We start from the raw sequence: 72,089 nt of genomic DNA, 5'->3' as shown, positions 1-72,089 counted from the left end.
TTTGAACAGTAAAGACTAAAAGAAAAAAATGTCACCAAATGGAATCATTTATTTTTAAACCTAATTTGCAATTATTACACTTAAAATTTCAGAGATTAAAACATTTATTTGATGGAATATTTTACCTTCCAGTATTGTCAATTTTGAGTAGCATCTAATTCATAAATGTCTTGTAGTTTTGAAACATTTTTTTGTAGGTCACTTTGCAATATGGCAATTAGCCAGAATTCTCAATTTGCCTACTCTCTCATGATCGTCATTTTGTGTGCTCTTTAGCAGGAGCAATTGACCTGGCAGGAGTTGGATTACTCAAGTAACTCAACTCAAGTTGGCTTTTAGACCAATAAATCTAAAAATTCACTGATGCGTTTAAAGAACTTGCCTTAGGAATATGACTGTAGAAAGTGTTAATACAGGTGGTGTTGAACACCCGTGAGCGGAGCGGCACAATACATATTTATTTTTCTGCGCTCACTTTCTTTGCAAACATGCAGACCTGTGATAGTTGGGGGGACTTGAAAAATTTTGATCATATCACAGGGCGTGGCAGGAATTATTAGTGTAGAAGTTATGAATATGATCAATAAATGTCTTGTATTAAACTATTTTTCATTATACAAGCCTTACCTGTGTCTAGTGTGTGCCTATTACTTTACGCTAGCTATCTCTGTATAGTATTTCAAAGAAAACAGTCTATATCTGTTAATTGCCCTCCCTAATCCCCTTCATTAATTTGTTCTGCCGATCACTGACGCGGGGGCTTATCGCCCTGACCAAATACCTCGTTAGCAGCTCATAAGGTAGTAGACTACTACCTTATGAGCAAATACCTCGTTAGCAGCTCATAAGGTAGTAGACTACTACCTTATGAGCTGCTAACGAGGTATTTGGTCAGGGCGATAAACCCCCACGTCAGTGATCGGCAGAACAAATTAATGAAGGGGATTAGGGAGGGCAATTAACAGATATAGACTGTTTTCTTTGAAATACTATACAGAGATAGCTAGCGTAAAGTAATAGGCACACACTAGACACAGGTAAGGCTTGTATAATGAAAAATAGTTTAATACAAGACATTTATTGATCATATTCATAACTTCTACACTAATAATTCCTGCCACGCCCTGTGATCATATTGAGGGGGCATTTGAAAGTTTTTAGAGTACTTAGGGGATCTGAAAAAAAGATAAGATTTCAATCGAGATTCCTCCACCCCACCCCCCATCCCATTAGTTATTTGTGAACGCAGTCTAACTTTGTGAACAAAGTTATATTCTAGGATCGTGTCACTCAGTCATGGACGGTTTAGAGTTTAGTGGGCATCATACTTGCAGTAAAAACAGTACCGTCCGAAAGACAAGTTTGTACCCTGAACTTCTCATAGGAATGATTTTTATTTTTTTGTTTTTATTTTATATTATTTTTAATCTCGAACCAGCAGGTTGCCCCAATAACAGGTTCGTTTGAAAATAAAAATATAATACAAAAACGAAAAATATATAACAGTTACAACGTAAACAAACAGACAGGAGAATTCACATAAAAACCCAAAAAACAGCAACACAGCGAAAGATACACAGAAATACATCCAGATAAAAGTAATTATTCAGAAAAAAGGATCTTACATAATCCATGACGAAAATTACTGAAGTTATTAAAAATATCTAAATTTTGCTTGTTACAGATAGAATTAAAATATGTCTGAGATCGTGATAAAAATGAGTGTTTCAAGATATTCGTACGTGCTGACACTGGTCTAAAAAGAACAGCACGACGCAAGGTAAAAGCAGGAACGTTAAAATGAATCTGTGCAAGAACATCTGGTACACTATAAACTGAGTGAAGAATTTTATAAAGAAAAAGAGTGTCTAAAATTTCGCCTGTTCTCCAATGTGGGAAGGCGAAATTCATAACATAGGTTACTATACAGAGCCCTTGAGCACAAAGAAACATAGACTGTCTATGTTTCTCTGTGCCTTGAGTAAGCCATCGATGAACGGAAACAAAGATACTTGATAAATTTTATTTGGACTCTTTCTAATTTCTGAGAAGCAGAAATAATACATATCAAACAAATGATTTCAAGTTGGAGTTAATAGTAAGGAAGGCCGAATCAGTCAATCACAGCAAAGTTTTTATTCACTTACTGATTTACTAGTTACGTTGCAATGTAGGAAACGGAAATTTACTTGTTCATAGGGGTTCGCAATTCCTATCATTTTTCGTTGAGATAGAGATACTTCTGACGTCATCCATTTAGTGCTGACCGTAATGGGACAGAAGGAAGACTTGACATTGCGTGAGTCATATCAGGCAGGTAGGTCAATCGATGCTGTGATAGTGTTATCTACGGAAACTAGGTAATCAGAATATGTAAAAGATACATTCCATTTTATCTAAACTTGTACATAAATTTACACACATTTCATTGCCATGTGATCGTGAGGCATAGAGACACTGTTAAAGTTAGAACGGCGCTCATTAATTTGCTAGGCATGAAAAGTCAAAGTTAAATGATAAGTTAACAAGACCTATTACGAAGAGGAAGGTAAAAAAATCGATCACATAAAATGGATATTATTACAGTTTTGCGTTACCAATATGACATATTTAAAATATCTAGCGGAGAAAAAATAATGCTTTGTTAATGGTTAATCTGATCTTAAAGAGCAAAGGTCTACGTGGCAATATTACATTGGAACAGATTCTGACATACAATCATTTTTCTTTCTGAGAATTCACATAAAAATTCTTGCTTCGGCTATTTTCCAATGTCTTCAAAATTTCAAAGTAATAAAAAATCAGTGCAAGTAAGTTAATGAAGAACCAGAAATCTGTAAACAAACAGACAAACGAAGAAGCTATCTAAGAAGAACGAATTTACGCATGGCTATCCGTCTGTTGCTCTGTCTGTTTGTACAACAGAGTTGCCTTTTTTGGCAACATCATAAATAACAGTCATTCTATTCGATCGATCACTGACTGGCACACTATCTTGCCTTATCTGATGACGTCACTGTGCCGGAACGTGTCAATGTACGTTGTTGGTCTAAAGGTGCTTGAATGTGTCTATTGGCGCGACGCCAGTAGGGTAAAGGTTTGCCCACCACAACCTTACTGATATCTAGTCAATAATACTGGTGTCACCTTTGCTCCAAAGGCCGCAGTTTTCTTTTATCTATATGAGGACAAGCTAGAAGCTATCTTTGATAGATCTCACCTAATGAACTTGTGTAAGCACGTAATTTAACCTTTGTACCCTGCCTGTATACATAAATTGGCCTCGTAGTGCAAAGTAGGTGGCGAATAAGGTTCAAGGATGGGTCATTTGATCATCGTCCATTGTGATTCTTTTAACGTGTCTTTAGGCATACGTGTGGTCATCAAACTTTTCATAAACTTAACATTTCACCCCAGTTCCCTGTAAGCAGGTTCACACTGGGCATTGATAGTATTGGGTTAGGCTAAATTATAGCGGTGAGAGGTAGTGGCTTATTTATTCCCTATGCAGTTTCATGAAAAAATTAAGCGAATGGATACGGTAATTGGATTAGAGTTTACAGCATCACATTATCGAAAGTAAGGTATCATAGTGCTATGTACATCAACGTGCTCCAGATGCAAGGTGTAATTATTGTTAATTGTATGCTATTTCAATTAATATATAATGTTGTTACCGTCAATGAAATGTTATTTACGCAATACTTCGTAACTTATTTGCTAAATCTATGGGATCAAAGAATTCTTCTCCCGTTGAGTGGCCTGTGATGCATTTGTTGCGCATTTTTTGTTTAGCCATAGCTTAAATCCAGCAGGTGAATGTAATGTTAGTATAATAGTAACAGCATGAAATCAGCTATAGACAATATTATCTCCCGTATTAAACATAATTGCACCATCAATTTATGGTGATGGACATATAGAAAGGTTAATGGGTGTCCGTTGACTCTTGATTACAGTCTATCCAAAGGTCCTGAACCCAACGTCTGTATTTAGTGTAATACGAAGGAGCCGATAGGGTAAATTAACGGTGTTCCATCATGTAAAATGTGACCCTCCACATGACCATATACAATGCAAGAGCCGAGGTACATGAATATTCCGCATTGATTAAGGGCCATTAGCATAGAATTTTAATACCAAAACAATGCTCATTAATGTAATCTGCCTATTTGAATATCTTTATACCTCGCATTTTGTACTAATAGCATGACCCTATCTAAAATGTGACCCCGTATGCGCTTTCTAAGGCACCATACTGTCCAACTCTGAGACTTCAAATTTGAATGCTTGACTGTATATCCTATAACATTTTTTGCACTATAGACTTCCGTGTTTACCTAAGTTCACATCCAAACGTTTATGCCACTATCATTGTTAATCATTCATCGGGATTTGACCTAATTTTCCGTATTACAATATATTAGGTCTTGCTCTTACAAACAAATTTCACTTTTTGTAGTTAGCCCTTGTCGAGCAGTCTAAGGATATGGATATGTGCTATTTGCACCCTTATTTGTAGTGAACAGACTATTTCATTATGAAATTCAAAGATCATATTTGTTGGTACACATAAGCACTTCTAATTACTCTAATTTAGTGAAGTACATTCATACCAACAACCGAGCATATATTTATGCAAAGATATAACTAATTTTATATTGATTTGGAAAAATCGTTGTTTGCTTTCCAAGAGATACCTGTGTAAAATTTCAATATCATATTTTTGCACACATATAAAGTTCTAACTACCCTAACATAGTCAAGTGCATTCAAATCAATAATGAAGCAGATTTAAATGCACAAAATTAAGGTGGTAAATTCTTATTTTGAATGACATTATATAAAAATGTCTTGTAAAACGAATTCAATTTCAATCATAGTATTCCAGTCAAGTATATTTACATTTGAAGTTAGATATGTAATACGTCGAGCATCATGCGTGTACTGTTAGCCTTATTAGCTTTTGTTTGGGATCTGGGTGAATGCATACATGGCATATCATATACAATGTATATATGGATAATCAGGAGAGTGTAATCTGTGCCATTTATTAAGTACACTTTTAGCTATTAAACTTACTAGATATAAAAATTTACATATTGTGGTATAGCTATTATAATTTGTTTTATTGTAAACATTTCAAATTCTGTTAACAAATTGGAAATTTCAATAATGGATCCCAGGCTAAATTTGCAAATTAAGGCACTCTCTAACTGCAGATTTGTATAATATTTACCCTTTCGTATTTCCTCCTCCACCTACCCCTTATACAACTGAAGGCTCCGTAAATACGCATGATAGCACAGGCAAGATCGTATGTGTGCGGTGCTTATGACGGCAAAACTGATTAAATCTCAACAACATAACATTCATTAGCACAAATCGTGATCTTGTCCTTGCATTATTGCTTAATCATAATCAATGTTAAGTGAGATATATATTGCTAATTTGCGATAGCCTTCTGCGTGCAAACATTGGTTGGGAAACTGAGTGTATTACGAACGAAATATGATGATCCATTTTGGTTTTTAGCACTTTTGTCGGAGTATAAGATATATTGCATGCACAGCGACATGAACCGAACTTCTTTCCTTGTTCGGCGACAAGTAAAACCACGATGGCTCTTTTGCTTTAATTTGTTTATGGCAGTACAATCAAGCTAATAACCTTAAATATCTAGGTTCTTACACGCGAGCCATTTTATCAGTTTTATTGCGTAGTACGTGCAAACTTTAGATGGATTACTGCGTTCTGAATGCCATATTGTGATAAAACGGTTCGGTTTTTTGCACTTCTGTCAGAGTATACGTTATAATGCAACCACAGAGATATGAACCGAGCCAGTCCCAGGGACAAAGGCTTCAATCGTACGCCCCTCAGCAATTGCAGCCGACTGTACAGAATGGTGCAAGACCAGGCTTTGCTAATCGAACCATCACTGGGCTGAGTTTTTGTCAACTTCTTCTAGGTGGTATTGCCGTGGCTTTAGGAATAACTGCAATAGTAATTGAGTGCACGTATTCGATAATCGCATGTGGAATATGGTGTGGGGCATTCGTAAGTGATGCATTTTTATCTTAATGTCATGTAAAGTAAAATACAGCTACACGACGATTCTTGACGTCGCACAATTTTGTATACCTTGGGTTACCTATAGATAATTTGGACTCAATTTTAAACTTACTGAGAATATTAAATTTCCGTCTCGTCATTATGTATTCAGCAAACAAAAATACACTCCCGTGGAGCAAAGAGAGAGATGTACTTCCACTGGCAAATGTCTGTCAATATCTGTCCATGGTGATTGTATTTCTGTTCCTGATGAAAGACCTATTTTTAAAAGGTTCCAAGACAAGAAATTGACCCTTTTAATCTAACAATTCTCTGGTGGTTAATAAGCTCAGAACCCCCCTAAATTATACATTTTCTGAAAGCCTAGATATAGGGGAACAATTTGGTAACCACAGTGTCACCATTGTTTACATAACTGTCACGTGAAAGGTAATTTGAATAACCTTTCAAAAATCTGTTTTCCCATGTTTTATCTAAATACTTCAAAATATCTGACTCAAACTTGCTGGAATACAAGCTGTCACAATGCTCTTCTAAAGTGTTCTCAGATTTTTTATATCTTGCTTAGTTTTATTTTAGCACAATTTAAAGAAATTAATTAGGGTTAAATTCGCTGCTCTGGAAGTTTTTTCTGGCATAAAAATTGTTTGAGAAGGTTTTAAAAAGTTCTGAGACACACCTTTAAAGATCACTGGAACAGCTTGCACTCACACAAATTTAAGCCATATATCTCAAAGCATTGAAACACAACATAGGGAAAACTGATTTTTGAAAGGTTATGCAAATTACCTATGACGTGATAGTTATGTAAACAATGCTGACACTTTGGTAACAAAAATGTTCCCCTATATCTAGGCTTTCGAAAAATATATAATTTACAGGAGTTCTGATCTTATTAACCAATAGAAAATCGTTAGCTTTGAAAGGTCGATTTCTCGTCTTTGAACCTTAAAAGTTTCGTAGGAAAACAATGTAAAGATAATTATGTTTAATACTTATTTTCGATATGCACATGCGTATAATATGACGTAGGGGATGAAAATGCTGTACTTTCCTTTCGTGTATTGAATAGAGCGTATATTGAATACTCTTATTCACGTAACTTTAAGTTGTTTTGCAACTTGAATATATGACCATGGAGCCAATATGGAGATCTGCAATGCGCTGGAACAATTTTCAGGAAATTAAATACAAATAAAATAAATAAATTATCGAGCTCAATTTTTGTACTCCTCTAATTTTAAGGGAAGCGTATGGAGAAGGAAAAGGTTTGTTAATCTTCTTATTAATAGTGGCTCACCAATCCTTTAACATTTCCAGTTCTTGGTGAGCGGTATATTTGGACTTTTAGCTGCTTTGATAAAGGCTAACGGATTGGTGAGTTATCCTAAAAATAGAAATGCTTCCCTGAGAACATCAATAAAACAACCAAACAAACTGGTTTACTTACCATTAAGGCTAGTCGATTAAATTTTATGAAATCCATTATTACAGTACTGAATTTTCGAATTTACAGCACATTTCTTGTTTCCTGGTCAGCCCCTTAAAAATCTGGTGTTTTGTGGATATTTTACGATGTTAAATGAAAACGTTGCGCCTCTTATCGGCCAGGTGACGGATTATGGATATATGGTAATGAATGCATTTTTACATAAATTTGGTTTCAATTAATCAATCATTGCCGTCGGTCGGGTCAGTTAATTAACTGTAGCTTTCATAAGGTGTGACTTAAACGAAATTCACACTGGATCAAAATCTAAAATCTCGTCAAGTTGCAGTGGCGATGTAAAATAACACTTTGTCAGCGACCTATGTCATGTATAATTATTTTTTAACCAAAGAGGAATAATCTTCAACAACTGACATCCGTTTATTCATCATTGCAGATTATAGCGTTAATGCTTCTTTCGGCAGTGTCAGCATCTCTGTTTGCGCCTGTACTTTTGAACATGAGCGTATCTATGATATCATTTCGTCGATGTAAGTATTACACAAACCGACGTGTACACACCTACATGTATGTGGGATCTAGTGACAACCCTGCTGCATATTGAAAAGCCTTGAAAAGTGGCCTCTATGTGAGACAACAGCGGTAATCATCCCGAGGCATTATAATTTTCTCCAGTACTCGACTTTACCAGTGACTTGGAGCTAAGAACTGACGTCCGATAAGTTATCATAATTGATGCCTTTGCTCTGTATACAATTCATTAAAATCATAATGAAAAATGAGAAAGAGAAAAGGCTTTACTTCATCACAAGTAAAGTAATGGAAATGGTAAAAATAAAACCAGACCAGAAATCAAATAAAGACAAGTAAAATTATGTCTTATCAGAAGTATCTTAATTCAAATAACTCTAGCAAGTGGGCAGCTGTTAAAGCTTTGCGATTCCAAATGCGCCCGATGTGATATTGCTACCGTGACAGTAATGTGGAATCAACATAGCGTTCGATACACTACATCACCGAACATAGGAGCAACTTTACAATGTATCTGTAATGCAACTTTCTGTACATCTTTGTTGTAACACGTAGGGATTTCTTGAAAGTTTTCAACGACTACAAATTCTGGTAAATTAATGGCAATTAATTTGACAGCCATAAGATGCGCGTGTCTGTCGATGGGAAACAATGCAAGTTACAATTTGTTGTACATACAGTTTGTGAAGTTACACTGTCATATTTTAACGACGCACTGTCAAGTGTATTCATATCAAAACATTTGTAAACATGAGTACAATAGCGTAATGTGGGAGTTTATTTGTCATGACGTTTCTTATACTTAAAATTCACCTATACCTGTAATTGCACTAACTTAAAATATGTTGCTTTCTTTCCAAAGATTTAAGAATTAAAAAAACAAAAAAAATTCTTTGTCCGTTTTTCATGGATATCTTATCGAACGTTAACTCTTGTGTTGATGATATAAGGTTATTCCCCAAATATCGGATTTATGTCCGAGTACATCGTGCAGCGGAGGTCGAGGACAATACCGAAGCGTACGATGTACGAGGACATAAATCCTGGTATTTAGGGAATAACCTTATTATTATACACCGTTTTAGTCCAACTTCACCAGAAAAAAAGTTGAAATTAAGGCGTCGTTTGGATGCTCATCGCTCACTGTATTGAGCGATCGCGAGCAGACTGGGAACTAGTTGAGCGTGTCCGCTAAGTGCGCAGAACGAAATTTCAACCCGTGCTGCGCAGTGCACATATTAGAAATTGTACGTCAGTAGCACAATTTCACTTGAATTCACAGGGTTTGGACTGACCATCATTTGATTTACGAAGTAGTGAATGCTAAGAAGTATATATTTTTGAAAAAAATGTAAAATTTTCTCTTCTTTTTCTCCGTGTTGACGTAAAGGTGTTTTGAGGTCAAAGGTCAAATAGCGTCCAATTACAAGTAAAGTTATTGTACTCCGCGTCAAAGTTATTTGACTCCGCGTCTTCTGATACCGAAACTTACTGTACGACGAAACTCCATAAGTTACAGACGCAGGTGTATAATAATATCCAATATTAAGTAGTTTTTTTCCATGATCATATTCGGTAATTACCTGACATGGCAAATGAACTATTTATAATGATTTCTCTACTCTCTCACATTTACATATAGAGGCTGAGCGCAACACTTGCGGTGGACTGTCTCTTGATGATTGTAGCCGTCGCAGAAAACGTCATTGCTGTAATCTCATCATCTTTCTGTTGTAGAGCTGTCTTCCATAACCAACTTCTAAGCGTAAGTTATTTTGCAATATTAATGGAAACAAAAATATCTTGTGACATCACTATACATCCATTTTGTACAGACTGAGATTAAGCTGTTTGCTCCCGCGCCCCATTTTATTCAGAATGACCTACTGGTCTCTTGGTTCCTGTTTCAATAAATCAAAACATTAAATCTGTCGCTAAAGGGCATCCCTAAATTCCTGGAACTTGCAAAGACATTTTTGACATTGGCTATTTACATGGTATTACTCCTTTACCCGCCCTCTGAAAGTTGTATTAACTTGTTCAGTATACACATATTGACTGGCCATGAGGGCAACAGCATACGTCTGTACCCCGAGGGACTGTGAGTCACCCCCAAAGACGTATGCTGTTGCCCTAATGGCCAGTCAATATGTGTTTTGTAACACACCTCATCCGTAGTCATACATAAGAACGTACCATACACAAAAGTTGTCGCATGTAAGCTTATAATGTAATATGTTGGAGTGGTTCAGCAAGAAAAAGTTTTTCCCGACAGGGTCGCAATACTTCTGCAAAACGTTCAATGCACCTTTGATTATCGTCTTCGTTCGTTTCGAGTCCTTGTTTGAAACCAGAGCATTCAGTTCTTCTTCAGAAGTGGGATAAACCGAGAAATTTCTCGACTATCGTTTCGCTCGGCCGCAGACGACATCTTTGTTTACATTCCAGTTCGCGCATGCGCAAATGTTTTTTTGACGTCAGCGGGCATCATTTTTCGGAACTGATGCCTGGCAGGCAACAGTTCCGACAAATGATGCCTGATGACGTCGTTTACGTGGATCAGCACAAAAGAACGCATCCCACGTGACTATCAATTGGCGAATCAGAACACAGGCTGCGGATGAGATGTGTTACAATATATTTTGACATACGGCTAACAAAAGCAACGTTCAACTTTAATGCGACAGTCCTCAATCCCTTTTGCTGGCATTAATACTCACTACTTGCACAACGCCGAGAGTGAGTCCATTACTCTGGACCTAACCGGGTCTCAAACCCACCATCCTCTGATAGTGAGGCCGTTACCCTAACCAGTGAGCCACGGTGCCTCCCTAAACATAGCACACACACAAAAATAATCACAGCGATCGAGATTGTTGGATGATGGACTGATAAAAAAAAAACCAGCAAATTCATAGAAAGACTGGCATTGTGCAAGTAGTGAGTATTAATGCCAGCAAAAGGGATTGAAGACGGTCGCATTAAAGTTGAACGTTTGCTTTTGTTTCTTACATGAGCCAATGGAAGCCCCATTTGTCTTTGTCTTTATCATACGTGCATAAGTTTGAATTTTTTCAGAGCGGATAATACCAAACGTCGTCCGGGTCCAATGTATATTTTATTCAACTTTTTAGTTACTTTTACGTTGTACCTTTTCTGTTCAAAATTTTCCTTAAATCTAAGCTTTCATTTTGAAATCAAACGTTATTTAGCCTACATGCTTCTTGCGAGTATTGATTTATGATCTTTTATATACATATATTCAACTGATTTTCTCTGATTTCGAAAAGATTTTTGGTCATGCTCAAACTATTGCACAGCCTCTCCATCACTGAGATTATTTGTGTGTGAGCGATGTGTAATTGTGAGTATACGAGCGTGAGTGCTTTATGAACTCTACAACATGTGGACGGGTCGCATTCAGAAATTGTAACAACTTAGCCCGGTTATTGAACTACTCGAAAGTGGGGATTTGGCCGAGCCGTTCTGTCTGTTGTTTCTCCGCTAGGTGAAGGGGTGCCGTATGGTGTGAGTTTTCACCCGTTTGAAAACACTGTAATCTTTTGATTGCTAAGCCTAAACCAAGTCTAACTGATCCTCGACTGCCTCTAGTTATGCTAATTTGAAATATTTAATATTATTCCTTCACAGTTGATGAATGGTACGTTCCCTTATGGTGTTCCTAATGAGACACGGAACATTCAACAGGAAGATCCCATGGAAAGAATGGGGCTAATTAATAATCCATGGTTGTGTCGTCTAACTTACATCATGAACAGCAAAGAACAGGTGAGGCTATATAGTAAAGATTAGAAAATAACTCACGTTATTTGGACATAGAACTTGATGATTATACGAATGGAACATCTTCATCTTATCTTGAAAGAGCTAAGAGCAAACACAAAGACGTACAAAAATGACGACAAATTCTCTACGAAAATGATCATGATTGTTGACAATATTGATTTTCTTTTTTTTTGTTGTGATTTTTTTGCTCAAAGAGTTTTGACAACCTTAATGCACTTTGCTAACAGGTCATAACGGATCAACACGAAGTACGATCTGTACCAACGCAAAATGCGCCATTCCCTATTACCAGGAGGTCCCAGGACACCAACAAAGAAAAGGCTGTACCTGTTTGCATCGGCCCCAGCAGATGTTTCACCATCAACAACAGCCATTATGTCCTTCGTTTGGACAACCACAACATGTACACCAACCACTGTCGCAGCCACAAATCAACCGACAACAGCATACTGAACCAAACAAATTACAGAGACCCGGACCACTGCAGCAGCAATCGCAGGTGCTGCTCACTCCACAGTCCCAGGTCCAGCAACATCAACAATATCAAGGAAATGACACCGCCAACGTTAAGGGCGCAGGCGTAAATTCCGAAGGCAACGAAACTGCCTCTGCCGCTCCAGCTGAGTACTGTGTCAACGATGATATGACATCTCCTTTAGTGGAAAACGAAGCTTAGACACAACATTTCTCGCGCTCTGACTCTTGATCAATAAATGTTTCTACTGTGTTCATGTGGCTATAAATATGGCTGATCTAGACACTGCAGATTCTTGGATCAGTGCATTTGACATGTGAAGATCCAGATGACGATCAATTTTGTCATTGAAGTCAACATAGAACATGAAAAGAGAACAGACACTCAAGAACATGTACTCAGACTCTCATAATGTTACAATTTTAAGTGATTTAAAACTTGAAAGCAATAGTCACTTTAAATTTAGTTCTCATGGTATTCCTTTGCAGAAGTTCCAAGCTTGCTCATAGCGTTATTGCTAAACAGTGGCTTCTATATCCATAAATGTGAGGTAATTTACACTACTCTAATCTTTAACTTCGCACGGCGATTTTTGAGTTTTTTAAACACTGAAAAATAGTTATGATAGTGTTGACTTAAGGTAGAAGGCGCCTCGGGGACAGACATTATTACTCTCAAACTATTTTAGTTCGGGTTAGATTAACCACTTGTGGGGGATTATTTTAGGCTTTGATAGTAAGTCATGTTTTACCATAGAGTTAACTCTTGAGTGGCGGCCATTTTGAATTTCAAATATCGGTAAATATCGGGTAATTTGTTTCTGTAAAACCAAAAGTTGGACGAAGACCCCGATTGTAATTCCTTGCATTGAAAGTGAATGGTTGAAAGTTTGCTTGACGAAAATTTAAGTGAAAGTTTAAGTCTGTATACCTAAACTGTTAAGATTCATATTCGTATGGGTAATATTATCCGATGATAACACACTAAGGGTTAACGTTTAAAGCCGCACTTTTCAATCCCAGGTTCTCGCATTAGTGGAGTTCTCCTCCCAGTCAAACACTTGGCCAGTACGATGTTTGATTTTTATAACATTAATTTCACAAACTGATCTCAACCTTTGTCACCTTTTGCTACTCCTGCAAACAGATTTTATACAAGCGTTTGATTGATGGTCGGTTCAAATCGCCAATGGTCATCGATTCCCGCCACAAACGCTCGAATTCCCTAAAATCTTGTCTTCCAGTCGCGTTAGACTTTGAATATAACCAAAGAGCTTGATCCGCAGCAACGCTTGGCAGTCTGTCTGCTTTTTTGCGACCGGGGAAAACTAAAAAGTGGCATTTTCTTGAGCGTGGGTCCGCGTGTTACCTGTTTTGTGTCAACTTACACGATGAACACCGCCGTGGCTTTGCGTCCTTTTAAAGGGAGGCTCCGCCTTTAAGCAAAGCACTAAATAGATATTGCTACGACTGATCCTGAGCAGATCATTCCAAAACAGCATTCACATCCTCATATTAAATTCACCCCTTTTTCATGTCGTTGTGTTAATTATGTGCTATGATTATACCTTATGTGAGAAATCTAACAAGTACATATTGTTCTGGTGTTTATGGTCTTGGCCATTGATACATGTAGGTACCTTGGCACCAAATACGTCAGGGAGAGACTTTGCATTTCATTTGTATGTAAATAAAGATTGTACGCATTGCATTGTATATACAAGGTGTCTTTACGAACACCAGCTCAGACGAAGGGACAACATCTTGAGAGAACTATCTGGCAATATGTAACATCCATTTATAAGAAATAAACGGTGTTATCTTTGAAGACTTGGAGTCTCTACGCTGTTTCTGTATCCCGATATCCTCTCGCATGGCGATTCCCCGAGGAAGATAATTGTCGATGGCAACAGTTGATGAAGAAGTGGAACCACTATTCACCGGTTACTTTCTCAAATTATCTTCATGGTTGTTTGACACGATTATCTCGCACTAATATAGTCGATGCTATTTCATGTTGTTAACATTCAACAATGAAGGGATCTCAGTGTATTTTTGCGATGCATGTAGCTTCAATATCAGACTTGTATTAAATAAACTTTATAATAACTTTTTAACAAGATGTCAGTACTACACAAATTCGTTATTTCTGCTTGGCTGTCTGGCATCGTTTGCTTATCAGGCGTCGCGCTTTTGGTCAGGTGATGCGATTGAGTTTGAAATTACCCATTTTCTCAAATACATGAACCACGCTTTACTTACCTATGAAGTACCTGTTAGACCTTGCATGGGAGATATGGAATATTGAAATCTCTCAACGGAAGTCTACTCTCAGACGACAACCTATAGTCCGTGGGCTAGAAGGGGTCTACGTGCACCCCCCCCCCCAGGATAACAAACCTGTATTTTTCAGAAGCCTTGGGATCTCTAGAATACGAAATGGAATTTTAACAGAAAAATATAGGGACATAATAGCTGTTATGGTCATGTTTTGAAGGGTATCGCAAAATCCCGATTTTCCAACCCAAATGCATTTTCGTCAAATCTGTCTTCTTGTAAGTCATGTGCTGAGCCTATTTTTTAACACAACCTCATTTGTTTGGTATCATTGGAAAGAAAATTTATGCTTCTTTAAGATGACATATCGTACTATGCAATATCTTCTACAGTATTTGTGAAATATGACCAAAACGTACCCCATACCCCAAAATTCAACATTGCAAATTACAGTAAATCTCAAATTCTACCAATTTTTAGCTAGGCATAATAAAAATACAATGATTTGTATTAAATCTGTTTTATTTGATACAGGAACATGTAAGAAATATGAAATAGACTTTTAACAGAAAAAATATTGGGACTCTACAGCTGTAATGGTCATATTTTGAAGAGTACCGCAAAATCACAGTGTTGCAGATTTGCATGCATTTTGTTTTTTATTTTCAAAACGCACTCACGTGATCATGTAATCCTTATAAAGCTCTTTCTACATCGCATCAAAAGGCACATACATTGATCAACTGTGCCGTGCCACAGAGCGTACTCCTCATCAACCGATTCTGCACAGCAAATTGGCGAAATTCCACTGCTAACCTGCAACAGACTTGTTAAAACTTTAACCCTTGACATTTATCATCGTTTGCAGGTAAGTGAAATTCGAACTATTTACATCATGAAAGATATTTTCTGACACAGATCTGGCAAACTGCTCTTGCGAATGTTGGAAGACACCAATATTTTTCATTGTAACGTACGATATTTCTGACTTGAAGGCAAAACTGCAAGTAAGGTATGTCATGAAAATAAACCTCCAATCCTGCTGCGCCCACTTGCATTTACTGCAGAATATTTTTGAGGTTGACACGTGCACCTTGTTCCTTAGTGCGAAACGTTCAGCGAAACTCCTGAACTCGTCCAACTCTTTTGCCGTAAATATGGACTTAGTTTTGCTGGTGAATAAATACAGTAAATATTAAAATGCCCAAACCAGCCTTGATAAAACGATGTCCTCTCAAATCTCTCGCCACATTTTTCCAGTTACTGACAGCTAAAACAGGATGGTTGGACGGTCTCATATACATTACGTTTACTTTTTTGTACGTCCCACAAAGTTTTGTAGATAACATTGTCGATTAAAAGAACTGACTCATTTGAGTGAAATACTAATCATTTAACCCTCCACTCCACTGTTTATCCTTGTGTGTCTATAAAAACAGATTGGCATCAGTACGTATACGTTGTATTATGGTTTGTTTAGCCAGAGTGCTGTACTAATTACATGTAACTTCGGTCTCTACAATCAACTCGATACACCCGTGGCCACTTTAGTGTTGATCAAGGTTTAATACTTGATACAGACAGAAATTCTGCTTGTATAAAGACAAAACAGGCCCTGCCAAGGGTTGTAAATGAGAGCTAACTATTGGCATCCCCTGTTAAAAATTGGGACACAAGATACCACTTTCATTTACGAAAGATTCTACTCGATAATTAGTTTATTGAGGCAACACACTTTTATGAGCTCACTACTATGGAAGCCACAGGTCGAGTAGGCATTATTTGTGATGATTTTTCCTATTATTATCATAACAAATGATTATGAATATTAATAAATTATTAATATGAATGTTACAGAATATTAAAACTTTTTTTACAAACAATGTCGTCTACTTTGTGTAAATACCGTCTGGAAACCCCATTGTTGTGATAATTATGATTATTAATAAATTACGATTATGATAAATAAAATCATATTTTACACATTGTAATCTGCTTATGTGAACAGCCCTCTGGAAACCCTTATATAGTTTCACAATCTATGCCAAAATGTACAAGTGACACCATTGCCCAGGTTCAGTCTACGGCGAGAGTTACTACACAGTGTTGTGTCAAAATTTGCAAAAACTTAATCGGAAAAAAGCAAGTATTTGCAAGACCGAGTTACTGCCAATACTGCAAAGCCTACCACTATACTGCATTTATGGCTATATTGTTGCTGGCTAAGCCATGATTTCCGAAAAACGTTTTTGGAAATGCTAAAGCATTTGGGTGAAAGAAACTATCTTTCACCCTCACCAAAGTTTTGTCCAGCTTCCGAAATTATCAGTTATCTGCAGTTACAGTCTGACTGGTGATTTTCAACTCAGGTCATGATGATTGTGGGGGAAATGATCTACATAACACACCCCCTTTTCAAAAAAGAATTTTTTTCAAAGAAAAATCTTTCTTTTGCAAATGTAATCTTGAAAAAGATTTAAGTACTCAAATTTTTTTTTACTCTAAAGTAAAATTTCTTGAAAGTGAACAACATAAACTCTAAATACGAGAGAGACAGTCTGCAATTAAATTGTCTCTGCCTTTGATATGTCTAATATCAAGATTAAACTCCTGTAACATTAAAGTCCATCTTAGCAATCTCTGATTGTTGCCTTCAAATTTCTGCAGAAAAACAAGAGGGTTGTGATCAAGATAAACCACTATTGGCTGATTTGAAGAAGTAACATAAACTTCAAAATGCTGTAAAGCTAATATCAAAGATAAACACTCTTTTTCAATTGTAGAGTAGTTTCTCTTGGATTTGATAAATTTGCTAAATTTGTTAAAAATAGCAAACAGGATGATCTGTCCCATGCCTATCCTCTTGCAATTTGATATTGGAAAACTCGAAATGGCACAGAATTGGCATAAAGCATGCACTGCAAAGTCCGGTTATTTTTATTGAGTTCGATAAAGTCATTGTTCGGCAAATACTTGGCTTCCTCCTGGAGATATTCCGTTTTCGCAGGATTCAGTCTGTCTGGATGTGTTACACTGGATTACTGTCGCAGACATCTTCGTTGTGATAGATGACGTTTGTCCTCATTGGAACATCTTGAAACAAATGTTCATGGCTGGAGGTGTGCCAACTTTGTAGACTCCAGCTTCTCCAGGATTTCTGAGTTCTGAAGCTTGACCGAGCCCAGCTTTGAGTTTAGAGTATTTTTACTCAAGTCAATTTCAGTATCACTATCTTCATAATGGCAAGAACTGACTGTACTGACAGGCTGAGTTATAGTAGGATTATCCCTATCCAAATATGGCTTAAGCATATTTATGTGACATAGCTGTTTTTGTTTTCGCCTGTCAGGTGTTATTATGATGTAATTTAAATCACTCAATTTCTTATCAATTAGATATGGCCCAAAGTAACGAGCATGGAGTGGTTTGCCAGGAATTGGAAGTAGAACAAGAACCTTTTGACCTGGTTCCAACTTCCGTTTCGAGGTGCTTTTATCATATTTGATTTTCATTGTGTGCTGCGATGACTCAAGATTTTCTCTGGCTAATTCACATGCTTTAGAGAGTTTTGTACGAAAATCTGACACATATTGCAAAATATTCAGACAATCATCATCGTCTGATAGGAATTTCTCTTTAACGAGTTTAAGTGGGCCACGGACTGTATGTCCAAATACAAGCTCAAATGGGCTAAAACCAAGAGACTCCTGAATTGACTCTCTAACAGCAAAGAGCAGAAAATGAATTATTTCACCCCATCGCTTCTCTGTGTCAAAACAGTAGGTCCTAATCATGTTTTTCAAAGTTTGATGAAATCGCTCAAGAGCACCCTGACTTTCTGGATGATAGGCGGATGACCTATACTGTCTAATGCCTAGCTGATCCATTACTTGCTGAAAAATACCAGACATAAAGTTGGAGCCTTGATCGGACTGGACACATTTAGGGAGGCCGAATAAAGTGAAAAATTTGGCTAAAGCTTTCACTATAGTCTTTGTCTTTATATTTCTCAGTGGTATGGTTTCTGGGAACGAGTAGATGTACACATTATTGTCAACATGTACTCATTTCCTGATCTTGTTTTGGATAGGGCCCAACACAGTCTATTAGTATCCTACTAAATGGTTCTTGAAATGCAGTAATTGGCTGTAAAGGGGCCTTTGGAATGGTTTGATTTGGTTTTCCTACCATTTGACATGTGTGACAAGTTTTACAGAAATGTGCTACATCCTGCCTGAGATTAGGCCAATAAAAGTGACTGAGAATTTTATGATAACTTTTCCTGACTCCTAAGTGACCAGCCCAGGGCGTTTCATGGGCAGGCACAATATTTCAGCACGATAGGGCTTTGGAACCACAATTTGATGTTCTATAGCCCAATCGTCATCAACCAAGACATCTGGAGGTCTCCATTTACGCATGAGAATACCAGATTTTGTATAATAGGAAACAGAGCTATCTGAAGTTTTACCTTCATCATCTACCCTATCAAACAAACACAAAATATCTGGGTCTTTGTGTTGTTCTGCAATGAGATTTGATCTAGAAAATGTCTGACATTGGTCAGCAGAAGTTTTACTGGAAGTTTCAAATCCACGAGGGATAACGGAATGATCTGTGTCAGACACCTGACTGAGAAAGGTGTCATTTAAGTAAACATCTGTGACATTATTTTTGAGAGTATTTTGATTCTCAGAAGTTTTCTTTGACATGGCTCGAGTAATAGCACATGAAGGGAAAAGACCGGGATTTCTTCCTCTATTGGCTCTGGATTCTGATCTAAACTAGGATTATCAGTCACAAATGGATTAGTAATGACCTTGTCCCCAGCAAGGTCGTTTCCAAGAAGAAGGTGAATCCCTTCAAAAGGCAAAAAAGGCCTAATACCTAAAGTCACAGGTCCAGAAACAAAGTCCGAAGACAAATAGACATTATGGAGAGGAACAGGAATGTAGTCATTGCAATCTACCCCCTTAATAAGAACTTTAGAACCTGAAAATGACTTTTCAGAAAACGGCAGGGTATCTGCCAACAAAAGAGACTGGGAAGCCCCGGTATCTCTTAAAATTTTGACAGGGGTAGCGGAAGAGAAATCACTAGAAAGTGATATAAAACCATCATGAATAAATGGTTCGAAAATACCCATAATGCTATCTTGAGAAGAATTGACCTTGACCTCATCAATTGGGGATAAGAGAGGTTTAATCTCAGAAAATGTGTTGCACACATTATTAGACTCTAATTGAGTTGATGAAGAAATAAAGCCGGTGGGCTTAGATCCACTTTGACCACTTTGACCTTCACGTTTTCTTTTCAATTTGAAACAATCTGACACTAAATGGCCATCTTTCTTACAATAATTACAAGAAAGTGTACCGAACTGTTTGTCAGAAGGAGATTGAGACTTGGGATCTGATGATGTGGGAGTGTTACTTGAACTCTGTGAACTGTTGTCATTTGATTTCCTACTGTCCTTTGAAAAATTCTTGGATGAAAAGGAGGAGTTAAATTTACCTGCATTGTTTCTGTATGAAAAGGACTGGATGGTTTGCTGAGAAAGGAAGATTTGTGGGTCAATGAATAATCATCGGCCAAACGTGCAGCAACCTCCAATGTATCTGCCTTTTGTTCATTGATAAACGTCTTGATGTCACTTCTGATGCACCTTTTAAATTCCTCAATCAAAACAAGTTGTCGTAATTTGTCATAATTCTGACTGACCTTTTCCGAAGAGCACCAACGGTCGAACAGTTGTTCTTTTGTCCGAGCGAATTCAACATAAGTTTGATCCTTCACCTTCTCGCAATCCCTAAATTTCTGACGGTAAGCTTCAGGCACCAACTCATAGCCCTTGAGAATTAATTCCTTCACAGAATCATAATTTGAAGCCTGCTCTACTGACAACTGAATATAAATTTCTCTGGCTTTACCCACCAAAGCACTCTGCAAAAGCATAGACCAGGACTCCTTAGGCCAATTCAGACTCTGAGCAATTTTCTCAAAATGAAGGAAATATTTATCAACATCCTTTTCTTGGAAAGGGGGAACTAACCTGAAATGCTTAGTGATGTCAAAATTGTCTGAAGGGAAGAATTTTCCTGACTTTCCAAGCTCTAAACGTTTTATTTCTACCTGTAATCGCTGTTCTTCTAATCGCAATTCTTTTTCTCTCTGTCTTTCTTCCATTTCTAATCTTTCCTGCCTTTCTTTTTCTTTCTGTCTTTCTTCCATTTGCAATTCTTTTTCTTTCATTTGTAATTCTTTTTCTTTCATTTGTAATTCTTTTTCTTTTTCTAATGCCAATTTTTTAGCTCGAAATCTGCCTGTATTTCTAATTCCAATTTTTTAAGTTCAAAGGAAGACTCAGGCTCATAATCATGCAAGACGGATTCCTCAAATTTGCCTACACTGACTAAATATTTGACAATATTGAACTGAATTTCCTTCTTGCGCATAGATCTCTTGACTTTTACTTTAAGGAAATCGGCCAGTGCAATGAGGTTGTCTTTTTGAGGGAATCAAATGCGTCCTGATCAAGGTCATCCATAAATTCGTCTGGTTTGAATTCCGCCATGATTGAATTTCGCTGAGTTCACAGTATACAGTAGTTTTGAAAAGGCTGTCAAAATGTTGTCAAACGGCTCAAAATATTCGTATCCCGGACAAGCCCCCAATTTTGTTATGTGCAGAGAAAACGAACAAAAGGGTGAACTCAGCAGTTAACGTTTAAACAAAATTTATTACAAAAATAAAACTAATTGCTAAGTCAGGGATAGAGTACAAGCTTTAAAAGTGTACAGACTACTTATCTCAGCTGGGACGGCAAAGCTCCAGTCTCAGAGTTGTTACAGTCTGTCGGATGAATGAACAGTCCTTTGGCTTGCAGGCTTGAAGTTGCACAAAGTCCACAGTATAAATCCAGCGTTGGCAGTGAAGGTCTTGAAAAGTCTTGAGAATGACTACTGCTGGGTTTCCAAACACATGTAGTAACACACAAGAGACACGATCCAAAAAGTCTGACTGGAAGCTGTGCATAAGGGCATATAAGAACAATCTAGAACTTTTATTGACATGCTAATTACTGTTCTAAAATTATCTCTCTTACACAACTAATTAACTTTCCAGAACATTCCAAACATGACTAATTGAATTCAAGGTTGTGAGGTCATTAAGGGCAGTGACCTTGAGAATGTTCTAGACTAATTGAACTCAGGTCATGATGAGTGTGGGGGAAATGACCTACATAACACTTGTGATAATTATTTGCACAGATTGGAGTTTGAAATTCAATTTTATTGAAATGTCTACGTTATACTTGGAATTATTCCTCGTATCTGTTTCATGAAATGTTACACAATGTACACTAGCATCACACTGAGATGCTATATTCAAATGAGGTGCAGATATTTCATCCTGAAATACTTTTTCCAGATGAGAGTGCTCTTGCCTATGATGCACTCCTACTATGTTCATCGGGGATCCCCATATGGGCCTTGCATCAAAAACAGAAAGACACCACTTTTAAGTGCGTTACCACCTTTGACCCCGAGACCAGATCAGAAAATGCAAATGTATTTAACATGTGGGAGGTGGAGCTACCCACATTATCCATTGTCACGTGCCTTCACAAATGTCATATTCGGCAAGGTGACAGCTTGGTTGTTTAACATGTTATCATTACTCATAGTTCTACGTTGAGCAGACTAGGATATTTAGCGAGACATTTTATAACATCTAGCAGCTCACAACACGAATTTAGTTAACAATTCTAACTAACAATGGCATATAGACAAACATGCCAAAGGCAATTTTGGCTGTTTGTTACTTTCATCACGGCGGTCAATATAAAAGCCGAATTTTCACTAAGCTGTGCATTGAGCAGTCTTAATTTATCCTTAAAATTGGCCAAATCCTTAATTTAGACAATTTTCAAGAATTGTGACAAATATTGCCATTACTTCTCAACTCTTCTAACGATCTTTTCAGTCAGGAACCATGTTAAGGGGAAGGACATTGCACGAACAGATTTTTTTTCGTTGTGAGGCATGAAATACTCCTCAAAAAGAACAAGCCACAGTTTATTTCAGTGTCAAATGCTAGCAAATTTGTTCTTGTCATTTTGATGTGAAGCATTTGCAATCGAAGACATAGATGAAATTGCTTGATCATAATACAAAGAACAGAGTATATTCTTATTTGGAATTGAGGAACGAAGATATTTGAGTGCCTTTCTGCCATATTCGACCTGCAATTCAATTTTCGTATTGTGAGGGGGGGGGGTCACTGTCGCTACCTTAGACATCCGACAATTCCTCGTCGTTTAATTTCAAATATCCACTAAAATGAATAAGGTCTGACCTCAAGACGTTACAAAACAGTTTGCCTTGACCTCATGTTTAAAAAATTCAACAAGTTATCAATAATTATTGTAATGTGAAGAAAAAACCTTACTGAACTGTAGACTATGAAAGCCTCTTTCTATTTTGTCTGGAAAAGTGTACAATCTTAATTTACGTGGAGGTAAAATTTTGCAAAGAGGCTATGACATAAAATTTATGAAGCCGAGCGTTCATTAGCATGCTATTATGCAGACCAATCAACAGTTTGATTAGTGTCTTCTCCGACAAATCGTCTTGTCTCCTGAGATAATCGCTACACGACAAATACCTGGCATCGTTATGATAATTTCTGTAAACTCAAGTCTCGACCGTGCTGCAGTCACGGTCTCACTATGACTGATGGACTGTGCTGCAGCATAGACCGTCTAAAAGCGGTCAATTTCTACAGAGACGAACAACACTATTTTATTCTGTTTGAGACAGTTGCTCAGAGAAGACCATGATCAATGTGGTAATAGGTCTGCATTATGACATGCTAATGTTGCTTCACTACAAAATTCTTGTGTATCAAACTTCGGCTTAGATATCTCTGATCCCCTTGTTACATCCTGGCATTTCATAAAACATAACCCTTTCAATATTTTAGACAGTCTAGGCGACACGCCATTCTTATTCATCTGCTCGTGAACTTTTACCCACCCAGCTTCGGTATCTATAGCTTTGCTAATTATTAGAATTCTGCAAAAGCACAGTACACACATTATAGGTTTTCTGTTAAAACACTTCGTTACATGTTAAAGGTTATTCAATGGATATTATGTTTGAGAATTGGACACGCTTTGTTTGATATTTGATTTTGAATAACATTACTTAAACCAAAAATGTCTCAACAATAAATAGAGTAATTATTATCGTGTACTTCTAACTATCTTAAAAATTAAAAACAAGTTTGGTTATTTTATGGTTAATTATTTCCATTTCTTGCTAATCATGGTTGGTTCTCAACCCGGGCTACTTCACAATTTCGGCTTGTCATTGACTTTCAAGTATTGCGCTTTGAAAATTTATTGTTGATGGATTTCACTAAGAGATGCGTCAACTGCATTTGTAAAGAATATATCATGTAATCCTTAACGCTTGTTAAGTGTGTGGCTGGATCACAGTCTCTTCACACTGCGGTACTGTGCGTGCATCAAACTGTGATTAAGGGACTGACGTCAGAGATAGGCCATCACACCCTATAACGTATAAGATTTAAAGTGCTAATACAGCAACAAACCTTCTAAAATCCATTCACTACTTTTAATGAATTGAAAATCATGTGTTTCTTGTGATCAATGTGATCTGCCTCAAGAAAAAAAGATCACTTGATTCGCATCCAATTGGTAACACGACACGTCTTGCTCACAGTTCAGGTATGGCAAATGAATATATTACCTTTATCAGTGTTTAAGGCTCTCGTTGATTGACGGGGGCTTACATAAAAATAGTCGGCTACCAATCCGTAATGCAAAAGAGATTATCTGATGCTCAATCACCTTAGCTACCAAAAAGTGGGCTAACGTGAGGAGTTTGCCATTGCTATAAAAGCAAATACTCTTTTTGTCTGAATGTCTGCGTTCACGACGCCCAAAAGTTTATTTGCCACCATGACGCGACGGTGAATGTACCAGTTGTAAAGTACGTATGCCTTTTCAGAAAATGAGAAGTGTGCAGTAACTAAGAAAACACAGTTGTTAAAATAAAAAATAACTTAGTACTTCTTCAGGTAGTGTAGTTTTTAAATGAACACTAGTCCACGTCCAACCTGAACGCCAAACAAAACATTTTTGCACCTATGTCATCTATTCACTATCTTTCTGGACAGATATCGCAAAATATGAGACTAAAATTACGATTAACAACTTCAGAGTTTCCAAAATCTTCAAATAGGATGCAGTTGTCATACTTAAAAGTTAGACTGAATTTTACTAATGTCAGTTAACGGCAGTTAGCGTCTACGATGTAAGCAATATCGAAATTGCCATATAGAAGATGCATGTACTGTACATAATAACAGGGTATAAGAAGATCTTCAGGGCTAACCGAGTGGAATACAGAAATCACTGAACTCTCCTAATGGTTGACGACGGAATCCTTATAGCTGTACCTGGCACGATCTGATATCAGAACATTGTGACTTATTGAGGTTTTTACGTGTAGACTGCAGCTTCTGCTTGGCTTGACCTGACCCATCTCTTTGTCGCTTGCAGACAGAACTTGAATAAAAAACAACTTAAGTCCAAACAAAACAATTATGAACGGCAACAAAACAAAGTCAATGGATAGCAACGCATTTAGTTTAGTGATATTGCTACGCTTTGAACAGCAGGTATCGCGTCTAATATCTCATTCGCCAGTAGTGGTGGACTGTTTCTGAATGGGGTAGGGGCATAATCTAAGTTAAAGTCGTGGTTGTTAGTTTTACGAAGCATTTTTTCCACTCTTGACACTATCCTGTTTCTGTTCTCCTTAGAAATTGTAAATGTTATATATGTTGCTAGATTTTTTAGATAAATTTGTCCAAACTGGAGTTAAAGAAAAAGGGCTCGTTTGATTCGCATCTAGTTAGTAACACGACATACTGTGCTCACAGTTTAGCTATGGCCGATGACTGTGTTACCATATTTTATCAGTGTTTGACGCTCAAGCTGATTTCGGGGTTTACATAGAAAACGTCGATCCGTCGCATTAATGTATGTGGTATTTTCTTGCTCTAAGTCACCTTAGCTACCAAAAAAGCTAGTCAATCTTGAGGAGTTTGCCTTTTCTACTTTGCCATTTCTGCTTACTGCAAATAATTTGTTTGTCTGCCTGTCTGTGCTCATGATGACGTACCAAATTGCCCCTAATATTACGCCCATTCGCAAATAGTGATTGACTGTTTCCAAAGGGCTAGGGAATAGTCTAAGCTAACATCGTAGTTGTTAGTTTTACGAGGCATTTTTCGATTAGACGTTTTTTTTAATCTCGTAAAACAGCAGGAGAAACTTCCCCATTGTTTGCATTATTTCAAGAAAAAATTTAACTAGCATCTTTCCCCGTACAAATTACATAGTGGTGTTATGTTTTGTATGTTGTTGCCTCAATTTAGGGCTACCGTTCAAAGTTCGGTATTACTACACAGATTCACAGTACGATCCCGTCACACTGATGTTTAAAATGTCGGAACACAGGTAAGTACACCAAAACATGGAACGAGTTGGAACTGACGAAATCAAAACATCAGGAATCTTTAGGAAGCTTAACCAACTCCAACTCAATATACGAGATTATTGTTGGGAAAGAATTAGCAAAGATGAGGATTTTTTCAAAGGTATACCTCCTCTTTAAGGAAATGTTGTTAAAGATATTTTTAAAATCATAGTATATGCATTCTGAATTCTTGAAGTTGAATAAAAACGCAAGTTTATAGCTCTTGGGAGGGTAGTAAAATTACCTACCCATACATGCTGTTGAATGCAGTCACATTTTGAAGTAATACTATCTGCTGCTATTATATTCTGCAAACTGCATATACAATACAAGTTTAGCATTCTAATCAGAATTAATATGGGGAGGACTATTGTTGATTCAAACATATTGCTATCCTTTAGTCAAGGGACAAATTTGAAGTCATAATGATGCCTTTGGGTCATAATGATTCTTGTTATTTAGTAATTCAAGTTTTATATAATATACAAGATTAGGGAATAATACAAAATCAACAAAGGGAAGGGCTATTGATTTTCAAAAATATACCTATTCTTTAGTGAATTAATACTTAAAGTTTGATATAAAATACGAGATTATGGCTGGGAATATAATTAGTAGAGGGGAAAGCTAGTACTTTTGAAATATACCTTGGCAATTTGACGAAGTTGAAGTCATGTTAATTGCATGCTGACGTTTTATATAGTTATAGCAGATATAACAATACAAGTTTATGTATGGTACAGATTTGACATGGGGCGTTTGTTTTTTTCAAGAATAATTCTCTCCTACGATGGAACACTTTTATTGTCGTACTTTTTGCTGTTATAATCATAAGATCGGGTAGAGCTCGGGACAGAACTAACAAAGTTTTGGTTAGTGTTTTTCAAAAACACACACTTTGCCTATAACGGGGACTCGTTTAGGTGATAGAGATTATTTGAAGTCATACTTGTTACTACTTTTTAATAATTCAAGGAAGACATAATATTATAGGATTAAGGCTTGTGACAGAATTAATTGGAGGGGGCAAGTGGTTTTGAAATGTAAGCCTGTGAAGCCTAAAAGATTACTCAATCAAATAATAGTACTGGAAAGCGCAGTTGAAGCAGACGATCATCATAATTGTTAGGGAACTCATAAGAGAAGAGGTCATGGTGAACTTCTGATATCAAAGTAGTGGAAGTGTATCAGATATAGTATGGGGACACTATAAAGAAATGTGGATTTTGGATTTCATTTAAACGTTGATTCACTATACATGGTTATCTATGAGAGAACTCATTCCAATTAATTTCAATATAAAACTAGCAATATTTGTTCATTTATAGACGTTTGATAATTGATAAGCTTATGGATGTACTTAATCAGAATAGGGTGGTTAAAAAGTGTATGTATGCACAAACAGTATGATTTTGGAATTTCACCCGAAATTGGATCCACTTTACATGGGACTCTATGAGAAAACTATAACTATTTTTCTAAAATAAAATTAGCAATGTCTCTACATTTATAGATGTTGGATAAATGATATAAATGTCCTTAGTTAGAATAGGGTTGTTACAAGAGCATATGTGTACAAGAAATTTGATTTTGAAATTTCACCAAAAATGTTGACTCACTATACATGACCGCCTATGAGAAACTATGGATATAATTAATAATACTAAATAGATGAATCTGTGCTTTTATAAGTGCACATTTAGCATTTTTATTGATGAAAATTTAATTCAAGACCGATCTAGAGTTCATTTGTCAAGAATAAAAATAGTCATTTATGTGTATAGGCTTTGCTGACAAGCAGAATATTAACATGCTAAAGGGAGTTGGACGGGGCACAGCATTTGATGCGCAGAACAAGAAAACTAAAAGTATGACCAAACGTTACAGCAAATGTCCCTAAGTTTTACATTACTTGAAATATAACAATGTCAGCGATTTATCAAGCAAATGCACAATATTCAAACTGTTGAGTTTAGAGGAGGGGGTCACATTTAAGAAAGAGGCATGACAGGGAGGGTCATATTTTAGAATGGGTCATCAGTGGGAGGGTCAGATTTTACATGAAGAACCACCATTTTTAGAAATGATGCAAATGTATCAAACAGCAGCTATCAAGAAATATTTAAGCATAGTCATTGGACGAAGATTAATGTCTTGAACAGTCCTGTAACAATATTTATTGTTTCATTGTCCCAAGTGATATATATTAACTCAACATTCATTGCCGTCATATTGCTACCATGCAGGGTATGAACAATCAAAATTGACTACAGCCACTTTTACTTTGCCTGAAAAACTAATCCGAAAAACATTGCCTGAAAAATCCGAACCCAAAAACTTCTTTTCTGTTCTAAAGAAACGAATTTATTTAAAATATGCTTAATATTACTATTTGCCACAGTACAAGTGCAGTTTGTCTTTGAACGATAATACGAACAAATTCAAGTTTATCAAATTGCCAACACTATTATCGATTTTTACAGAATGTGATTTTCAGAATGTAGACTGCGAACAGAGTTGCACGCTAAAAGCACCGATGATGAATTTGGGCGGTTACCTCACGAGTACCGCCACTTTGACGTATACTGGCGGTTAATTTTGCACCTAGAGCTAGTTATGAGTAAGGTCGAGTCAGGTCAGAGCAATGTGTTTCTGGTAACGCAAGGCCACGAGGTTAGAGTTGTCGTCGAACATCCAACATGCTAATGGTGTTTTGTTTTTGCATTTAATGTGCTTTAATGTATAGAGTCTGTAACAATCCATGATGATAAATGTACTTTGGAATTCCTGACAACTACAGTTGTGCCAATGTCTTCATGAAAAGAAGCAAAAATGGCTGTAGCATAGCACATAACGCCAATGGTTACAGTTAAATCTTTCTATCAACGGAAATACTGGACTGCCTTGGAATGAAACTGTTGTAGATCTTAATTAGTAGGCAACATTTTAGGGCTGTTAACATGTCATAAATTATACACTTAGATCAGTAAAAACGGGTTGGGGCGTATGTGTGAAATGTCCTCTTCCCGTAATGAGCATTGTCTGCTGTGTGCTGAAGTTTGCTGGTAGTTTGTTAAAATTGTCGTCAATTATGCATATGCAGCTTTCTCTCCATCCAACAGCTTATTCAATATGATTTGCAAGGTATGACTTAGCAATATATGTTTTTGATCTTTTACAATTCGTTGCTTGAAATACATAGTTTGAATGCTGAAATCATCATTCGACTGTAATGTAATTTTCATGTTCTGTAATGCAGCAATGTTGACAATGGCACTTACTTTTACCTATAATAGTGGCTCCAACAATTTAACGTTTCTTTACCTGTGACAATTTTTTTATATAAGGTCTTTTATTCAGTGATTTAAGGCCATCGGCCCAATACACTCTAACATTACATGAAGGAAAGTACATAAATTGACAGGTACGTAGTACAAAAACGTACTCAACAATCTTAGTACTGTTCAGTAGTCTCTTTTCTTAATTTCATAGCATGAAATGTAAATGCTGCTAGACGCTGAATTATATTAGGATCAAGTGATTGCATCAGAGATATGAATTTTCTCTCTGTCGGAGGATTGAAATACCTGTGACAATGTAATATGTTAAATGATATCATTTCTGTATTTGAAGTCTTTCCAGTTACCGTTTATATATTCGTTTGAGTAAAATTTCGTTTACTTAGAAACTTAGTTTATCAACAATGTTAGGAGGTAGACCACGGGCTTTGTGTTGACAGATACGCTTCATACTGTTTGAACTGACTTTTTTAAAATACGTATTTTTGAGCGACATTCACTGTTGTTTACAGATCTCTACTCAATTATTGATTTGTGCAAATTCACCGCCTCATGCAGATTTTAAACTGTATAGGTGCATGTGTACTTTCTGGACAGGGGCACTCGAAGACAGAGAAACCCAGACGCACTTTGAGACCAAGATACATAAAGCTGAAGACTTACCTATTAAGAAAGAAGCCCAGTCAACTTAGTCCGCAGTTGACCACTTATTTGTTGACAGCCCTCTTGTTCCAGATATTGCAACCCTGTAGGAGTATCATGATTAATCGCATGCCAAATCATTAAGTACCTCTCTTTGCGTGTGCTTATTATCGACCTGCATGTATGCGCACGGCAGCAAGGGTCATCAACAACAGTGGTGTGTTTTTGGCAGAGGCGAGACCAACTAAAGCTCAGACATTTTTACCTGTCGTTATTGTTCTACTTGTTTAAGTTAAGTTTTAGGAAGTCCGACTGTTTCTTCAAAGTGAACTCTGTTCGTACACAGGAACTACAACGTAAGAAAAGATATTTCACCTCTTACCAGTGGGAAACGAATGCTCCGTGTTTATAATCAGCATGCGTCGGGTGATATTTCTTTTGTTTGACTAGCAAAGGGAAAAGTATGATACCACGCGTTCTACGCCGTTCGATAATAGCTAGTGAATGATTTACCAGTACAGGTCTCAGAGTGCGCATGGTGCCGTGAACGAGCAATCTGTCGTACCGTGTACCGAAATATTGTGTATACTGTATGCCTACTACTACGCGAGATTATTGCTATTCAAATCAGCATGTAATTAAAAGTCTGTCTGGGTTTTAAAATATGACCTGAATAAACGGTTGAAATTTTATATATAAGTCAACTTTGTACAAATGTAAACCATTTAGTGACTCTTATATAGGCGCGATTCTAGAGTGTGTTATCAAATAATGCTCTTTATACATAATTATTATGATATACTGCTTTACGTATACTTCTACATTAAAATGAAAAGGTACAATATTAAATAGGCCAGTGCTTCTTATACGTAAATTTGACGGGCCAAAGATAACTCCGTACTTGTTGTATTGGCAAAACCTAAATAATTCGTTTCTTTTATTCCTTTATTTACTTATTTATTTATTTATTTATTTATTTATTTATTTATTTACTATTCATTTATTTATTTATTTATTTCTATGATATCGTTACTACCTTATAGAAAATACTACCATCCATCATATAATCAAAAAAAGTGTAATTTCTCACGACCTGTTGATTTTGGCTGGTGTGACAGAAGATCAACTAAAGAACACGAAAAACACCATGATGTCATCTGTACATCAGGAGAATTATGAGTGGAGGAGGCGAATGAAAATAATATTTAAGTGTTTTCTAAAATTTTCGCTTGAATTAAATACTACACAACAGTTGAGATGGCAATCCAACCACGACGCAATTTTCGGAACTTTCATCGTTTTAGTGCTATAAGAGGGCGCTATGTACTATATTTGGCTGTACACTTCAATGTCAGGGCGTCCTGTTGTGACAACCTATTGTTTTCTCTTAATTCCGTTGTTTATTGTGTCCACTTTCTTGGTCCAAAATGATTCTGTAAATTTAATTATTTTTGTGGTGTTTTTCTATGCCCGTAACTCGGAAATTATGTATTGTGTGGGGCTTCTCGTTTAAGTACAGGTTCAGTTTGACGATTGAGAAAGAATAAATGAATGAATGAATAAATAAATAAATAAATAAATAAATAAATAAATAAATAAAAAATAAAGAAATAAAGAAATAAAGAAATAAAGAAATAAATGTTAATCAATGTTAGGATATTCTTTGTGCTTTCTAAGAGTACGTGAAACACACGTTGAGTTCCTGATTTACAAAGTTGTAAGGAAATTTGTTTTCTTTCAAGGAATTCAGTTATTCCTTAAAATACAAGCTCTAAACCATCACAAAAGCAAACTCTCAGATTAAAAGTTTGAATAATATACCAATTCTTATATCTGATGCAGAAAATCTTCCAGTGATTGTATATTTATACTCCCCCTTGATTGTTTGCAAACTTTGAAATCGTTTAATTTTCGGCATTATATTTGCATAAAGTAATAACATTTAATTATTGAAAAGAAATAATTCTGTGTGCAAAGTTTAATCAACCTCTAGTACGTCGGCTTGAACAAATGCTTAATGCATTATTACATACCTTGATGTGAGTGCAAATCAGTGCATTGATTTGAATTAGAACATCCGGGATGTTAGCGGGCCGGTGAACAATGGTTCCCATGGTTCCCCGGTCCAGTGAAGCCTTTCGACGTTTACGACGTCAAAGTAGACGCTTAACGCTAGATGTAAAATATCCATGCGCGCGCTGCTATTTTGACATTCATTAAACTATGTTTGATGCTTGTCGATAATGGTACATTGTTTGAAAATGTCCTGCATGTAACTAAATGTCATATAGCATTAACTGTGAAGAGGCATGTAATAAAATATTATTGCCTGAATACATGGGTGTATGTGCCCTCGCACGATGAGACAATTTGCCCTCCTGGCGTCGGGCAAATTGTCACCTACTCTCGGGCACATAAACCCATGTGTTAAGACAATAATTTATAATATTGTCTTTGCAGTACGAAATCAGTCATCATTTCGGGAGAATAATTTTATGAGACGAAAATTAAACGCAAGCATGACGTCCTCCATGTTGTCTTCATGATCATGTGTAATACTGTCGGCAAAGACCCTCGTAGGGAAGTCATATTGTCTATTTATCGTTCAATTAATTACATGCGATGCTACAAACTAGTTAGTTCGAAGACAAAATATTAGCATAAGAAATGACATTTCGTGACAGATGAAGTGTAAAGCAAGTACGTATTTTTTAAAATCTTGAAAGACGGAAATGACTAGCAAAGACATGACATAAATGGAATGTTATGGATTGTGTAATTTAAGTTCTGTTACAGTACGAGCGACGTCCAAGTCAATTTCAGATAATACAGATATGACATCCGTCCACGTCAGAAGATTATCTTCTTCTCCAGCCATCTTGTAATGACAACCTCAGCTTTGCCCTCATCATCAATTTGACATTTCGCATCTTCTATATCGGTCATATTCACTCCAACCTTTTCCCTACGGAGTGCCAGATAGTTTTAATCCTTTCTGCGATTGGACGTACGTTTTCTGTTATGAAAACTGTTGATGAGATCAAGTGTGGAACAATGATATTATTATATAGGGTTTCAACAGGTTAAAAGCAAGGACAGAAAGCTGACGAAAATAAGCAATAAAAAACTTTGATATTGCCCACATGTGATGGATTTTATATGACTCATTACTCTATCTTAAATTATCATTTTATTTTTCAATACTTGGAAGTGTTTATATAATCAATGTCTATCAAACCCGAAAGACGTCCACAGGCGCAAACATTGATTCAGAAAATCTGCTTTAAGAATATCAAATTTCATCATATATATCACATTCTGCAAAATGAGTGTGGCTTTTCATTTGAATGTTGCACTCTAAATCGTCTTTCAAAACAGCTCGTGGACTCAACCATAATAAAATCAATGACAAATTGCGTCCAACCCTTTTGCAGTAGCAAATGCTTCGTAAACCATAAGCTAAAAGACCCTTTGGTAAGGCCCTTTAGCTTTGCTGTTTTGTAGACAGGCGCGCGCCATCTATCATCCGATATAAAAAGTACAAAAGTGAAATGTAACATAATTACCTTTTTGATTACTTCATAATCAAAGTATCCTAACTTTCGGCTTGAAAGTCCATACGTAGTATTTAGGGTGAGCAATTACGTCAAGGCGATATAAGATTTTACGGTTTTTGCTGAAAATCTTTAAGCTTACTGTAACACTTATTATGACATTCTTCAAATTAATTGCCAGCATAAGTAATGTAATTAAGCTTTGTTAATTTCCCGCCACAAAAGTTATACCATGGCCTGCATTTCTGCTTTTTTGCTACGAGCTGGGACTGTTTATTCCTTCACATGGTCTACGATGTTGATTAATTACAATCACTAGGTAGCAGGATGTCTGTCGAAATGAGTGCCATATGGTCACTGGTCAGAGGCCCTTATAACGGAGTTGCATTCTGATTAAATGATAAATTCGTTCATTGCAAGTTAATCTTTATTTTGATTGCACGAAAATTATGTTATTCCTCGGCCATTTACTCACTGTATCCATCTAAGGACAAATACTATTAATATGAATTTGTTTCTACTCCCTGATCCCAAGAGAGCTGTCGGAAAGTGGTGCGACGACGGCGCGATACCCGCCCTCCAATTTTCTTGTATGCCGTTTGATTTAAAGAAGAACTAAACGCAACTTCAATATTTTACTCCTAGCGGAGGGATCGATAAAACGAAACATTGTGTCATGATATGCTATTTTTAAATAACATTTAAAAATATTAAAAACATATAGCTAACACCTTATGACATGCATTTTGACCAAAACCCCAACACCCCACCAACACCCCAACACCCAAACATACCATTATACATTATTGGTCGTTGGAAAGGAAAAATGAGAACAATTTCAGCTAGTAGAAAAATAAGAAGCATTTTGGTCTAGGTGTTTGTAATTGGCAGGAAGCAAATCAAATATATCACTCATTTTGAAATTTGGAAAGTGATAACGAAAAACATGATATTGTTATTATTACAGAGAAGATTGTCCGCAATCTATTTAAAATGTTACATCGTCTGAACGTAATTAGTCACCCTGAACTGTATTGGACTTGTGATGTGTAGGTTTGGATACTTTGATTATCAAACAATTGAAAAGTGGGTCATGTTACATTTCACTTCTGTACTTTTCACATCGGAAGATATAGGGCGTGTGCCTAAATCTTTCAAACAATAAGGCTAAATGTGCAAAAGGGTGTTGTCTCATTGCTACGTAGAATTCGCAGAAGGGTTGGAAGATGATTTACCGAATGAATGATATTTTGCTTAAAATTCACAATTATTTCAAACATATACGATACCTTGTGGAAGACTCAATGCCATACAGTTTCTGATAACTTCTTGAAATAATCGACATCTGTTCGTAGTTGTTTAATTTCTCGCCAGATGATGTCTTTGTCCTTAATATCGAGACCAGATAGTGTGTCAATGACCTTCCTGAATAAGTCATATTCATTCGAACCTTAATCAAAACAGAATATTTGAATGAAGTTTGAAGACATAACGGTCATTGAATTATATAACTTCACAGTCATATTGAGAGCATTGTCACTGTAGTATAAGATGCACAGTGAATAGATCAGCACTGCTTCGGTTGGACATATTAAATTTTGAAAGAAAATATTTTAGGAATGAAATATCCGGATGCACAATATTCATTTGAGATCATCAAACTAGTCTTGTATTGGCAATGGCGACATAGTAGCCATTAGTGCAGCTGTATTACTAGTGTTCAAGAGTAAATTTTATACGATCTGCCATTTGAACAGCGTAATCTTTGGACTATTTTTTTCGTTATGAAACTACAAATTGCTTACCTATTATCTTATGAGACTGATCATACTTCTCGAGAAATTGTCGATAATCCTCTTTGAATTCTTTGATGTCGTCTGTGAGCTTTGTAATTGTTGTTTTTACATTTTCGAGTGTTACCTGATCAGATGACACGGCTGAAAAATTAAGACATTTTGAGTTTGTGTCATTCAACTCTTATAATCTGACACTATCCATCTTGAAGATTAGAAATCAGTTCCTTTAATAAAAAGCTGTTATCTTTCAATTCTAGATAAACAACTTATTGAAGTGGAAATTTAAGTTTCAAAAACAGGAAACTGAGAGTGAAAGCAATGTTGAAACCACATACTTTTTTCCATGATTCAAGGCGATAGTTGATTGCTCCGAATTTCTGCATTATTTCCCCTTTCAAACCAGAGAATTCAGATGCTAGTTTGTCCAGTTTCTTTCCCATTTCCTCCTTCAGCGTCTCTTTCATCATGTCTCTAATTTCCGAGAGAAGTTCTTTGTCTGTAGAAGGCGATGCAAAAATTGACGCTATTTGATATTAAGTTATTAAATTCTAATGACATTAATGACAGAAATTACAACGTTGAGAAACAGCTTTTTTGCTTTTTGTTTTAAATCAGTCCATCATCCAACAGGCGCTAGCCCAATTACAGGATGAGGTACGCATAACCCACTAACCCCCAATGGAGCACTGAGGAGTAAAGTGCCAAGGGCACAACACCGTTCTGGAGTCTCGAAATCACCGTCCTCCGTGCTCCGACAGTGAGTCCGTTACTATGGACCTACCGGGTCTTGAACCTGGTCTCGAACTCATCACCCTCTGATAGTGAGTCCGTTACCGTAACCACTGGGCCACGGTGCCTCCTTAGCAAAAGCAAAGGGACAGAGTTGCTTTTTGACCTGTCGGCGATATAAACATTGACTTGATGGAAGTCACTGATTGCAACAAATGATGACGGTACATGACTGCAAAGTCTCGAAATTACCACTTTGCTGAATGCAATTAGGTGAGTTTGATTTTTCCTATTTCGACTTACTTGCTTTCCTATGAGAAATAAACATTGCCTCAATGCAAGTAATACTTGCAACCCCTATCTACATGAAAGGTACCGCCAATAAAATTTCATAACCAAAGCTTGAATGATGTTTAAACTTTATGTAAATTTGTATGTGTAGCCATGCATTGTGAAAATTGTGCATGGAAGCTGTTTCTTTGGTATACATCGTGAAATCTGTCACTGAATATTTAAGGTATATGCACCTCAAAGAAAGACTTTAACTTTTGCCATATCTTTACCATATCTTACACCAAAGGCTTTAAAATGAGACCCCACAAGTGGCAGATAGAATTAGAATGGACACAATTTGGAAACCTGAGTACTTGTCCCCGAGGCACGTTCTATCTTAATCATATCTTATCTGGTTGGAAAACAGATTTGTAGTGGTGCACAGTTGCACCATTGCATCTTCAAGGTAGGGTAAGAAGAAACCATGCTAGATATGCTCTTTAGAGGATATGCGATCAGTTGCCATTTTCATATCAGCCAAATTCGTCGTGATGCATGTAAGGATTACGTGTATATATATATATATATATATATATATATATATATATATATATATATATATATATATATATATATATATATATATATATATATATATATATATATATATATATATATATATATTATATATATATATATATAATATATATATATATAAATATCTATATATATATATTTATATAATTATATATATATATAAATATATATAAATATATATATATATATATATATATATATATATATATATATATGATACTCATTTTTTCATACAGTTTTGCGTATTTAATTTCATAATTTTGTTTCTATGAACCATTATCTTGAGTCTAGAATGATAGTAACAAGAATAAAAAGAGGTAAAATATTCTGGGTTGTTACTTTAGCATGTGCAAATTCCGATGTGAGTTTTAGTCTGACAAAACATTTGCATACTCCGGTATTGGTAGCAGCATTGGGTTTGAAAAAGGACGTCTGGAAATGTGGACTTTTTCTCATGCATCGCTACGCGATTCCCTTCTTCACTTGATCTGACCAAGAATTTGTAATAGGAGAAATAACCCAGAATAACACTGAACACACCACAATAAGGAACAAAGCAGGGACATGCATCATCTCCTAGCATTGAAAACACGATTGGAACTAATTTGGGATAATATGATTTTAACCATTTTCAAATTTCTGGAAAGTATTAGGTGCCGTATAGCTGAATGTTGCAATATTACAAATTACTCATAAAAAGTGTATAACTTAAAAAGAAAGCAGATGACCTTACATTTGTAGATTAAATCGACATTGCTTCACCATCCAATTATCCGAAATTAGTGCCAATCGTGTTAAATGAAATAAGAGTTTGTAGATATGAATATTAGGACACTCTACTCAATCTACTCCCGCTTAAGTGCGTGTAATTATAGTATGTAGTTAAGAATACTGACTAGTATTTCCATCTGATCCGGTTGATTCGGATTTGGTCCCTCTGCACCTAAAAGTATGTGAATAGAAGCACAATTATTTCTTTATTGCAATCGTTAAGGAGTCAAACAAGTAAGTTATCATGAAAACTTTTCTTTAATTTCTTTCATTCATCCATCATCCAACAGGGAAACTGCAGGATAAGGTACACATAAGCTACTACCCAACAGAGCATAAGGACTAAAGTGCCTTGCTCAAGGGCACAACACCGTGCTGGAGTCTCGAAATCACCATCCTCGGACAATGAGTCCGTTACTCTGGAGTTACCGGGTCTCGAACTCACCATTCCCAGATGATGCGACTGGTACCCTAACAAGTACCCCACGATGCCTCCTCCATTTATATTAGACATTGACTAATGTGTGTTACATTCATTACATAGCGAAAGACAATTAATATAGTTTTTTGGCAAATTATTTCTCGAAATTTGACAAATATATATTTCAAAATGCATTAAATTTTGGGAAACATGCCAATTTCATTTCTATTTGTAAAAAATACAAGATAGTTATCCTGACCTTTATTGTTAATCGTGAAAGAAAATTTTGCTCATGGATGCAATGTAATCTAAACAAATTTTTATTAGTTTTCTTCGAGGAGCGTACTGACAAAAAATCTACGAAATTTACCTCCCTTTACACGGACTTCAGCCCAATCGGATGATGCTCCTATGATTTGAGAAGAGAAACACATCTTATATAAATGTTATGAAAGAGGCGTAAAAAAAGTTGTATGGTTGTATATGTATTGATCAGAGCGAGTAAAGAATAGATGTATCATTTGACCGATAAACTCTGTGTAGCCTGAATACCACCTCTGACCTTTGACTTACACTGGGCAATGTTTGCAATCTGTGTCAATGGAATGTCTCTCTAAGAATACTGGATGACAGACACAGTAGCATTCAGTAATTCAAACTCAATATTTTCACGAATCCTTTTTCCAGAGCGTTGGGAATGAGGTTTGTGATCGTCTGGAGGTCGTCTTGCTAAAAACCATACTTTCGAAATCAGTTATCTACCTACCAATATTCAGGCATGGTCGTAAGACATTCAACACCATATCACCGTGTCCTGACGATTTAAGAACGTGAAAAAAGTCGTTCATAACCATCCGAAAATACTTAAACCTTCCCAGTATGTAGGCTATACGTGGTTCCCCGATTTCGTCTGGAAAGGTACACATATACACTCGGTTAAAACTTATGCCTAAGAGAAGGTAAATAAGTCATGTACAGAAGTGCCAAGCTATGGACTAAAAAGAGTTACAATTGTCGTTACAAGCAATAACAATGGGAAGATTATTATCATGATATATCGAAAGACTGTATTTACTAAATACTTATGCTAACACCGACTTTTAGTCTTGACTAACATTGCAAATTTTAAGTATTTGCAAGGTTACATGCTGTATTTCAACGTAGTTTTGGACAAGGCAGAAGAAAATAAACCTCTTTTGTAAACCAAACATAATAAAAATATTATCAAATTTGTTTTAAAAAGTAAAGCTTTTAACCATTTAAAAAAAATAAAAGACTCTTTTCCTAAATCTTCATGGTTACATCCGTCAGTATGTATCATTATCCGATTTTACCCGTGTTTTCTCACGAAAATATAAATTAATTACCTTATTTTCTCTAAATCATCCTCTTTTAGAACATCAGGATACAGATCTTGCGTGCCCCTTACCAATCTTTCAGGATCTATTTTCTCTGACAAGAACTTTTGGTTTGTTTTTAAAATATCCATTGTCTTCTATTCATGTTAAAGAAGGGCAAGGTACTGAGAGAGAGAAAGAGAGAGAGAGAGAGAGAGAGAGAGAGAGAGAGAGAGACAGAGAGAGAGACAGAGACAGACAGACAGACAGACAGACAGACAGACAGACAGACAGACAGACAGACAGACAGACAGACAGACAGACAGACAGACAGACAGACAGACAGACAGACAGACAGACAGACAGAGTGTCATCTTATTATACTTCTCAAAAGCCTGCGTCTTATAAGCACAAACACACCATAATAGTATAGTAGTGAGTGTGTAAATGCATTGCATAAGAGGTTGGTTCCTCTTATAATTTGCAAACTTAAATTTATTTTTCGGAACACAGGCCACTATTTCCTTTCGACTAGAGGTTTGCATGAGAAAGAATCCTGGAATACTTCAAAAATCAACAGGTGGTTACCGGGTTCAACAAGTTTGGATTATATGACTTGAGCACCTCTGAAGCGACCGTAATAGACGATTTCAAAACATCGGACCACGCCGATCACGACGAGTTCTTGTAAATGGACATTATAAATGAAGAAAAGCGCTATTAAGTATTTCAAGGGGCAGTTTCACATTTTCAAATTGTTTCCTAATGGCTGTATAATTTCTAGGGGTATAAATTTCTGTCAAACATCCTTGATACACTGAGTAGACTAGCATGTTAATGCAATACTGCGTTTGCCGTCGAGCATGCAAGAACAATTAACCGTTCGTAACAGACACCAACGACAGACGGGAGACGTAGACTACACCTACTAAAAGATTTTACTGAATAGAGGAGGTATGAAGAAGCCGTTATTGATTAGGCCTGTGTATTTTTTTTGGCTCTTTTGATACTTTTTCAGTCTTCTTCTTCGTGAGACCTTTCAATTTGAAATATAAGGCTTTTATTTGTTATCTTAGTTCCGTCTTCAAGTGACAAAGACACTGGCATTAAGCCAGCAGACGCTTTCGTCTCAACGTTTTTAAGCAAAAGTTTAAATGTTATATGTCACAGGGGTTCAAACTCACTACAGGGATACGGCAATCAATCACATTGAAAACCCGGGGTTTCATTGAATCTGCCTAGCTGGCATTGTAGACCTGGTGTCACCCTTTTGTTATATGGCCGCACATAAAACGTAAACACTTGCATTGCCTACTAATCTTTGCAAAAGCTTTTACTTGAACACTGTGAAAATCCAATGAAAAAGCTATGACATCGTGTTAATCATGTCATTTTGTCCGCATTTATGGTGCAACTGTACCGGAACGCAATCGAATTCGGTATTTTCGACCGGATTTGAAGGACAAGACTGCAAAAAATATTGGTTTTTCATTTTAACTTTGACTCGCATGGTTAAAGCTCAATTAGCCGAACAAGAATAGCTCTCTTATCATTTCGTTGTATTCAATCTCTTAGAATATAAAATAGTTGTGAAACGAATGATTGCGATGTTACAATAAGATTAAGCAACCTTAGTATATCATAACAAAGAATGCCTTTCATCTTATTGGTTTTTATGCTCACATTTCGGCAAAACATCTCACAAGTGAATATTGGACAACATGCAAGGGGCGTTTTACAAGGATTAGGGGGCCGTCATTATTTACGGCGAGGGAGTCGGAGGAATTGAATGGGGAGTCACTCAGAACATTGAAGGGACTTGGTCATCTTAATGTGCAGAGAAAGAAGGGGGTTAGTCAAAATTTTGGTACGAGATAAATTAAAACACCTTTTAGATTGTGCCATTGCACACATCAATTTCTCAAAATTGTTGGTGCGATAGGGGGACACCCCATCTCGTGTTCTCTCCCTTGGGGTGTTCTAACAGTATTACTAGTAAAACAACAAATTAAGAAAACCTCTCAGATTGCACTAGACTACAGCTTTGCACAAATCAATTCCTCAAATTTTTCACCGGATCTAGGACAAAACTGAACTTTGTAAAGTCATCCTTTAGGTTTATTATCAAAGAAACATATATTTTAATTGACTTCAGTTCAATAACCATTTTGACATTTAACCATACCGTATTAAGGCTTTTCATTAGAAGCAAACAGCTTCAGAAATTGTACGACTGGAGAGGTTGCAAACAAATAATGAATAGATTAAATACTGACTCTGATTGATAGTCCTCTAATATCGTTAACAGAAATGTCAGATTTTGCAAATGACACAAGAAAGTCACAGATTTTCCATTCCTACATATTCTTTGGTCTTCAATCTCTGGCAAACTGAGAATTGTTTTTTACAAAATGTATTGTCATTGTTTGATGGTTGAATATTGTGGGTCAAACACTGATCATGCAAAACATGTGATAAAATATCCGTGTTCAATGTCATTTTCAAAAAGTTTTACCGAGTGCAAAATAAATTGTAGCACCTCTCAGATTGCACCATTACACATATCAATTTCTCAAAATTTCGGTATGCGAGCGGGGACACCAAGCCTCGTGCTCTCCTCCTTGGGGTGTTGTAAACGTTTTACTAGTAAAAGAACAAATAAGACACCTCTCAGATTGCACCATTGCACACATCAATTTCTCAAAATTTTCAACGCAATATGGGGGACACCTCTGACACTCCCCCACCCACTCTTGTTTTCCCTCACCTACTTTCAGGTTCTGTCTAGTCAGATATCCTAGTAAAAACCCTGTCATGATACCAATCCAAATTAAAGCAATACTGTACATTGGCATTGGTCGATACTGGTTATGGAGTGAGCTTTTCAATCCATATTTTGTTTGGACTTTGAATATCATTTTGTTGGTTTCACCTTTTTCAACCGTCATGGATGATAATCAAGCAAGGTAGGCCTTCACCAGGATTTTGAAGGTCTTTAGTATTGCTCTATTTTTTAAAAATTTTACAAAAAGTTGTATTGGAATTTAACTTTTCTAAATGGAGTGGGGTCAGTCCTAATTTTTGTGTTCCACGAGAGAGGTCACTCAAATTCTTCATGGTTGGCAGGGGAGGTACTCAAAACTCGGAGTTTACTCTTCGATTCTTCCGACCCCCATGCGGTAGATAATGACGGCTCCCTTAAACATGTTATAGGTAACTATAGAACTGTACAACGCCTAACTTTCTTTCCACGAGAGACATTCTGCTCGACATTCTTCACGACCTAAACACTCGGAAATATTGGAAATCTGTGTCAACACTTACCCTGTGGAGAATTACAAATCTTCTGTGTTTGTTATCAACGTCAGTCAGGTAAAAATTACGTTTCCAGCAATTACACGGTCGCTTGATATCAAACAGTAACTTACCATGTATTCCACCGTGGTGTGGCTGGTAAACAATTTACGACGACCAGTTTCAGTCGTGCCGACGCACGTTGCAGTGTCAAAGGTCTGCTGGTCGAAGGTGATGAGCGTTTGTACATGCTTCACATATAAAGTAGACACAAAATGAGTCAACGCTCCTTCAACTGACTGAGAGACCCAATATAAGACAATACAGGGAACAATGTCTGACAAACAGCGATGAGGAAAATTACAAATTTTTTCTTACAAAAATGTCGACGTCGTAAAAGTATTATTCATCTGAACATTTTAAAAATATTTCATCCAATTGTTTTTGTTACAAGAAAAAATGGGTGCGGATGTCTAAACAACCTAAAAAGGTCATTGATGTTAATGAAAAACCGACTTCATCAGTAACTTACGATAATTGTTTGCACAGATCTACGCAAAGCTGATTTTCCCAAATTGTCTTCAAGTTTAGCTGATATTGACTGGCACAATAATCTTGATGGAAAAACAGCAAATGACATGTAGAAATGTTTCAGAGACATTGTAAACGCTGTTTCTTCTCAGTGTATTCGAATGAAGCGGCGCAAGAACAGATCCAAACCTAAGTGGATGACGAGTCATGTGCTGCATCAGGTTAGGAAGAAAAGGAAGTTTTAGCGTATTTATACCCATAGCAGAAGTCTACAAGACTACCAGCTATGTAAACTGCAACAGAGCTATGTCATCTCAGAGATTAGGAAGGCCAAAAAATGTATGAAACTAACCTAGCAAAACACATAAAGGATAATCCTAAGGCATTTTTGCATATAATGCTCGTTCTAAACAGAAAACAAAGGACTCAATAGGACCTCTAACCAACAGAAATGGAGCACTTATTGGTGAAAATGCTGACATGACTGACATTCTAAACCACTTCTTTGTGTCAGTTTTCACGAAAGAAGATATGCTGAACTTACCACAATTAGTCATGACAAGTAGTCTATCCAAAGAAGAGGAGTTACACAGCGTACAGATAAATAGAGAAGATGTGATCAAGAAACTTAGCAGTCTTTGTTCCTTCAAAGCACCTGGACCTGTCAGTATCCTAGCATGTTTTTTGAAAAATTGTGCTGAGCAGCTTGCTTACCGTTGACTTTGCTTCTCAACGAATCTTTGAACTCAGGTAATGTCCCGGACGATTGGAGGGTAGCAAACGTTACTCCTTTCTTCAAAAAAGGTCGAAAATTTGAGCCAGGAAATTATCGACCGATCAGCCTAACCAGCCTATGCGGAAAGATCTTAGAGTCCATCATCAGGGATCGAATAGTTACGCACTTGGAAAAACATAATCTTATTACTGACTCGCAACACGGTTTTTGCCACGGTAAGTCTTGTATGACTAACTTGTTGGAGTTTCTCGATGAGATTACTCAGTTTATCGATGGAGAGGACCCAGTGGATGTTGTCTATCTGGATTTTGCCAAAGCATTTGACAAGGTACCACACCGTAGACTCTGTAATAAATTAGCTAATCATGGAATTCGCGGCAATATCGCTAACTGGATTAAGGCCTGGTTAAGTGACAGAAAACAGCGTGTTGTGATAAACGGTTCAGCATCTGTATGGCAGTCTGTCTCTAGCGGTGTTCCTCAGGGTTCAGTCCTCGGCCCAGTCCTTTTTCTAATTTACATAAATGACATTGAGGTGGGCATCAGTTCAAGAGTAAAGAAATTTGCAAATGACACCAAGCTATACAGAACTGTAAGCAAGAACGATGACATAAAGAGTTGGCAGCTAGATAAGCTACACAAGTGGTCATGTGACTGGCAAATTAATTCAATGTTACCAAATGTAAAGTAATGCATCTCGGAATTGGAAACACAAATCATAATTATAACATAAACAGTATTCCGTTGGAAAGCATCGATGAAGAGAAGGATCTTGGAGTTATCGTCCATAAAAGCCTGAAACCGTCACGGCAGTGTGTAGAAGCAGCTAAGAAGGCAAATAAAGTTCTGGGTATGATGAAGAGAACACTCTCATGCAAATCTACAGACATTATTTTAAGACTGTATAAGCAACTAGTCAGACCAAGACTTGAATATTCAGTTCAGGCATGGTCACCTTGGCTAGTTAAAGAAAGTAGTATTCTAGAACAAGTTCAACGCCGAGCAACAAAAATGATTCCACAACTCCACAATATGTCATATGAGCAACGGTTGCAGGTCTTAAAATTAACAAGTCTTAAAAGTCGCAGAGAGAGAGGTGACATGATCGAGGTCTACAAAATAATAAACCACTCGACTCCTGTAACATATCACTGAAATTCAACACATCGTCAAGGAGCAGAGGCCACGCGTACAAACTGATAAAGCCAACTACAAGACTGGATATCAGGAAATTCTCATTTGCACCACGAATCGTCAACTTGTGGAACAGCTTGCCAGACTGGGTGGTCAATGTAAACAGTGTCAACTCATTCAAGAACATGTATGATCGCTACACACACATAAAATCTTGACTGTCACCAGGTTTTATTGTGCCAAACAGAGGGATGTTCCATTATCCAAAAGGATATCTATTCCCTTATCAAACTGAACTGAACTGAACAGATCAGAGATAGAAATTCAGTACAGTTATTGAAATGTCTATGTGGTACTCGGAATTATCCCTCGTATTTTTTCCATAACAATTTTACACAATATATCCTAACATGCTGAAATGATTACTTTTTTCAGATATGAGAGTACTCTTGTCGGCGATGTTTGATGAATCTGCCATGCACTCCTACTATGTTCATCGGGGATCCCTATATGGGCCTTGCAAAAAAAACCCAGAAAGACACCACTTTGTAAGTGCGTTACCACCTTTGACCCCGAGACCAGATCAGAAAATGCAAATGTATTTAACATGTGGGAGGTGGAGCTACCCACATTATCCATTGTCACGTGCCTTCACACAAGTCCTATTCGGCAAGGTGACTGCCTGGTTGTTGTACAGATGTGATCATTACTCGTGGTTCTAAGTTGAGCAGACTAGGATATTTAGCGAGACATTTTATAACATCTAGCAGCTCACAACACGAATTTAGTTAACAATTCTAACTAACAATGGCATAAAGACAAACATGCCAAAGGCAATTTTGGCTGTTTGTTACTTTCATCACGGCGGTCAATATAAAAGCCGAATTTTTACTAAGCTGTGCATTGAGCAGTCTTAATTTATCCTTAAAATTGGCCAAATCCTTCATTTAGACAATTTTCAAGAATTGTGACAAATATTGCCATTACCTCTCAACTCTTCTAACGATCTTTTCAGTCAGGAACCATGTTAAGGGGAAGGACATTGCACGAACAGATTTTTTTTCGTTGTGAGGCATGAAATACTTCTCAAAAAAGAAAAAGCCACAGTTTATTTCAGTGTCAAAGGCTAGCAAATGTGTTACTATCTAAGATGTAAAGTTTCATGTGAAGCATTAGCATCCGACGACAAAGATGAAATTGCTTGATCATAATACACAGAACAGAGCAAATGCTTATTTGGAATTGAACGCACATATTTGAGTGCCTTTCTGTCATATTCGACCGGCAATTCGATTGGTCGTATTGTGTGGAGGGGGAAGGGGTTTCACTGTCGCTACCTTAGACACCCGACAATATCTCTTCGTTGAATTTTAAATATCCACTCAGAAAGAATCAGGTCTGACCTCAAGACATTCACAGAACAGTTTTGCCTTGTCCTAATGTTTAAAAAAGTCAACGAGTGATCAAAAATAATTGTAATGTGAAAAAACCTTATTGAACTGCAGAGTATGCAAGCCTCTTTCTATTTCGTCTGGAAAAGTGTACAGTCTCAATTTACGTGGAGGTAAAATTATGCAAAGAGGCTATGACATAAATTTATGAAGTCATGCGTTCATTAGCATACTATTATGCAGACAAATGAAAAGTTTGATCAGTGTTTTCTGCGACCAATCGTCTGTCTCCTGAGATAATCGTTACACAACAAATACCTGACATTGTGATTTTAATTTCTGTTAACTCCAGTCACGACCGTGTTGCAGCATAGACCGTTCATACTGCAATTCTACAGAGACGAACTATACTTTTTTATTTTGTTCGAGACAGTTCCTCAGAAAACACCATGATGAATGTGTTTATAGATCTGCATAATGACATGCTAATGATGCTTCATTACAAACTTAATGTGTATCGAGCCGGTCAGAACCTACTGGCCACGCTTGGTATATTATTCTTTATATGTTTTTTGATCAACACATCAAGATGTTTTCCCATGATACACTTAAACGATTGTCCAATCTACTTTGAAATAAACACTTGTGAAAGTTTTATTCAGAACCTTGTGTTGCCTTTGTCAATTTTCAATAGTAAGGTAATGGAGAGAGAGAGAGAGAGAGAGAGAGAGAGAGAGAGAGAGAGAGAGAGAGAGAGAGAGAGAGAGAGAGAGAGAGAGAGAGATTATAATTTAAACCTTTCGGCAAGTGCAGACGTCGATGTCTACGGATCGTCTATTATATATACAAAATATGTCTTCGTAAAAAACCAAAACGGCTTGGTTCCTCTTTATACGTCACATTCTTTGTGAAAAAGATTTTTGGGATTGTAAACATGACTGTAGTACACAATGCTTAACTGTTATCGTGTACACAAGGATAAAACACGACGTCGACAGCGCTACTAAATAAACAGAACGTCGCTTTGTTCGTCACATAAAAGCCTTAGATAACCCTGTTGCAAATATGCACATTCCTTTCAGATTGCGTTCTAAAGACTGTAATGTGTTCCTGTATGACAACAAAGAACCAATGTCCTGTTTGTGCGACTTACCCTTATTGTTCCTTTCTAATGTCTTAATCCCCTTTAAATACCAGGCTGTCTGGGGAAGATTCCGCATACGAATTGAGAAACGTATGCTATCCTGGTGAAATGTCATTTTGCTTTAATTTACGGACGAATTCCTTATTACAGTATTCAATTCACACAAAAATTACTAGCTTTTGCCATAGACAGCGGAGTCTTCCGCATTGCTGTCTATGCTTTTGCACGTCCAAATTAATTATCTCCATTTCTGTAATGACAATATTATTCGCATTCTCTGTGGAAGTGGTGTTGAAGACAACGGATTACCACTCACCTTGAACGCCGACAGCGTTGATCGTGATGTAGATGTGTTGGCGTTTTGAAAATAAAATTGCTCGTGCTTCAAAAGCATACCTCTTAATGTGATAGTATGAAAATATATTTTGCAAAGCCTCTAAATTGATCAAACATGGTTTGATGTGAATGTCGTGCCGTGTTTCAGATAAATTGTGAAAGACTTCACATCACTATACTACACACCCGGATCTCTGTATTTACAGTTAAACACTCGTGTAAATATAACCCAGTCGGCTTCTCTGTAATGTTAGAGCGCATACTCACTACCATGCCAATTGTTTGGCTATTGACTCAACGATTCGTTTAATTCTATCATTTCCCTCGTTGCCTGGCACTGAAGCAGGCTGACTTTGTCGAAATGTGGGAAGAGACATAAAAATAACGAACAGAAAACGTTTACGGTACATAAAACATTTCGTGCTACTTTTCGCCAATTTTATTAGTCTGCCTTTAAGCAAAGTAAAGTAGGCTGCAAGGTATTAGCACAATGCCATAGTGGTGGCTCAGAGATCCAATAATAACGTTCGAGGAAACACAATTGTAAGAAAAACATTTACAAGTACACTCTTATTTTTTTGCTTTCAGGTTTCTTTAATTTACATACACAATTTTATTCAGGGATTTCTGTTGTCGAGCTTTACTGGGTCAATTTTGAAGATGCAAATAATCTTCAAATGTTGCCAAGTAAACTGATCAGATGATAAGGCTCATACTCTCATTCAATCAATCGTCATACTCTGAAACATAGAGCTAGTGGTAAAATATTGGGTTATGATATAACATTAACAAAAACTACCGATATCTCTCTCTAATTTGCCTACTTCAAATTATAAACGATATCATTGTCGCTACTAGCTAAACCATTATTTTAAAATATGAGTCTATGAGAAGACACTAAATCAAAACGGAGAACTGAAATCGTAGGCATGCAACCAAACGAGTTTCACGGTCATTTCTAAATGGTAGAAATTGAACTATGTAGGCTACCTTGACAGATTTGGAAGTTCATATTCAAGTAAAATATCTTGCTCTGATCAATGGTAACTACTTTGATAATTTTCTCAGGTCTTGTATTTCTTTGGCCACTGTTTTATTGTGTCTCCTGGCGATATTGTACAACGAGTCCCATGTTGGTGGCGTTGAGGGCGTTGTGCTTTTTTCAGCACTCATTTGTATCCACTGCGTGATGAAAGCTTCAGCCGCGGCTTCTCCTGTCAACTCGTGGCTTCCTCTGGAATGTTTGATTTTTCCCCTTCTATGCCAACATCTCGGGCGATGACTTCCCAGGTTGTTTTGATCTTCACGGCTATCTTCTTTGCATCGCTTTCCGCTATAGCGACACTACCTTGACTTAGATCTGGCAAGTGTCAAAAAAAGAGTAGCTGTTAGACGAGAGAGAACAGTTGTAACAACTTTTAATTCAAGCATTTGGGTCTGTAAATTTACAAGTCTTGGTCGGTTGGTTAGAAATATTGGTCTTGGTAAAGCTTCTCATCAATAAGTAAAACGTTACACCAAAGAACTACTTAAAAGAAATTCTGATTTGGTTGTGATTATACATAAACAACTGCTAATTTTCTACGAGTCTGTACTGCCAGTGCATATTAATATGAAATTGTTTCATATCTATCGACATTTAATTCCTCGATAATGAAAAGAAATAAAACCACTGTTAGTGTTCTTAACTTTTGGATCTCAAGGAATGCTAAATAATCACTATGTGTTCATATTGGCTTCAAGATCTGTTATCTCATTTACCAAACTTTCTTAATCGAGAATCATAAGTTTCTATCCTACCTGTTTCACTCGATCGTCTCTCAAACTGGTTCATTCGTTCTCTGATATCGCCACATTGTTGTTTTGTCCAATCTCTTACTTGTCGTAACTCTTTTCGTATTTCGTCGATTTCACTCATCCCAAGTCTCTTTTCCATCTTATTTATTTTTCTACTACTTTGTCAACGACTCGCGTGTCTAAAGTATCTGGGACAAAAAGGGTTGAAATAGTAGAAGTGTGGCTCTAAATGTTTTATTCAAATATGACGATTCCCCCTGGTATGATTGAGAATACAGACAATGATTTCAGCTAACAATTCTTACAGCTCAGGAATTTCACACTCATCATACGTTAATCGCCAGATGATCAGGTCAAGGAAACTTTCATAAGTCTTTTTATTGTCTCTTTTAACGATTTTCTTGATGGATTTATCGACTTCTTACGACAACGATCATATGATTTTACCGGCAGGTTTTCAAACGCGTTTAGTTGAGTGCTTTGTTTACATGATTATTATGCTCTTACTCTCTTTTTCAGTATTTAATGTTCCAAGACATGTTATGAGCCCTTCCAATAAATGAACTCTCTGCAAAGAATTAAGCTCGTAACCCGATCAAAGTATACTTTTTCTGAAAGCCTAGATATTGGCAAATACTTTGTTTTGTATTACTTCACCATTGCTTATACAAGAACCACGTGACGGTCAATTTGAATAACTTCTTAAAATCGGTTTTTACATTTCTCTGTTCCCTGAAACTACCATTTCATAACTACCATTTCAAATGACTTAAAAAGGTACAGAAACTCATTATATCACCAAAAGTGCTCAGCAGCGCCTCTAGTTTTTGAGGCGGTTGGATATTTTTGAATCAGTAAGAATGTAATGATTCAATTTTACAGGGCTGTGATCGAAAGTCTGTTAACTTTTTCAATCACTATTTGGTTTGGCTCATTATCTCAGCAAGAGAAAGCACAATTAAACAAAATTGTTACTACTGCATCAAGGATTATTGGCACAGATTTACCCTCACTTGATAATATCTATCGGCAGCGTGTGGCTAACAGGGCCTCACACATCATCGATGACAGCACTCATCCAGCTCATGATTTATTTCAATTGCTCCCCTCTGGACGGCGCTATCGGTCCTTTAAAGTGAATACCGCACGTTTTAGCAATAGTTTTTATCCACGTGCTGTTCAAATACTTTCAGATCGCAATTTTTAATTCGCAATTGTATTTTTTATTACCTGTATCCATAAGATTTTATATTCTTTTTTACTCATGCCTCCTTCGTATTATTTATTTGGTTTTATAGTCGGTTTCTAAAGTGTTTTAGTTACATGTAATATTGATGTTGTGTTTTTTTGTGTGACGACAGCAAGACAATTTCATAATGAAAATGAATGTATATTGTTATGTAGGTCATTTCCCCCACATCATCATGACCTGAGTTCAATTAGTCTAGAACATTCCCAAGGTCACTGCCCTTAATGACCTCACAACCTTGAATTCAATTAGTCATGTTTGGAATGTTCTGGAAAGTTGATTAGTTGTGTAAGGGAGATAATTTTAGAACAGTAATTAGCATGTCAATAAAAGTTCTAGATTGTTCTTATATGCCTTTATAAAAGGGACGTGCACAGCTTCCAGTCAGACTTTTGGGATCGTGTCTCTTGTGTGTTACTAAACTCCAGCAGTAGTCATTCTCAAGACTTTTCAAGACCTTCACTGTCAACGCTGGATTTATACTGTGGACTTTGTGCAGCTTCAAGCCTGCAAGCCAAAGGACTGTTCATTCATCCGACTGACTGTTACAACTCTGAGACTGGAGCTTTGCCGTCCCAGCTGAGATAAGTAGTCTGTACACTTTTAAAGCTTGTACTCTATCCCTGACTTAGCAATTAGTTTTATTTTCGTAATAAATTTTGTTTAAACGTTAACTGCTGAGTTCACCCTTTTGTTCGTTTTCTCTGCACGTAACAAATTGGGGGCTCGTCCGGGATACGAATATTTTGAGCCGTTTGACAACATTTTGCCTGCTTTTTCAAAACTACTGTACACTGTGAACTCAGCCAAATCCAATCATGGCGGAATTTAAACCAGACGAATTTATGGATGACCTTGATCAGGACACATTTAATTCCCTCAGAAAAGACAACCTCATAGCACTGGCAAATTTCCTTAAAGTAGATGTCAAAAGATCTATGCGCAAGCGAGAAATTCAGTTCAAGATTGCAAAACATTTAGTTAATTCTGGCCATTTTGAAGAGTCTGCCTTAAAAGATTATGAGCCTGAGTCTTCCTTCGAACTCAAAAAATTAGAATTAGAAATACAGGCAGATTTGGAGCTTAAGAAATTGGAATTAGAAAAGGAAAAATGCAAATGGAAGAAAGGGAAAGGCAGGAAAAATTACAAATGAAAGACAAAGAATTACAAATGGAAGAAAGACAGAGAGAAAAGGAGAGAGAATTGGAAGAACATCGACTACAGTTAGAAATGAGACGTTTAGAGCTTGGACAGTCAGGAAAATTCTTCCCTTCAGACAAGTTTGACATCACTAAGCATTTCAGGTTAGTTCCCCCTTTCCAAGAAAAGGATGTTGATAATATTTCCTTCATTTTGAGAAAATGCTCAGAGTCTGAATTGGCCTAAGGAGTCCTGGTCTATGCTTTTGCAGAGTGCTTTGGTGGGTAAAGCCAGAGAAATTTACATTCAGTTGTCAGTAGAGCAGGCTTCAGATTATGATTCTGTGAAGGAATTAATTCTCAAGGGCTATGAGTTGGTGCCTGAAGCTTACCGTCAGAAATTTAGGGATTGTGAGAAGGTGAAGGATCAAACTTATGTTGAATTTGCTCGAACAAAAGAACAACTGTTTGATCGTTGGTGTTCTTCTGAAAAGGTCAGTCAGAATTATGACAAATTACGACAACTTGTTTTGATTGAGGAATTTAAAAGGTGCATCCGGAGTGACATCAAGACGTTTATCAATGAACAAAAGGCAGATACATTAGAGGTTGCTGCACGTTTGGCCGATGATTATTCATTGACCCACAAATCTTCATTTCTCAGCAAACCATCCCAGTCCTTTTCATACAGAAACAATGCAGGTAAATTTAACTCGTCCTTTTCATCCAAGAATTTCTCAAAGGACAGTAGAAAATCAAATGACAACAGTTCACAAAATTCAAGTAACACTCTCCACATCATCAGATCCCAAGTCTCAATCTCCTTCTGACAAACAGTTCGGTACACTTTCTTGTAATTATTGTAAGAAAGACGGCCATTTAATGTCAGATTGTTTCAAATTGAAAAGAAAACGTGAAGGTCAAAGTGGTCAAAGTGGATCTAAGCCCACCGGCTTTATTTCTTCATCAACTCAATTAGAGTCTAATAATGTGTGCAACACATTTTCTGAGGTTAAACCCCTCTTATCCCCAATTAATGAGGTCAAGGTCAATTCTTCTCAAGATAGCATTATGGGTATTTTCGAACCATTTATTCATAATGGTTTTATATCACTTTCTAGTGATTTCTCTTCCGCTACCCCTGTCAAAATTTTAAGAGATACCGGGGCTTCCCAGTCTCTTTTGTTGGCAGATACCCTGCCGTTTTCTGAAAAGTCATTTTCAGGTTCTAAAGTTCTTATTAAGGGGGTAGATTGTAATGACTACATTCCTGTTCCTCTCCATAATGTCTATTTGTCTTCGGACTTTGTTTCTGGACCTGTGGCTTTAGGTATTAGGCCTTTTTTGCCTTTTGAAGGGATTCACCTTCTTCTTGGAAACGACCTTGCTGGGGACAAGGTCATTACTAATCCACTTGTGACTGATAATCCTAGTTTAGATCAGGATCCAGAGCCAATTGAACAAGAGATACCCGATTTATTTCCTTCATGTGCCATTACTCGAGCCATGTCAAAGAAAACTTCCGAGAATCAAAATACTCTCAAAAATAATGTCACAGATGTTGACTTAAATGACACCTTTCTCAGTCAGGTGTTTGACACGGATCATTCCGTTATCCCTCGTGGATTTGAAACTTCCAGTAAAACTTCTGCTGATCAAAGTCAGACATTTTCTAGATCAAATCTCATTGCAGAACAACACAAAGACCCAGATATTTTGTCTTTGTTTGACAGGGTAGATGATGAAGTAAAACTTCAGATAGCTCTGTTTCCTATTATACAAAATCTGGTATTCTCATGCGTAAATGGAGACCTCCAGATGTTTTGGTTGATGACGATTGGGCTATAAAACATCAAATTGTGGTTCCAAAGCCCTACCGTGCTGAAATATTGCGCCTGGCCCATGAAACCCCTGGGCTGGTCACTTAGGAGTCAGGAAAACTTATCATAAAATTCTCAGTCACTTTTATTGGCCTAATCTCAGGCAGGATGTAGCACATTTCTGTAAAACTTGTCACACATGTCAAATGGTAGGAAAGCCAAATCAGACTATTCCAAAGGCCCCTTACAGCCAATTCCTGCATTTCAAGAACCATTTAGTAGGATACTAATAGACTGTGTTGGGCCCCTACCAAAAACAAGATCAGGAAATGAGTACATGTTGACAATTATGTGTACATCAACTCGGTTCCCGAAGCCATACCACTGAGAAATATAAAGACAAAGACTATAGTGAGAGCTTTAGTCAAATTTTTCACTTTATTCGGCCTCCCTAAATGTTTCCAGTCCGATCAAGGCTCCAACTTTATGTCTGGAATTTTTCAACAAGTAATGGATCAGCTAGGCATTAAACAGTATAGGTCATCCGCCTATCATCCAGAAAGTCAGGGTGCTCTTGAGCGATTTCATCAAACTTTGAAAAACATGATTAGGACCTACTGTTTTGACACAGAGAAGCAGTGGGATGAAGGAATTCATTTTTTGCTCTTTGCTGTTAGAGAGTCAATTCAGGAGTCTCTTGGTTTTAGCCCATTTGAGCTTGTATTTGGACATACAGTCCGTGGCCCACTTAAGCTCGTTAAAGAGAAATTCCTATCAGACGATGATGATTGTCTGAATATTTTGCAATATGTGTCAGATTTTCGTACGAAACTCTCTAAAGCATGTGAATTAGCCAGAGAAAATCTTGAGTCATCTCAGCAGTCAATGAAAACCAAATATGATAAAAGCACCTCAAAACGGAAGTTTGAACCCGGTCAAAAGGTTCTTGTTCTACTTCCAATTCCTGGAAAACCACTCCATGCTCGTTACTTTGGGCCATATCTAATTGATAAGAAATTGAGTGATTTAAATTACATCATAATAAACACCTGACAGGCGAAAACAAAACCAGCTATGTCACATAAATATGCTTAAGCCATATTTGGATAGGGATAATCCTACTATAACTCAGCCTGTCAGTGCAGTCAGTTCAAACCATTATGAAGATAGTGATACTGAAACTGACTTGAGTGAAAATACTCTAAACTCAAAGCTGGGCTCGGTCAAGCTTCAGAACTCAGAAATCCTGGAGAAGCTGGAGTCTACAAAGTTGGCACACCTCCAGCCAGAACAACAACAACAGCTGAAAGAACCAATCCATGAACATTTGTTCAAAGATGTTCCAACGAGGACAAACATCATCTACCACAACGAAGATGTCTGCGACAGTAATCCAGTGGAACAACATCCAGACGGACTGAATCCTGCGAAAGCGGAATATCTCCAGGAGGAAGCCAAGTATTTGCCGAACAATGACTTTATCGAACTCAGTAAAAATAACCGGACTTTGCCGTGCATACTTTATGCCAAATTCAGTGCCATTTCAAGTTTTCCAACAACAAATTGCAGGAAGATAGTCATGGGACATCCTGTTGCTACTTTTCACACAAATTTAACAAATCCCAGAGAAACTACTCTACAATTGAAAAAGAGTGTTTATCTTTGATATTAGCTTTACAGCATTTTGAAGTTTATGTTACTTCTTCAAATCAGCCAATAGTGGTTTATATTGATCACAACCCTCTTGTTTTTCTGCAGAAATTTAAAGGCAAAAATCAGAGATTGCTAAGATGGAGTTTAATGTTACAGGAGTTTAATCTTGACATTAGACATATCAAAGGCAGAGACAATTTAATTGCAGACTGTCTCTCTCGTATTTAGAGTTATTATTGTTCACTTTCAAGAAGTTTTACTTTAGAGTAAGAAAAAAAAAATTGAGTACTTAAATCTTTTTCAAGATTACATTTGCAAAAGAAAGATTTTTCTTTGAAAAATTTTCTTTTTTTTGAAGAGGGGGTGTGTTATGTAGGTCATTTCCCCCACACTCATCATGACCTGAGTTCAATTAGTCTAGAACATTCCCAAGGTCACTGCCCTTAATGACCTCACAACCTTGAATTCAATTAGTCATGTTTGGAATGTTCTGGAAAGTTGATTAGTTGTGTAAGGAGATAATTTTAGAACAGTAATTAGCATGTCAATAAAAGTTCTAGATTGTTCTTATATGCCTTTATAAAAGGGACGTGCACAGCTTCCAGTCAGACTTTTGGGATCGTGTCTCTTGTGTGTTACTAAACTCCAGCAGTAGTCATTCTCAAGACTTTTCAAGACCTTCACTGTCAACGCTGGATTTATACTGTGGACTTTGTGCAGTTTCAAGCCTGCAAGCCAAAGGACTGTTCATTCATCGACTGACTGTTACAACTCTGAGACTGGAGCTCTGCCGTCCCAGCTGAGATAAGTAGTCTGTACACTTTTAAAGCTTGTACTCTATCCCTGACTTAGCAATTAGTTTTTTTTTGTAATAAATTTTGTTTAAAACGTTAACTGCTGAGTTCACCCTTTGTTCGTTTTCTCTGCACGTAACAATATAATGGCAATAAAGTTATCTAATCTAATCTAACGCAGCAGTACTTCCGGCCGAAATTAGCATGATCAAAAGGTGTCGTGTCAATCTTCGAAAGTCTGTCTGGGATTGTTTTAACCTGTCCTACTTTTTATGTTACATACTTTGAGAGGTGTTAGACTAGAGGTCAGTTTATCGGTCAGATAATTATCGCGTCATAAAAAAATGTCCTAGAGCCCAAAACAAAAATCGCAGACACACTTTGCAAGAGTGACATGACACCTTTTGATCATGCTAATTTCGAACGGTAATCCTACAGCGTTAGTAAAGGGAAATGTAAAAAACCGATTTGAAGAGGTTATTCATATTGGCTGTCACGAGGTCTTTATGTCAACAATTATCAAATAATACAAAAACTGTATTTACCAATATCCAGACTATCAGAAAATATAACTTTGATGGGGAAACGAACTTAATTTCGGTAGAGAGTTCATTAATTGGATGTGTTCAATATTGGTATTGGAATCTTAAGCACTCATATTACTCCTCGGTACGTTAAAAATTGGGTGAATCTGCCACGGTCCAGCGGTCAACAAAGCTCAAGCATCTATTATCTTAGATGAATGTATATTAAGATTATGTAAATCGATTAAATTAACCTTTGTTAGTTTATTGATTCGTTGTTCATTCATTTGTCCACATTCCAAGTTGTCATGAATCACTTGGTCAAAATTGAATATTTTGAACCAAATCAATTGCCTTACCGTCTCGCTTTTCGATCTCCGTAATTTTGTTTCGCAGTTCAGCGATCTGTGACACGAGTTGTGACACAATCTTCTGCAGCTCTTCTTTTGATTTCGTCTCCGAGGTCAGACCTTAGAGATCATTGAGAATTGTATCAAGTCAGGCAGACGAAACATTATACTTCTCCTTTTCATAGCAAAGATAACATACGAAAAAATTCAAAGACTTATTAATGTTCACTGTTCAGAGAATGTTGTCTTTCTAGTCACTTAAAGTTTAACCATGGGGCCTAGTTGTTCCTAATGTATAATCATTTGAGATGCGAAACACTATTGCTTGGAACAAATATAGCTCCACTTTAAATAGCATACGAGAATGCCACCAATAATATTATTAGCTGTATTATAAAAACATCTGCGGCAGATTTCGCATCTTTTGTTTTCGAATTCATCGTAATCGGCAAAGGCATAAGTAGAATTGATGATTCTATGAACACGCTTTATTTCTGCACATTCTTACTAGAATTTGATACATGCGCATGCATTGATATGTTTCTAAAGTCAAATATGTATGCATGAACGTATGTGGGTTTACATGGTTGAGACATTTGAAACTTAAATACGCTAGTGTAGGAGACAGAGAAAATAAAGATATATGAAACAGATCCAAAACAATTGTAAAAGCCATATGGTACATCATAGTCTTAGGATTCATAGGAACAAACATAAACACAGCACATATAGACAAAAACCAAGTACCGGTACACACGGAAAAGCCAAATTCATAGACGAAAAATATATTGACCTCTCAGACTGGTAAAGACAACCGAGAAGTACTTGCAAATGAAAACAGATATCAAAAGTTTAAACGATTTACTGAGACAAGCTGTTTTTCGCCACACAATAGAAAGCAGCAAGAAAGTCAAATGGTAAGCCTGATAATGATTTTGTCTTTTACCCCTGGGTCAGTCAATAACTTTGTTTCAAACCTCTATTCATTAAAACGAGAGATTAATTGATAGAATGGACGGAAAAGAGTTGGCAGAAATAAACTTAACATTATAAGTAACCTGTGTTTCCGCTCTTTTCTTTATAGTTTGATTTATTTCATTCGCGATAAGAAGTGTAATACACCCCCGAAAAGATGTAAACACTTGTATGCAAAACATTGGCGTGTATTCTACCTAGGGCATACTCTGGCATTCATCATCTTCATTCGTCGAGTATCCCTTAATGAATCAAAGGATATTGATTCAAAAATAACTAAACTCATTCAAAGCTGATTCTTAAAATGTTTAATCCAGACAGAAATCCAGACAGGCTCTTGAAGCCTTCAGGAAAATGTGCATCATAATATCATAATATTCGTACCTTCCTCTAATTTGCGCAGAGATTTGTCCATGTCATCAAGTTTATTGATTTTATCACGCAGGTCTCTGAGGTCACTTTTCATGGTTTGCATGGCTCCCTCAATTGTTGCCGCCAGTCTTTTTTCCTGCGCCAGCATGATGTTTTTCATCTCACTTCCGAGGGCTGCTACAATGGCTTCAAACGCAATGGTAACATTAACATTACATTTGGTAACTCAACTCATCAAAACCTTCATTGGTTATTCGTCAATTTACGGTCACTTGGTATGCTTCGTTTCACACTGATACGTACATCGAGCTATTAACTGGTTAACAGTTTTGGAACAGTTAATCCACTCTGTATACCACCAAAGGATATATTGACAGAGCGGACCATTAAGTCCCACAGCTTCTATACGAAGCAGGAGTACGTGATAAAAACGTTAGAAAAATTCTGATGCAATAATAATTTGAATCAAAAACCATATGATGGATCGAAATATCGAATTAGAAACATGGTGGTTAACCAATGTAGTGAAAGTTATAGAGGAAGAAAAGTATGTATACTGATAAAAAAATTTTTAAAGAATGCGCTTTGAGTTTTAATGTAGATTTGGTTTTGTTAGCTTGTTGGGGAAGTTTAACTTGAAATCCCAAAGGAATGTTTCTCATTGAAAAGATAGCATACTAACTATAAGGTTGTCCCCACCTGATGTATTTTAACATTTATTGGCTGAATCAGATTATTGAACATACTGAACATATCATCAAAAGAAAGGTGAAATGAGGTGGGTATCATCAAGGTACTGACATAACTCCATTTCTTGTAACTATTATACAGCAGCAGTATAGAAGACTACTATCAAGACCTGATAGTCTAAGTTTGTAAAATAGCACAATCCTATTGGGTCCTGTTGGTTCAAAAAGCTGACGCCGAAGTCTTCCTAAGAAAATACACTTGTTTTCGTAATGACGATTCGGCCTATTGTCCTATTGGTGTGCTGACGAATAAATAACAATGATATTTTTGGAAAGAAGTTCATTTATCACCTGAAAAGGGTTATGATTGCCTAAAAGCTACTTTACAGTGAAAACGAATTATGAATTGGAAAAAATAGAGAAATAAGTAAACAAATGAAAGAAACGAAGAAACATAAGTAAGCAAGAGACCTACCATCGGTGTCAGGTCCTTGGGAAGACGCACCAGCAACACCTAAAATTTAAGGCACGCATGACAATAAAAATATATCATTTTAAAACATCATATGAGTTTGCCAGAAATTCTAAAGATCTGATATAGCGAGTTTTAAATTTTTACTCGGTCTTTCTACAATGGCGATGTATAACTTTGAACACATTGAATTTGGCTCGTCAAAAAGCGCGATAACAGCCAAACCTTGATTGAAGTAAAACGACAGGAAATAAAAGTTCAAAATAAAGTATGATGCAATTGTTGTAATTACAAAATGCAGTTAGCCTTAGAATTATTGGTCTAGGAAATGCAGGAACACCATAGCTATTTGTTCGCAATGCAAGTCAATCGTAACGGTTATGTTTTTGGCAAATCCATGGACAATTTGCAAACGCATGCAGTATTGCCAACGAATCAAACAGTCATACCCTACATATGCTTTATCAACTCACCACCCGTCTGTAGATTGAGTCCTGGCCGCAGAACGTTCAACACAGTATCACCATGTCGAGTATCCTTGAGTACGTCAAATAGCTTTCCATACCCGTCACTCTGAGCTTTGAAAACCGCTATGACATAGGCTACGCGAGGTTCTCCAGATTTTCTCTGAGAATATGAAGTAAGTAACACTGTTTTCGACAACAGATTTAGTAATAAAGATAGGATAACAATGTGAACAACAACAACAATGTAAACAACAACAACAACAATAACATGCGTTTCAAGGAAAACATCAACAACGGCAATAGTAGAATTATGGTGGGTAGAGATCATTTAACCAACAAAGTGTTAGCTGTACGATCAGACAAGACAAATGCCTGGCAGTGTGAAGTCTAGTTTGCTCTTGAAATCCACAAAAGTTAATATTTCACAGTATGTTTGATCGTGGTCACTCCACAAAAACGAACCTTAAATGTAACTTGTTGACTCTGTGCCCGTTTATCGATTGTTACGTGCAGAGAAAACGAACAAAAGGGTGAACTCAGCAGTTTCCGTTTAAACAAAATTTATTACGAAAACAAAACTAATTGCTAAGTTAGGGACAGAGTACAAGCTTTAAAAGTGTACAGACTACTTATCTCAGCTGGGACGGCAAAGCTCCAGTCTCAGAGTTGTAACAGTCAGTCGGACGAATGAACAGTCCTCCGGCTTGCAGGCTTGTAGTTGCACAAAGTCCACAGCACAAATCCAGCGCCGGCAGTGAAGGTCTTGAAAAGTCTTGAGAATGACTACTGCTGGAGTTTAGTAACACACAAGAGACACGATCCCAAAAGTCTGACTGCAAGCCTGCTGTCCCAGTATTTATACTCATGTGTTTACATAAGCATATAAGAACAATCTAGAACTTTTATTGACATGCTAATTACTGTTCTAAAATTATCTCTCTTACACAACTAATCAACTTTCCAGAACATTCCAAACATGACTAATTGAATTCAAGGTTGTGAGGTCATTAAGGGCAGTGACCTTGAGAATGTTCTAGACTAATTGAACTCTGGTCATGATGAGTGTGGGGTAAATGACCTACATAACACACCCCCTCTTCAAAAAAGAAAATTTTTCAAAGAAAAATCTTTCTTTTACAAATGTAATCTTGAAAAGGATTTAAGTACTCAAATTTTGTTTTACTCTAAAGTAAAATTCTTGAAAGTGAACAACAATAAAATTTCTTGAAAGTGAACAACAATAAACTCTAAATACGAGAGAGACAGTCTGCAATTAAATTGTCTCTGCCTTTGATATGTCTAATGTCAAGATTAAACTCCTGTAACATTAAACTCCATCTTAGCAATCTCTGATTTTGCCTTTAAATTTCTGCAGAAAAACAAGAGGGTTGTGATCAATATAAACCACTATTGGCTGATTTGAAGAAGTAACATAAACTTCAAAATGCTGTAAAGCTAATATCAAAGATAAACACTCTTTTTCAATTGTGGAGTAGTTTCTCTGGGATTTGTTAAATTGCGTGAAAAATAGCAAACAGGATGATCTACACCATGACTATCCTCTTGCAATTTGGTATTGGAAAACTTGAAATGGCACTGAACTTGGCATAAATTATGCATGGCAAAGTCCGGTTATTTTTATTGAGTTTGATAAAGTCATTGTTCGGCAAATACTTGACTTCCTCTTGGAGATATTCCGCTTTGCAGGATTCAGTCCGTCTGGATGTTGTTCCATTGGATTACTGTCGCTGACATCTTCGTTGTGATAGGTGATGTTTGTCCTCGTTGGAACATCTTGAAACAGGTGTTTATATTCATGGAGCAGTTCTTTCACCTGTTGTGTTGTTCTGGCTGGAGGTGTGCCAACTTTGTAGACTCCAGCTTCTCCAGGATTTCTGAGTTCTGAAGCTTGACCGAGCCCAGCTTTGAGTTTAGAGTATTTTCACTCAAGTCAGTTTCAGTATCACTATCTTCATAATGGCCAGAACTGACGGTACTGACAGGCTGAGTTATAGTAGGATTATCCCTATCCAAATATGGCTTAAGCATATTTATGTGACATAGCTGTTTTTTTTTCGCCTGTCAGGTGTTATTATGATGTAATTTAAATCACTCAATTTCTTATCAATTAGGTATGGCCCAAAGTAACGAGCATGGAGTGGTTTGCCAGGAATTGGAAGTAGAACAAGAACTTTTGACCTGGTTCAAACTTCCGTTTTGAGGTGCTTTTATCATATTTGTTTTCATTGACTGCTGAGATGACTCAAGATTTTCTCTGGCTAATTCACATGCTTTAGAGAGTTTCGTACGAAAATCTGACACATATTGCAAAATATTCAGACAATCATCATCGTCTGATAGGAATTTCTCTTTAACGAGCTTAAGTGGGCCACGGACTGTATGTCCAAATACAAGCTCAAATGGGCTAGAACCAATAGACTCCTGAATTGACTCTCTAACAGCAAAGAGCAGAAAATGAATTCCTTCATCCCACTGCTTCTCAGTGTCAAAACAGTAGGTCCTAATCATGTTTTTCAAAGTTTGATGAAATCGCTCAAGAGCACCCTGACTTTCTGGATGATAGGCGGAGGACCTATACTGTTTAATGCCTAGCTGATCCATTACTTGTTGAAAAATTCCAGACATAAAGTTGGAGCCTTGATCGGACTGGACACATTTAGGGAGGCCAAATAAAGTGAAAAATTGACTAAAGCTCTCACTATAGTCTTTGTCTTTATATTTCTCAGTGGTATGGCTTCTGGGAACCGGGTTGATGTACACATAATTGTCAACATGTACTCATTTCCTGATCTTGTTTTTGGTAGGGGCCCAACACAGTCTATTAGAATCCTACTAAAGGTTCTTGAAATGCAGGAATTGGCTGTAAAGGGGCCTTTGGAATGGTCTGATTTGCTTTCCTACCATTTGACATGTGTGACAAGTTTTACAGAAATGTGCTACATCCTGCCTGAGATTAGGCCAATAAAAGTGACTGAGAATTTTGTGATAAGTTTTCCTTACTCCCAAATGACCAGCCCAGGGCGTTTCATGGGCCAGGCGCAATATTTCAGCACGATAGGGCTTTGGAACCACAATTTGATGTTTTATAGCCCAATCGTCATCAACCAAAACATCTGGAGGTCTCCATTTACGCATGAGAATACCAGATTTGTATAATAGGAAACAGAGCTATCTGAAGTTTTACCTTCATCATCTACCCTGTCAAACAAAGACAAAATATCTGGGTCTTTGTGTTGTTCTGCAATGAGATTTGATCTAGAAAATGTCTGACTTTGGTCAGCAGAAGTTTTACTGGAAGTTTCAAATCCACGAGGGATAACGGAATGATCCGTGTCAAACACCTGACTGAGAAAGGTGTCATTTAAGTCAACATCTGTGACATTATTTTTGAGAGTATTTTGATTCTCGGAAGTTTTCTTTGACATGGCCCGAGTAATGGCACATGAAGGAAATAAATCGGGTATCTCTTGTTCAATTGGCTCTGGATCCTGATCTAAAGTAGGATTATCAGTCACAAGTGGATTAGTAATGACCTTGTCCCCAGCAAGGTCGTTTCCAAGAAGAAGGTGAATCCCTTCAAAAGGCAAAAAGGCCTAATACCTAAAGTCACAGGTCCAGAAACAAAGTCCGAAGACAAATAGACATTATGGAGAGGAACAGGAATAAAGTCATTGCAATCTACCCCCTTAATAAGAACTTTAGAACCTGAAAATGACTTTTCAGAAAACGGCAGGGTATCTGCCAACAAAAGAGACTGGGAAGCCCCGGTATCTCTTAAAATTTTGACAGGGGTAGCGGAAGAGAAATCACTAGAAAGTGATATAAAACCATCATGAATAAATGGTTCGAAAATACCCATAATGCTATCTTGAGAAGAATTGACCTTGACCTCATTAATTGGGGATAAGAGGGGTTTAACCTCAGAAAATGTGTTGCACACATTATTAGACTCTAATCGAGTTGATGAAGAAATAAAGCCGGTGGGCTTAGATCCACTTTGACTACTTTGACCTTCACGTTTTCTTTTCAATTTGAAACAATCTGACATTAAATGGCCGTCTTTCTTACAATACTTACAAGAAAGTGTACCGAACTGTCTGTCAGAAGGAGATTGAGACTTGGGATCTGATGATGTGGAAGTGTTACTTGAATTGGTGAACTGCTGTCATTTGATTTCCTACTCTCCTTTGAGAAATTCTTGATGAAAAGGAGGAGTTAAATTTACCTGCATTGTTTCTGTATGAAAAGGACTGGGATGGTTTGCTGAGAAATGAAGATTTGTGGGTCAATGAATAATCATCGGCCAAACGTGCAGCAACCTCCAATGTATCTGCCTTTTGTTCATTGATAAACGTCTTGATGTCACTCCGAATGCACCTCTTAAATTCTTCAATCAAAACAAGTTGTCGTAATTTGTCATAATTCTGACTGACCTTTTCAGAAGAACACCAACGATCAAACAGTTGTTCTTTGTTCGAGCAAATTCAACATAAGTTTGATCCTTCACCTTCTCACAATCCCTAAATTTCTGACGGTAAGCTTCAGGCACCAACTCATAGCCCTTGAGAATTAATTCCTTCACAGAATCATAATCCGAAGCCTGCTCTACTGACAACTGAATGTAAATTCTCTGGCTTTACCCACCAAAGCACTCTGCAAAAGCATAGACCAGGACTCCTTAGGCCAATCCAGACTCTGAGCAATTTTCTCAAAATGAAGGAAATATTTATCAACATCCTTTTCTTGGAAAGGGGAACTAACCTGAAATGCTTAGTGATGTCAAACTTGTCTGAAGGGAAGAATTTTCCTGACTGTCCAAGCTCTAAACGTTTTATTTCTACCTGTAATCGCTGTTCTTCTAATCGCAATTCTTTTTCTCTCTGTCTTTCTTCCATTTCTAATCTTTCCTGCCTTTCTTTTTCTTTCTGTCTTTCTTCCATTTCTAACTGCATTCGTATTTTTTCTTTTTCTAATGCCTGTCTCTCTTTTTCCATTTGTAATTCTTTTTTCTTTCTGTCTTTCTTCCATTTGTAATTCTAGTTTCTTAATCTCCAAATTTGTCCGCAATTCTAATTCTAATTTTCTGAGTTCAGAGGAAGACTCAGGCTCATAATCTTTTAAGGCAGACTCCTCAAAATGGCCAGAATTAACTAAATGTTTGCAATCTTGAACTGTATTTCTCGCTTGCGCATAGATCTTTTGACATCTACTTTAAGGAAATTTGCCAGTGCTATGAGGTTGTCTTTTCTGAGGGAATTAAATGTGTCCTGATCAAGGTCATCCATAAATTCGTCTGGCTTAATTCCGCCATGATTAAATTTCGCTGAGTTCACAGTATATAGTAGTTTTGAAAAGCTGTCAAAATGTTGTCAAACGGCTCAAAATATTCGTCTCCCGGACGAGCCCCCAATTTGTTACGTGCAGAGAAAACGAACAAAAGGGTGAACTCAGCAGTTTCCGTTTAAACAAAATTTATTACGAAAACAAAACTAATTGCTAAGTTAGGGACAGAGTACAAGCTTTAAAAGTGTACAGACTACTTATCTCAGCTGGGACGGCAAAAGCTCCAGTCTCAGAGTTGTAACAGTCAGTCGGACGAATGAACAGTCCTCCGGCTTGCAGGCTTGTAGTTGCACAAAGTCCACAGCACAAATCCAGCGCCGGCAGTGAAGGTCTTGAAAAGTCTTGAGAATGACTACTGCTGGAGTTTAGTAACACACAAGAGACACGATCCCAAAAGTCTGACTGCAAGCCTGCTGTCCCAGTATTTATACTCATGTGTTTACATAAGCATATAAGAACAATCTAGAACTTTTATTGACATGCTAATTACTGTTCTAAAATTATCTCTCTTACACAACTAATCAACTTTCCAGAACATTCCAAACATGACTAATTGAATTCAAGGTTGTGAGGTCATTAAGGGCAGTGACCTTGAGAATGTTCTAGACTAATTGAACTCTGGTCATGATGAGTGTGGGGTAAATGACCTACATAACAAGATGTGTATTTTTTCTGTCCGAAAAAAGTAATTTCTTATAAAACTTGATGCATAGACCCTCCAAAAGGGTATATGCTTAAAGTTTGCAGAACTTTTGTAAAAGTCATCCCTAACGAGCACTCTTTGGTTTTAGACAATAGTTGATTGTTAACTAATGAATAAAATATGAAGTGACTATGTATAGCAATGGTCCTGTACTTATTCTTTGACACTTTCCATACTCTAAAAGACTGAGAAAATTGACATGAAATGCCATCTGAAACAACATGCAAACAGAATGCGACTTCTGAAGGCGGCAACAGTATATGTAGACTTAGATAATTGCTACAAATATTAAAAAAATCTTCCTTTAATGCAGAAACCAAATAACACACTAGCAGCAACAGCATTAAAAACAACACCAGAAAGGTATCTTAAACACTCTCCCATGCAAATGGCTGCTGCAAAATTAGAAAGTCGCCAATCTCACTTTTTCAACAAAATTAAAATAGGTATGAAAGAATAGCCATCACAACATTTAACTGTTATTGTTCCTTGATACAAAACGTTTACATAATAGAGAGTTTAAAATGGTGGAGTAGTGACAAATATACAACACCGGTACAGAAATTTGCGAGAAATTTGCGAGAAATGGACACTCATTCGCTTGTTTGCGAGATGCGAGATTTTCGTTTTCTTGCAATCAGCCAGCAAGAACTGTGTTTTTTCACTCTGCATCTGCGAAAAATTGAAATCTCACAATCAACCAATTAGAAATTAGTAAGTAGATCGATTTCAAGAATTCAATTTCTCTCAGTTGCAGAACGAGAATACACACTTTTCGCTAACTAATTGCGAGAAAACAAAATTTTCTCAAATTAAGCGCGAGATAGTATGTATTAGTATAGTATGTATTCTCGCATATTCCTCGCAAACAAGCGCGAAAAAGTCAATTTCTCGTAAATTTCTCGCAAATGTCTGTACTACTGAAACCGCAGTATACACATACAAAAATAAATACATTTTCTGCAACATTTACAAAGGTATCCATCAAGCCTAACACATACATCCTAATGGTATCTCCCATCACTGTACAAGGAGTTCTAGATCTGTTTTTAAGGTTCCAAGACAAGAAATTGACCATTTTAAACTAACAATTCTCTAGTGTTTAATAAGCCAGAACCCCCGTAAATTGTATATTTTCGGAAAACCTAGATATAGGGGAACATTTTGGTTACCAAAATGTCACCATTGTTTACATAATTATCACGTGACAGGTAATTTGCATAACCTTTCAAAAATCGGTTTTCCCTATGTTTTGTTTCAATGCTTTGAGATATGTGGCTATAATTCATGTGAGTGCAAGCTATCCTACAGGTCTTAAAAGTGTGTCTCAGAATTTTTTTAAACCTTCTTAAACAGTTTTTATGCCAGAAAACTTCCAGAGCAGTGAATTTTACCATAGTTGATTTCTTTACAATTGTGCTGCAAAATACTAAGCAAGATATAAAAAATCTGAAACACGCTTTGAAAGAGCATTGAGACAGCTTGTATTCCAGCAAGTTTGAGTAAGATATTTGAAGTATTGAGACAAAACATAGGGAAAACCGACTTTGAAAGGTTATGCAAATTATCTTGTCACGTGATAGTTATGTAAATAATGGTGACACTGTGGTTACCAAATGTTCCCATATATGTAGGCTTTCAGAAAATGTATACTTTACGGGGGTTCTGAGTTTATTAACCTTTAGAGAATTGTTAGATTAAAAAGGTCACATTTCTTGTCTTGGAACCTTAAGTACTTGCTGTGAATCTTGCTTCAAGCATTGAGGACAAGCAAGACGTGCAACACCATGCTTCAAGTTAAAGGTCTCAAAACTCCACCACCAGCTCTTGACAAAAATATTCATATCAAATAAATTGGTGCATTGGGAGCATATCTGAATACAGTTAACTTCACTATACACATGGTCAAAATGAAACGATGTATAGGGGACATGTTTAAAGAAAAAAAGAAAGAAAGAAAGAAAGAAATAAAAAGAAAGAAAGACAGAAAGAAAAATCCGTCTTTAACAATGCTATACCTATGCCCAAACACAACGAATAATGAATCAATCAAAATTGTTGCTATGTGTAAGATTAATTTTCCTGAAACACACTATATATCATTCTATGAAATCAAACCACCAACAGAGTACTTTATGTAGAAAAGTTCACAGGAAAACATAAATGTAATGGTCAATACGTGACAGCAGGAAGCCGCTGTCCCTTTATTTTAAAGTGCATGGTCTTGGACCGGTCACAGACTGCAAAAAGAACTATGTTGGACTGGTCCTAGATTGCATTTTTGGTAAAGTGGGACTCCCAGGTCGCGATCCCAGATTGCATTTTAGTATCTCTACTTAACTGACGATATATGATAATAAATATGATATTAATATCATCATCATCATCATCATCATCATCATTATTATCATCTTTTACTATATTATTGACAAGGTTACGTATTATTTATTCAGTGTCATTAGTGTGTTTTTCGATTCAAGAGAGAATACTGAAATTTTATTCAGCATAATGTCATTTCTTCAGCACAATCCTTTTTTCATCAAAGTTAGCAAAGTAGTGTGTCATCTTTTGCGTGTATTAATCATCGGCATTCCCTGAGTACAGGCGGGACACACAGATTACTTAAGAAACAGTGACCGCAAACTTAACTCAATTTCCCTCAGATGTTTTCTCGTGAAGACGCCGGGATACAGTTCACGGGTTTTTCCACAACATTTCCCACTCGTATTTTCTCTAATAGAAATCTGAGATTCCTCGTTAAGATTCTCTGTTGTCTTTCGTCCATTTTAAATAATATCACTGTATGAAATGAAAATGAAAAAGATGAAAATATATAGCTAGTATTCTTGCCCCTTGTTGACAACATATTAAGTTACGATCTAGGCACAGCTTATGTAATCTAAGGGCAAAAGGAAAACATTACCCTACAATGCAATAATTATCAATTAAATCTCACATTTTCATTCAATAGAGAATATTATTTCAAAATACTTTCATAGTAATAATCAGAACCAGATAAAAGGAATTTGTATCTCACAACAAAATTATTGGGTTATTCTAAAATCTTTTCCTTTGCTTAGTGTTGATAATATACATAAATTTGATTATGTCATACTACTGACATAAGTTATCGAAAACCTTGCAAAATCGTTGATGGGGTTTAAGTTCTGATCAATCCTATTGATTTATTATAAAAAACATTGTCATTAAACTCTAATAGTCCTGAAATGAAGGGGGAACACAGACAGATGTCATGAAGCACTTTACTAAAATTATTTTAAGTCGATATCGGCGCTTGACTCGACAGATTCAATGCATCCTAATATACGCGTTAGAAAACCATTCAAAGAAATTGACACCAATATCCAATCTTAAGTTTTACTGTTTTAATTTCAATGATGACGCCATACAGCTACACTCTTAGCTTTTAAGGTCATTCAGTTTACATGAGTCTGTCTTTCAGAAATGCACTAGGCTGATAAGTATCTTTTAGATGTTTCCTACAGACAACGGAAATAAAACAGACTAGAAACGTGGCACGCCGTTTAATTTCATGTTCGTCTCAATAAACTATTGCCCGTTCGTATTAAAATGAGCTTCACAGATGTCAGTCGTCTTGGAGACTTCGTGCGAGATTATGCGAAAATTAGGACTAGATTTCCCAGAGTCCTGTGCGTGGCGCAATTTTCGATGCAAACTCTAAGAGATCTGGACGAGTGCGTCAGCAGAGCCTCCTTTAAAACAATAGCTTTGGAAGTGATTTTGATCTGTTCTTTTCGGAGGAATGTCGAGCTGTAGACGTACTGGGAACTGATGCCATGTATGCTGCCGCACGTTCTACACTTATCTCGCAAGTGAACTTTACGTTCTCTTTCATTTTTAAAATCACTTTTGAATCGCAAGCAAACACCAGATGTGCCTAAATTTCCCCGGGACAAAGAGAAAATACAACCAATCCATTAAATTGTACGCAACGCAACGCAACGCAACGGGCCTTTCCTTGTGATTTTCAAAAGTCAATGGTATCGTACTGCCTGTCGCATCCATGTTTAATTTGCGTTTCTCTCATTGCCGAAACCTTTCGTTAAATATCACGCAAGCAGTTTCAGGACACTTTCTCTCATGACAAACTTATAGGACACGATATGACTGATCGTAAATCATTGGGTAAAATTTGAGAGTGTCGATAAAATAATTTCAAATTTGGTTCAAACACACTTATTATATATTCATTAAATGTGAGAGAAATTTAGAAAGTGGTCAAATTTAACTCCTCTAAGCTAAAATTTCTCCCGTTTTCGCCAGGCACGCAACTTCTGCTCAACACTAAACGACAGCAACAACACGAACTTCCCGAAAATACTTTCGCTTCAAAATAGGCGAAAATCCGGAAACTGCCGAAGGGAGCATGTTCGAATATCTTCGGAAAGCAGATTCGATGGAGGAGATTAAGCGACCGCTTCACACCTTGAACAAAACCGTTCTAGCTGTTTTTTCGTTCTCTTTGTTATTCACAGCTTTGATTCTAGAACAATAGTGTTGCAACTTGCCTCATGCGGGCTATTGTGCTTTTCAGTCTATAAGAAAGAGAAAATATTTCTCTCGGGGAGATAGAGTTAGAATGACACGATAGACCGCACCACAAATGGGAGTTTTCAAGCCGCAGGCCTGAGGCTGAATTTGACACTCGACTAGAGAAATTATAAGTCCGGGCGCTAGAATTATATAATATCATAGCTAATCCTGGTGCCGTTCTTCAAACAACGCCACATTTCAACTATCGAAGTAAAGAAAGCTACAGCAAGAAGAACCAAAAGTACTCTTTCCAAATTTTCTTGTTGGTGAGCGGAATGCCTTGGTTGAGAATCCGGGCCACTAGGATGTCACATCTCTCACCAAGAAAGATAAAGAGAGAAGACTGATCTCAGTTTTTCACTGGCAAGGAATCAGGTCGAGCCTCAAGACATTCACTTAAAACTCTCATCGCGTCCTGATGTTCATAAGAATTTGCTTTATCTATACAGCTAGTTTTCAATCGGGTTCGAACCCACAACATACGGCATCAGTCGCCTAGCGGAGAGGCCACAGAGAGAACCGCTCGGCTAAATCTCCACTCCCAAAAAAGAGTGGTTCAATAGCCGGCTAAGTTGTTACATTTTTCTGACTGAGGCAGCTCCACACGTTTTAGAGTTTGTGAAGCATTCACGCACGCATGCTCACTATCACATCGCACATACAAACTCTATCGAAGCGAAGCAACGAATACATCGCTTTATCTATAATAATTGTAACGTGCATCACACTCTATGTGAGATTCCCATACAATCGATCATTTACGTTCAGGAAAAACGGAAAACTCTAAAAACGCTGCACTGGTAAATTCAAGGCGAACATGATACAGAGTCACTGTTGGGTATTTATGATATATGTTTGATTTAATTTTTCAACTCTGACACCATGAAGGCATTAAAATGTATCATTTTGCACAATATTGTTTAAAATTGTATTTTATAGGATCATTCAACTTATTTTAGCCGTAATCTAATAC

The 72,089-nt window shown here is 36.9% G+C and overlaps 1 protein-coding gene and 2 long non-coding RNA genes across 4 annotated transcripts; all 3 read right to left on the bottom strand.

Moving 5' to 3' along the window:
* Positions 1–32,586: 32,586 nt before the first annotated feature.
* LOC139148337 (uncharacterized) lies at positions 32,587–35,632 on the bottom strand. Its single transcript, XR_011555913.1, has 3 exons — positions 35,488–35,632; positions 34,972–35,132; positions 32,587–33,156 (listed from the first exon to the last, which is right to left on the bottom strand). It is a non-coding gene; the product is annotated as an uncharacterized lncRNA (long non-coding RNA).
* A 200-nt stretch (positions 35,633–35,832) lies between these two features.
* LOC139148332 (uncharacterized) lies at positions 35,833–38,682 on the bottom strand. 2 transcript variants are annotated; one of them, XR_011555912.1, is made up of 3 exons: positions 38,640–38,682; positions 37,974–38,020; positions 35,833–35,974 (listed from the first exon to the last, which is right to left on the bottom strand). It is a non-coding gene; the product is annotated as an uncharacterized lncRNA (long non-coding RNA). The 2 variants fall into 2 exon arrangements; XR_011555911.1 differs by lacking the exon at positions 35,833–35,974 and adding an exon at positions 36,280–36,373.
* A 10,722-nt stretch (positions 38,683–49,404) lies between these two features.
* LOC139148325 (myosin heavy chain, clone 203-like) lies at positions 49,405–60,687 on the bottom strand. Its single transcript, XM_070719710.1, has 6 exons — positions 60,481–60,687; positions 60,011–60,049; positions 58,859–59,032; positions 57,509–57,619; positions 49,973–50,157; positions 49,405–49,532 (listed from the first exon to the last, which is right to left on the bottom strand). Exons 3-5 carry the CDS (start codon positions 59,004–59,006, stop codon positions 50,114–50,116), a joined length of 303 nt encoding a protein of 100 aa, XP_070575811.1. The 5' UTR covers positions 59,007–59,032; positions 60,011–60,049; positions 60,481–60,687; the 3' UTR covers positions 49,405–49,532; positions 49,973–50,113.
* Between the last annotated feature and the right edge of the window lie 11,402 nt (positions 60,688–72,089).

This window comes from Ptychodera flava, chromosome 2 (assembly GCF_041260155.1).
Source record: "Ptychodera flava strain L36383 chromosome 2, AS_Pfla_20210202, whole genome shotgun sequence".
Lineage (NCBI taxonomy): Eukaryota > Metazoa > Hemichordata > Enteropneusta > Ptychoderidae > Ptychodera > Ptychodera flava.
This window is presented reverse-complemented; position numbering and strand designations above follow the sequence as displayed.

What these genes read in the sequence shown, in the direction of transcription:
- LOC139148325 (XM_070719710.1), bottom strand. Translation starts at nt 59,006, where the DNA reads ATGAAAAACATCATGCTGGCGCAGGAAAAAAGACTGGCGGCAACAATT. An exon ending in TCTGCGCAAATTAGAGGAAG is followed by an intron (nt 57,620 to 58,858) that starts GTACGAATATTA and finishes ATGATCTCTAAG; the next exon opens with GTCTGACCTCGGAGACGAAA. An exon ending in GGAGATCGAAAAGCGAGACG is followed by an intron (nt 50,158 to 57,508) that starts GTAAGGCAATTG and finishes TTTTTGTCCCAG; the next exon opens with ATACTTTAGACACGCGAGTC.